Raw genomic sequence first — 71,280 nt, 5'->3', positions numbered from 1 at the left:
AACTTTAACTAATTCACACCTCCTATAGTTTACTGACACACGTTGTTCAGCCCTTTAGTTTGCACAGTATCATGAAGGCAACCTAGACACGTGACCCTTCTTGCTCCCTTTGACCTCTTGCTCTCTTGATCAAATGCAAAGCCCACAAGTGAGCTTTGCATTTGATCGTGAAAAGATTTGTTTGTATGTTTTTCTAAAAAGACAAACAGAAAAATACACCAGAGCCACGGATACGCATTCTGGTTTAGAAATGTCCACTGGTTAATATCATCTTGAACTGTGTTTATGCAAGGTGATACCTTACAGCCTGCACATGTTCTGGGAACACAGGGACGCAATCGCAGATGAGGAGATATTATTATTTGCTCAATGTGATAACTGACCAAACAAACTGTCCCTGCTGATGTCATGTTTCCATTCCAGCTGTAGCTTTCAAACAGACACATGTTCGTGTGTCTTCAATCTCCAGAAGGCCGTTAAGCTTGGGACTGAGTGTAACGCGCCAAAAGGAGGGTTAATCACGACGTCATTAACGTGCTTTTTTTATATCTATTGTCAAATATCAGTAGATAAACCTACACACATGCTTTGAACAGGAAGAGCTTGTTGAGCAGAGAGAGCAGCCAGACCCAGAAAATGCATTATTGAGTTAAAGGGATGGATGAAAAAATGAAAAAAAGAGATCCAATTGTAAGCAGCTATCAGCCAGAGAGATCAGCCAGGCGTCCTATCTGACGCCCCATCTCTGGGAAAAGAGAAGTGAAAAGCCAGGGGGAGGGGAGTGCAACGGCGGCCTTAGACAAGAAAACAAATTTAAAAAAGATCCAATTTTAATCTTTATCTGGGGCTCACATCGGATCGAGGCTCTCTATCTGTGTTCACATCGGCTTTTTCAGAGAACACTGACGGTTTCCACAAGAGAATTAAACCGGAAGCCACACAGCTACAGTTTTAGCTGCCGGGGTGGACAAAAGCATTCTCTCCACTCATAATACGTGACAACTTGTGTTATAGGTGTATATTGTCGCGCAGTTGAGATAGAGCAGCTGGCACCAGAAAGAAAGTGGCGCAGGAAAACAAGAACGGTTTGGCACAAGGTGTCTGCGTCTCTCTGTCACGCGCAGACACAGCCCGGTGCACGCGAACTCAGTTGAACTTGCACTTTAACATGTTCTGATGTTATCAAATGCGCAAAGGGTCTACTGTATGTCGCGGTGCAATACATACAAAACGGTGTCATAAAACTACTGTAGACACAGCCCCCTCACTACTTATTAACTTTGCAGGTTCAACCGAAGCGCCGCACTCAGCATGCGGCTTCTTCCCAGCGCGCGCGCGGCTCTCCAACACTCTGCTCCAACACTCCCAACAACAACAACAACAACACAAAACACACAACATTATAGCAGTGAGCGCGTGTCATCCTTACGTTTTATCTGCCGGGGTTTGCTCTGCTTTCTCCGGGACATGGTGGCTCTTCTCTCCGACGCGCTCTGGTTCTTCTGCGTCCTGCGGTCTCCTCTCGTCCTCCTCCCGGGGTTTAGTGCTGCGGCGCGGCGCTCCGAACGGCGACCGGAGAAATCCGCATGACCCGCCGCCTGTTACTTTATATATATATATAAATATATATCTTCTTCCACGACAACCTGTGGCTTGAGTCTGCTCACTTGTTTCTCCCAAATTCTCCTCTTCCCAAAAAAGAAAAGGAGAGGAGAGAAAAAAAAGCCTTCACCTCACCTTTTCTCGCCGCTTTTCCTGCTTACGTTATTCCTCTGGCGGGGCGAGCCTCCGCCGCATTTCCCCGGTGCGTCTGTTCGCAGTCAAGTGAGCCGTGTTCAGAACATTATCACCGAGAAGAACACGAACAGTTCTGCGGCGGTAAGCGGAGCGGCTGCTATTGTTTTCTATGAACTTTCGTCTCCCGGTCCGCCCACTCGTCCTCGGGTCGAGTCACTGAAGCGGGGAGCCACTTCCAACGGAGCACGAGCGCTACAGTCAGCTCCGCTTACTACGGAGGGGGAAGACACGCCGCGGGCACGCCCCTCGCCTCTGACGCGGGGCACCGCACTCATCTCCTATTGGCTCACCATTATTCCATGGACAGCATGACATTTCTTTATTACAATTAAATAAAATGCTAATGTTATAGTCATACTTTTAATGCATGGCAATTGTACAAACTCTATAAAACTGTGAATTTTTATTTATTTATATGAATTGTATATATATATATATATTTATATATATAAACCCATATCAGGGTTTTGTTGTATATGGTAAGTGAATAAATAAGGGAAATATTTAATATCAAAGATACTATACTATATATACTGTATATACATATATATATATATATATCAGGTTGTTGTTGTTTATGGTACAAAAATAAATAAGAGAAACGTTTAATATATCAGATAATATACTATATATATATAGTTATATACTATATTTACATATTTATATTAATGCATTTATATATTTATATATATCCATATTTATATTTATATAAACCCATATCAAGGTTTGGTTGTAAACGGTACAAAAATAAATAATGGAAATCTCAGAAAAGTTAAAGTCGTTGCTTGTTAGCTTTTTAAGTTGTTTTGTGTCCCAGTCATTTATCTTTTATGTTACCTTTCCATGTTCTACCCCAAGAAGAATAGTGCTCAACAATTCTTAAGTCCGTGGCCAAATTCTGATTTGAATGTCATTTGCATCTGTCACCCCAAATATCTTTGTATCATATATTATTTAAAACATCTTATTTCATCGTGGGTGAAATCGGTGGTATTGTTGTCCTTTCCTTGTACTGTACTTTAATTCCTGTTCCAACATGATACAGACATGAGATTAGCCAGGATTTCCTTTTGGGCTGCTTTAGTTTCCTGCATGGATGACTCAGATTGGAGTTATTGCTTTCGGTAAAATACTCAAAGTGGAAAAGCAGCGTGAGCCTCTGATGTATATTATGGGTTGGAGGACACACAAGATAATGGATTTATGTAGCACTATTTTATTGAACTTGTTTTTAGTCCCTAATACAAACAGTACATTATTAACAGCATACACAAATCACATTTTTGGATGTGTTCGCTGTTCTTTCATCCAAGATACATGCTTCAGCATTTTAATAACTTCATTTTTACATTGCAGGGTACATTCATAAAAAATATATATTTACCACATATTCAGAAATATATTTACATGATTGAAAGGTCATTTAATTTTTTAATATTCAGAATATTAGAAAGTTTTAACTGCAGTTTGAAGGTTTGTTTACATCACTTGAAATAACAGAAATAACAACACACTACTCATATCTCACATATTCTTTGCATATAGGAGCAAACCACCACGTCAGTGAACTGTTTATAACTCAAAGATCCTGGTTGAAGACGTGAAGGTTCCTTTCTTCCAGGGATTTGAACCAGCAACGCTCTCCTGCGTTTTGACACCAACGTGAGGAGCAGGAGCTTGGCTTCTGACCAGATACATGCACTGATACCATCTAGTGGTCATGTTAGGTACTGCCCCGACAATAAATGTATTACTCATTACTGTAAAACCACCCAGTGAGTCGCATGAAAGCATCTGCATGCATGATGCTCCTCATGTGTGTACATGCACCATCTTTACTGAAATGGCAGCCTTGTTGGATAAGTTGTCTTTATTTTATTTCATTCCCAGCATTGGGTAGTGTTTTGGACATGTTCTTTGGAGACCAGACATTGCACATTGATGTTAATCCCACTTGTTTTAATCGTATCTTATTTTCCAGTCGTCAGCTCAAGATGACAGACAGGGGTCAGATTGGGTTTTAAGCGTGTGTGTGTGTCTGTGTGTGTGTGTGTGTGTGTGTGTGTGTATTGATTTCCGAAATACATGTACATTTTTTACTAAATACATGTTTTTTAAATAAATACATGTACTTTTATTCTACTAAATACATGTAATCTCTTTTGATTCAATACATGTACTCTTTTTTTTACAAAATACATGTATTTTTTTTACTAAATACATGTTTTTTAAATAAATACATGTACTTTTATTCTACTAAATACATGTAATTTCTTTTGATTAAATACATGTACTCTTTTATTTACAAAATACATGTATTTTTTTAAATAAATACATGTACATTTTTTACTACGTAGATGTATTTTGTTTGCTAAATGCATTTACTTTTTATTTTTACTAAATGCATGTATATTTGTTACTAAATACATGTACTTTTCTGCTAAATACATGTAATTTGTTTTAAATTAAATACATGTACTCTTTCTTTTTTTACAAAATATATGTACATTTTTTACTTAGTAGATGTATTTATTTTTTTATAAAATGCATTTAAATCTTTTTGCAGATACTCTTTTTTTACTAAATTCAGTTCAATTAAAGTCAATTTATTTTGTATAGCCCATTCTCACAAATTACAAATTTGCCTCAGAGGGCTTTAAAATCTGTACACATAGACATCCTGACCTTTGACCTCACATCGGATCAGGAACAACTCCCAAACAACCCTTCACAGGGAAAAAAGGGAAGAAACCTTCAGGAGAGCAACAGAGGAGGATCCCTCTCCAGGATGGACATAACAATAGATGTCATGTGACCAGAAGGAATCATTATATAGTAACAACACATTCAATGAGTATGACAGAGTGTATGAATAGTTGGTAGTCGGCATGGACCACGATCCAGACCTCCATCATCCATCAGGCAGATGGAGGTAGAGAGGAGGAGTGGGCGGGGCATCAGAGAGGTTGCAGTTCGCAACCAGTGGAAACTTCTCACGTGTGCCAAGCGTTTTAGGAGAAGTGAATGCACAGTTGAAGTTGCGCTCTGTGGATGAATACATGACGGTTAGATATTCACAACGGCGCGGCCTCGTCGCTCTCGCCTCAAGTTCACAGAGCTCGCCATGTTTGTTTGTCCTGGTGGAACACGTTGAACACTGATGTTAGAAAGTAAACAGTGTCGTCAAACCTGACCTCTAGAGCGAGAGATTGAGAGGCTCTGGGTCTGCTCCCGGGAGCTTCATCCATCTCTGTTAGTAACCACGCCCATCTCTTGCGGTGTAGTTTTAGTTACTGTAATAGTGGATGTAGCGTAGCACTCCAGAGGATGTTCTTGACTGTTGATTTCAAATGTATTGATCAATTCCCAAATCAACTTAAAAAAACAGTAACAATAACAATATGTTTTAAGGGAATTAGCGTCCGTTTTGGCTCTATGCCTGCAAAGGCACAAAACAAAACGACAATTCCGTTAGCTTACGTCTCGTTAGCATTAGTATAGCAGACACACATAGAGCCAAAACTTGCGCTAATTTCCTTAAAACATACAGTTATTACAATTATTAGATCTGGATTCATTGATTTCCAAATAAGTACTCCGATGATTGACACTGCAGTTGTTGTTGTTGTTGTTGTTGTTGTTGTTGTCTTATAATCACTTCCATTCATGTGAAATCAGTTTACTTACAAAGTCACAAAGCCCAAATAGGGAGGAGGTGAAACGGGTGGATGGGTGGATGGGTGAATGGGTGAATTGGTGGATGGGTGGATGAGTGGACGGGTGGATGGGTGAATTGGTGGATGGGTGAACAGGTGGATGGGTGAATGGGTGGATGGGTGAATTGGTGGATGGGTGGATGAGTGGACGGGTGGATGGGTGGATGGGTGAACAGGTGGATGGGTGAATGGGTGGATGGGTGGATGGGTGAATTGGTGGATGGGTGGATGGGTGGATGAGTGGATGGGTGAATTGGTGGATGGGTGGATGAGTGGATGGGTGAATTGGTGGATGGGTGGATGAGTGGATGGGTGAATTGGTGGATGGGTGGATGAGTGGACGGGTGGATGGGTGAATGGGTGGATGGGTGGATGGGTGAATGGGTGGATGGGTGGATGGGTGAACAGGTGGATGGGTGAATGGGTGAACAGGTGGATGGGTGGATGGGTGAACAGGTGGATGGGTGGATGGGTGAATGGGTGGATGGGTGGATGAGTGGATGGGTGAATTGGTGGATGGGTGGATGAGTGGATGGGTGAATTGGTGGATGGGTGGATGAGTGGATGGGTGAATGGGTGGATGGGTGGATGAGTGGACGGGTGGATGGGTCAATTGGTGGATGGGTGAATGGGTGGATGGGTGGATGGGTGAATGGGTGGATGGGTGGATGGGTGGATGGGTGAACAGGTGGATGAGTGAATTGGTGGATGGGTGGATGAGTGGACGGGTGGATGGGTGGATGGGTGAATGGGTGCATGGGTGGATGGGTGAATGGGTGGATGAGTGGATGGGTGAATGGGTGGATGGGTGAATGGGTGCATGGGTGGATGGGTGAATGGGTGGATGGGTGAATGGGTGGATGGGTGAACAGGTGGATGGGTGAATGGGTGCATGGGTGGATGGGTGAATGGGTGGATGGGTGAATGGGTGGATGAGTGGATGGGTGAATTGGTGGATGGGTGGATGAGTGGATGGGTGAATTGGTGGATGGGTGGATGAGTGGACGGGTGGATGGGTGGATGGGTGAATGGGTGAACAGGTGGATGGGTGAACAGGTGGATGGGTGAATGGGTGAACAGATGGATGGGTGGATGCGTGAACAGGTGGATGGGTGGATGGGTGAACAGGTGGATGGGTGAACAGGTGAACAGGTGGATGGGTGAACAGGTGGATGGGTGAATGGGTGGATGGGTGGATGAGTGGATGGGTGAATTGGTGGATGGGTGGATGAGTGGATGGGTGAATTTGTGGATGGGTGGATGAGTGGATGGGTGGATGGGTAAATGGGTGGATGGGTGGATGGGTGAATGGGTGGATGGGTGAATGGGTGGATGGGTGGATGGGTGAATTGGTGGATGGGTGGATGAGTGGACGGGTGGATGGGTGAATTGGTGGATGGGTGAATGGGTGGATGGGTGGATGGGTGAATGGGTGGATGGGTGGATGGGTGGATGGGTGAATTGGTGGATGGGTGGATGAGTGGATGGGTAAATTGGTGGATGGGTGGATGGGATGATACGTAGATGGGTGGATGGATGGATGGATGGGTGGATGGGATGATAAGTAGATGGGTGGATGGGATGATAAGTAGATGGGTGGATGGATGGATGGTTGGATGGGATGATAAGTAGATGGGTGGATGGATGGGTGGATGGGATGATAAGTAGATGGGTGGATGGGTGAATGGGCAACAGAGGAGGATCCCTCTCCCAGGATGGATGGAATAATAGATGTCATGTGACCAGATGAACAGAGTTATATAAACATTCAATGAATATGACAGAAATGTATGAATAATTCATCGTAGGCATGGACCACGATGCAGACCTCCACAATCCATCAGACAGAAGGAGGTAGAGAGTGGGGGGGGGTGGCTGAGAGGGCGAGTGCCCTCTCAAATCCTTTCCTCTCACAACTGGGGCAAAACAATTCACCCGAATGCAGGAAATAAAGGGCTCAGGGCTCAAGGTTCCCGAGGCGGTCGAGGTCAGAAAAGCTTGCAGGTTCATTCCCGTCGGATGCAGCTCATTCCCAGGAGGAACCAACCAGTGCATTATACTTTTTGGGAATGGGTACAGCTGCTTTTTGTGAATCTGGTTCAGAAACATTCACATTTTCCGATCATGGTCTCATTCAAACTTTTTATTTAAAATGTTATAACAGTTTCAAACAAGTCAGAATGCATCTTCAACCAGGGAATATATACTGCCCTGTGTGTGTGTTTGTGTGTGTATGTGTGTGTGTGTGTGTGTGTGTGTGTGTGTGTGTGTGTGTGTGTGTGTGTGTGTGTGTGTGTGTGTGTGTGTGTGTGTGTGTGTGTGTGTGTGTGTGTGTGTAATGCAGAAACATGTCGCCCGGTTCAACAATGAAGCTCTGTGGGACACAGGGAGAGGATACATATCAGGTTTTTGGATACACAGAATTCATTGTTTTTGCAGCTCTGCTTTATCTTCTCTTCTCCTGTGAAGGTCGACGTGTGAGAGGAATGTCGTCCAGCTGTCACAATAGTCAGGGCCTCCTCGCAGCAGCAGGAGGCTGCAATGCAAGTCAGAGGTAGAAATAATAATAAAATAAAGAAAGCATGTGATTTAACATATTGTGAGCGGTTAATTTCCATCTTTGTCTGAATCAATCACATATAAAAAAACGTAGTTCTCTGTTCTATCCAATCAGAATAATTGTATACAATTATGATTTCCCAGATCATCACTTGAAAATGATCTCGAGAAAATGGTGGGAACCCTGATTGAATTGTTTTGCTGTTAAGATGAAATCATAGTTTCCATAAATTGGTTAAACCATTATTTTACTGAAGGACCATTTGAAGAGGATTATTTATTGAACCATTTTTCGGTTCTTCAAAGAACCAGAAATGGATTTGTTGAAGGTTCTTTAAGACACCTTTATAGGTTTTTTGACGAACTATTTAAAGAAATGGTTCTCTAAAGAACTCTGGTTTTAAAGGTTCTTTGTGGAACCAGAAATGGTGCCTTAAAGAACTATCATGACCCGGAGTTTCTGTCTTGTTTTGTGTCTTATTTTGAAGTCCTTGTGTCATCTGTCTCCCTGTGATTGGCTGCCCTGGTCCTGATTGGTTCCTTCTGTGTGATTGCTAGCCCCGCCCTCATTGTGTCCACCTGTGTCTCGTTCCCCAGGGCAGGGTCATACCGTTTCGTCGTACTAGTCCTGTGTGTAACCTGTTTCAAGGAGATCATTACCTTCACATTGAAAATGCGGAAGGTTATGTTTTGATCGCCGTGTATTTATTTATTCATTACCTTCGCATTGAAAATGCGGAAGGTTATGTTTTGATCGCCGTGTATTTATATATTTATTTATTTATTTATTTGTATGCGTGTTACTAGCATAACTAAAAAAGTATTAAACCGAATCGCATGAAATTTGGTGGGTTATTATCCGGGGACCATTTGATTAGATTTTGGGATTGATCGGGTCAAAGGTCAAGGTCATGAAAAGGTCAAAATCTTCTTTTTACCATAGCACGGTCAATTTGTATCCAATTGTCATGCAACTAATGCCAAAATGTTCATAATTCAATGCCCAATCTTGTGATATGCGAAGGTATGCGCTCTACCGAGTGCCCGTTCTAGTTTATTTATTTATTTATTCGTATGTGTGTTATTCGCATAACAAAAAACGTTTTAAACCGAATCGCATGAAATTTGGTGGGATGATTGGTTATTATCCGGGGACCATTTGTTTAGATTTTGGGATCGATCGGGTCAAGGTCAAGGTCATGAAAAGGTACAAATCTTCTTGAATCGCATGAAATTTGGTGGGATGATTGGTTATTATCCGGGGGGCATTTGATTTGATTTTGGGATCAATCGGGTCAAAGGTCAAGGTCAAGGTCATGGAAAGGTCAAAATCTTCTTTTTACCATAGCACGGTCAATTTTTATCCAATTGGCATGCAACTAATGCCAAAATGTTCATAATTCAATGCCCAATCTTGTGATATGCAAAGGTATGCGCTCTACCGAGTGCCCGTTCTAGTTTATTTATGTATTCGTATTCGTGTTATTCGCATAACAAAAAAAGTTTTAAACCGAATCGTATGAAATTTGGTGGGATGATTGGTTATTATCCGGGGACCATTTGATTAAATTTTGGGATCGATCGGGTCAAAGGTCAAGGTCAAGGTCATGAAAAGGTAAAAATCTTCTTGAATCGCATGAAATTTGGTGGGATGATTGGTTATTATCCGGGGACCATTTGATTCGATTTTGGGATCAATCGGGTCAAAGGTCATGGTCAAGGTCATGGAAAGGTCAACATCTTCTTTTTACCATAGCACGGTCAATTTTTATCCAATTGGCATGCAACTAATGCCAACATGTTCATAATTCAATGCCCAATCTTGTGATATGCGAAGGTATGCGCTCTACCGAGTGCCCATTCTAGTTTCATATTTATTTAGAAGAAGTTGTCGGCATTTGGGTCCTCTCTCCCGCTCTCGCTACGACACCCGTGACAAGAACCATCTTTTGAAGGTTTATTGAGGCACCATTATAGGTTCTTTGAAGAACTATTGAAGGAAATGGTTCTTTAAAGAACCCTGGTTTGAGAGGTTCTTTGTGGTACCAGAAATGGTGTCTTAAAAAAACATTTTTGAAGGTTCTTTGAAGAACTCTTTATGGAAATGGTTCTTTAACCCTTGTGTTGCCTTAGGGTCATTTTGACCCGAATCAATATTACACCCTCCCCCAGCCTTAGGATTAATTTGACCCCATTCAATGTTTAATGTCGGTGTTCTTTCGGTAGTCAACAAACAAACATAAAGTGCCTCACACTTAAACTTGGAAAACAATATTAATTCTAATAAGTTTCTGGAGGTTTTAATTGCTGGCGTCAAATTGAACCCAAAGGGTAAAATATGTTAGTAAATATAAAGGTAACAGGAGGGTGAAACATTGAATCGGGTCAAAATGACCCAAAGGCGGGGGGAGGGTGTAATATTGATTCGGGTCAAAATGACCCTAAGGCAACACAAGGGTTAAAGAACCCTGGTTTTAAAGGTTCTTTGTGGAACCAGAAATGGTTCTTCTATGGCATCGCTCTGAATAACCATTTTTGGTTCCAGATGGTACCTTCATGTTTCTCTGTGTAACCATTGTGTGTTTAGTTTATCAGCAGAAAGTATACCAAGTATTTTAGAGCTGCAGTGGTCAAAGAGCACAACGTGTGTGTGTGTGTGTGTGTGTGTGTGTGTGTGTGTGTGTGTGTGTGTGTGTGTGTGTGTGTGTGTGTGTGTGTGTGTGTGTGTGTGTGTGTGTGTGTGTGTGTGTGTGTGTGTGGGCGGTGCCAGAAGACCAGCACAGGGGCACACAGTGTGGGTCTCTCTGTGTTTCAGGATGAGAGCAGCGCTGGTGCTTGTGTGTCTCCTTCCTGCGCTGACAGGTGAGAGAACTCTTTGTTTGTTTGTTTGTTTGTTGCCTGTCCTTTTCCAAGTGGAACCAACAACGCAACTTAGTTACAGACAAGAAGAATGACAATATGGAAAGTTGAATGGAACTATAACTACAATGTCAAATTCTCAGGAGCTACCAAAACAGCTTTGTTGGAATTTTTCTAATCTAATTTACTATTGGGGAGGCTGTAGCTCAGTGGGGTAAGGGGGTTGTCGGTTCGATCCCGGCTCTCCCCATTAGTTGCAAGTCGAAGTGTCCTTGAGCAAGGCACTGAACCCCCAGTTGCTTCCCGGGCGCATCACTGCAGCCCACTGCTCCTTAATAACTAAGGATGGGTTAAATGCAGAGAACTAATTTCCCCTTGGGGATTAATAAAGTATATATCTTATCTTATCTTAAAACATCTGGAACTAGAACGGGCACTCGGTAGAGCGCATACCTTCACATATCACAAGATTGGTCATTGAATTATGAACATTTTGGCATTAGTTGCATGCCAATTGGATACAAATTGACCGTGCTATGGTAAAAAGAATATTGTGACCTTTTCATGACCTTGACATTGACCTTTGACCCGATCGATCCCAAAATCTGATCAAATGGTCCCCAGATAATAACCAATCATCCCACCAAATTCCATGCGATTCGGTTCAATACTTTTTGAGTTATGCGAGTAACACGCATACAAATAAATAAATAAATATATACACGGCGATCAAAACATAACCTTCCACATTTTCAACGCGAAGGTAATTAGGGGATTGACAAACAAGTAATCCCTGAATTGACGCTGCAGTTTTGTTTTTGTTGTTGTTGCTGTTATTTTTGTTCTTTATATTAATCACTTCCATTCATGTGAAATCGGTTAACTGTAATTACTTACAACAGTGAGTGAGTAAGTGTGAGATAGTACAAAGACCATATAGGAAGTGAATGGGGGAATTGGTGGGCGGGGGAATGGGTGAATATCTACAACACATATTAAACCACACAGACTTTGAAGTGCCTTCTGCTGCTTTGTGCTCTCTCCAGTGCTAACTTAAAATATTGCTGACCGTTAGCCTTCTGTTTTTGCAATAACTGCAGTATTTAATGTATAACTACAGCCCTGACACTAAGGTAAACGACAGAGAAACCAATAGATGGTGAAAAGAAAGCGGCAGTTTGGTTCGATGTATTCATTGATAACGTTTTGGTCAGAGTAAACCTCACATATTAGTAATATAGAGCAGCCATATTTTTCTAATTTATTCTACAATAAATAAACACTATAGAGTCAAGACTTGCACTAATGCACATGAATAAGATTGTTCTTGTTCTTGTTGAAAACGGAATACAGTGCAGACTTTTAAAACCAATTATAGGCCGACATTTATTTTCTACAACAATAACATAACTTTGACATGAATCATTTTGTCATTTGGTATACTATCAGCACAATATTATTATATTTATAAAGTATTATTAGTATACCTAAAGTATTCTTTTGGTATACTATTAGCAAAAATCACAAACAAATATTATATTAAAATACAATACAAATATAATTTAAGTGAACTATCGGCATGCATATTAGCACATACACAGTAATGTACTTAAATTGTACTAATTTTGTTTCCAATTTAGCACAAAGAAATATACTTAATATACTTCAAATAGTACTTGATACTATTTAAACACAAATTAAATATATATTACAAATATAAGTACAAAATAAGTTGTTCCAAAATAACACACTTTAAGTATACTTATGATTAGTAGGGCTTCAAGTATGCTCAAATTAAACGTACGTAGCATATTTATTTTTCACCTGGGATGACCTTGATGGAATTCCTCATTTAAAATCAGTAAGATTACTTAAATGTTCAACACGTAATTCATAAAATATTTTTTTAAACCAGCGTAATTTGTGAAATGTCTGTCCATAATGTCAAAATCCACATGATTATAACCTTGCATAAACATCGGCGTGTCATCAGCAGGCAGCGTCGACCCTGTGCTCTCTCTGAAAAATGGGCGAATCAGAGGCCAGTATGTGACGGCCAAAGGCACGGAGAGGCGGGTGAAGCAGTACCTGGGGATCCCCTTTGCCCGGCCCCCCGTGGGGCCCCTCCGCTTGGCCGCTCCCCAGGACGCCGAGCCGTGGGACGGGGAGAGAGACTGCACTCGCCAGCCTCCCATGTAAGACCGGGGCTGACCGGAATCATCCATTTTGAGGAACATTATTTTCTCTGTGGATGACGCACACTTCTCTGTCTCTCTCTTTCAGGTGCATTCAAGATCCAGAAATAGTTGTGAACGTTTCTCGGGCCATGTCGGTGCAATTCACCCCACCGGAGCTTTCAGAGGACTGTCTATATCTGAACATATACACTCCGGCTGAGGCAACCAAAGGGGACAAAGTACCGGTGGGTTAAACAGAACCAGTTAATTAATTTATTATTTTATTTTATTTATTTTATTTATTTATTTTATTTTATTTATTTTATTTATTTTATTTATTCTATTTATTTTATTTATTTTATTTATTTTATTTATTTTATTTATTTTATTTTATTTATTTTATTTTATTTTATTTTATTTTATTTATTTTATTTTCATAACCGTTACTATTTAGTCAGACATGAAGGGTGGGGGGTAACTTGTTTATGTGGTTGGACTGGACTGACTTCTAGATAAGGTCCCACTTTCTCGAAAGTGAGAGGTGTACGTCTGATTTTTGGACACTAAAGCTTTGACCAGCAGGCTCCTTCCTGTGCGTCTAGGTCACAGGTGTCAAACACATGGCCCGCGGGCCGAATGCGGCCCACCACGTCATTTTATGCGGCCCCTGACGGCTTAAAAGACACATGATCACTGTTATATCCTGTGCTTTTATTTTGAAGGTTACAAATTAAATTGGATATATTAAGAGAAATGTTCTTGTGTACAATAGTTCCACTCTCGAATAAACAATAATCAAATGCAAAGAGTGTTATTTAACAATATATTCAGGAGTAGTTTATACACCGCTTCAGTTACACCGGCCCTTTAAGAGGCGGCATGATGCCGATATGGCCCACGGTGAAGATGAGCCTGACGCCCCTGGTCTAGGTGATGCTGTGGATCCACGGAGGAGGCCTGTCGATAGGTGCGGCTTCTCAGTATGACGGCGCTCCATTGGCTGCGTATGAAAACATCGTGATGGTTATTATTCAGTATCGCCTCGGCATCCTGGGCTTCCTGAGGTGAGATGGTGTTGCTCGTCGCATTTCTGTCTACGTTACCACGGTGGACAGACTTTTTCTCTATGAAATGTGTTTCCTGTTTCAAAGCACTGGAGACGAACACGCTCGGGGCAACTGGGGTTTCCTGGACCAGCTGGCAGCACTGAGATGGGTGCAGGAAAACATCGAGGCCTTCGGCGGTGATCCACAAGCTGTCACAGTGGCTGGAGAATCCGCGGGAGGCATCAGTGCATCTATACTGGTATGTTGTATACATGTACACATCCTAACATGTGTAGTTGAGCCATACCAAGTAATGAGTGCACCGTGTTCATGCTTTATGTGTCATTCCTTATGAACAGACTCTATCTCCACAAGCAAAAGGACTATTTCAGAGGGCAATCTTTCAAAGTGGAGTTGCAACACTCGGGAAATACATTACAAAACATCCGTTGCGTCACGCCAAGGTACTGTAATATGTGAACAGGAGAGCTAAAGAAGCACAACGCATGAACCCACTGGCTAATGATGCCCACTGGCATCGTCATTGATGGTTTCAGATTTGTATTGGTCTAAAATAAAAAATAAAATTGTTTTTTAAAAATTTTTTTTTATTTTTTATTTTTTTATTTATTTTTATTTATTTTTTATTTATCATTTATTTTATTTATTTTATTTATTTTATTTATTTTATTTATTTATTTATTTATTTATTTATTTATTATTTTATTTATTTTATTTATTTTATTTATTTTATTTATTTTATTTATTTTATTTACCATGACCATTTATTTTCCAAATGTTGCCCCGTAAATATAACTTTGCCGTCGAGCTAATAAGGGTCTAAACAGGCTAACAAGCGCCGTGGAGCTAAAGGGGACTCCGTAGTGGCAAATTCTATGACATCTCATTTCAATTACACAATGGCATTTTATCTACTGTTATTATAAATATGTTTATCAGATCAGCTTCGAGTTATCAAGCTCAATGGAGCACAGATGCAGCAGAATTGCTAATGTGCTATATAGGCATTTGATATTTTAGTTTTCCGGCTTGGGCTCTTAGCGCTGTTCTTATTGTCAAACAGAATGGACATGTGTACAGTCCAGGGTCAGAGGCTTGAAAATGTCAGCAACGTACTCGAGCTAATCATAACTACCAAACCCGAAAAGACACCGATGGATCGTGTAGCTACCTTAGCGCATCGCTAAAAAGATAAGGAAATATTCATTTGGCAAGTTTCAGAGTAAAATGAGTAGAGTTTAACGTTGTCTTCAGAATTATTGCATCGGGATACATGTGCGTGTACTTCTGAATATATGTTCTCTAAGGCTCTGTAATTGTTGCCTAGATTGTTGCCAATCTTACTGGATGCGAGCGCAGCAGCACAGAGGAACTGGTCCAGTGTGTGAGTGGGAAAAGTGAAGAGGAGCTTGTTGAGGCTACTAAAAAGGTAAACGGTCTTCTTGTAGAACGTATATATCTAGCTCTGATTTAATTGTGTGTTTTATTGCATTTCTTAAATCCTTCTGTTCGATAAGGAGACCAACACTGACCAGAAAACGTTCAGATTATTACAAAGTGCTGTGTATTTCCAGATGGAAGAACATTTGGAGGTTGTGGATTACTAAAAGTAATATTAAATTCAATTGGCCATGACAGGAGGCATCAGACCCAGCCAGGTCCAACGGACCCTATGAGACGTGGAGTCACAAAGACTCTGGGGGAGGTCGTAGAGCTCTTAACCCTCCTGTTGCCTTAGGGTCAATTTGACCCCATTCAATGTTTAACCCTCCTGTTACCTTTATATTTACTGACATATTTTTACCCTCGGGGTCCATTTGACCCCAGCAATTAAAACCTCCAGAAAATTATTATAATTAATATTGTTTTCCAAGTTTAAGTGTGAGGTACTTTATGTTTGTTTGTTGACTACCTAAATAGCCCTTTAAATATCTAAAAAAGTTGATATTTCTTATATGTTTGACACAGTGAAAAACAGCCTGGGGTCAAATTGACCCGAAAGAACACCGACATTAAACATTGAATGGGGTCAAATTGACCCTAAGGTAACAGGAGGGTTAATGTGTGATGGAGAGATGTAAATTCATCCTTAAGGAGAGAGAGAGAAGAGGAGATGGGTGCTCAGTCTATCCTAAAACTTCCCCATACAGCCTATAAGCCGAATATATATTTGATAAAGTATCACACAGAGTGAGCAAACTAATAGAAACCTCACAGTAAAAAAAAACGTTCGGAGAAATTGCCCTAACTGAATTCCAGGTGCTGTCCCTACGTTTAGCCACCAGGTGGCAGCATGTGAACACCCTTGGCTCTTCTGTCCCTGTGTTCAGATGATAGTCTACCTGGGAGCTGTGGTGGACGGAGTGTTCCTCACTGACACAGCAGAGGAGCTGCTCAAGAGGAAGGAGGTGTTGAGGGTTCCGGTGATGATGGGAATAACCAACCATGAGTTCGGATGGATGCTGCCTCAGGTCACACAGCAGTCATAATATAGCATCTGTGGCAAATCCATGACCTGGCTTTCTTGATTTTGAAGTATTTGTAGCCTAATTCATATTGAACAGATTTTCTGAAGCATTGTCCCCATCATAGAGCTTCATCCCTCCTGGCTGGGAGAATGGCATGAACAGGGAGTCTGTGCTGGCAGCGGTGAACATGTTCAATCCTCGAGGGGTGAGATCCATGACAGCTGATGCTGCTATTTGATGACTGGTTGATTGTAATTGTATTTTATTTTATTTTATTTATTTTATTTATTTTATTTATTTTATTTATTTTATTTATTTTATTTATTTTATTTATTTTATTTATTTCATTTATTTCATTTATTTCATTTATTTCATTTATTTTATTTATTTCATTTATTTTATTTCTTTCATTTATTTTATTTATTCATCCAAGATGTTGGTTTCTGACGCTTTGCTGTCTTACCAATCACGAGGGAAGCGGACTGGTCGGTGAACAGTGATAAAAGTGGAACGCGTGAACCCGCTGGCTATCGTCTGATGATGGTTTCAGATTTGTATCGGTCTAAAATTCGATCGTAGGCCGGGTAATTGTGAAACCATCCAGACGTAAACATTGTCTTTTAACTTCTACCCTGGATGTCTGCTGGCTGGACAGGAAATATAGTCCCTTGCCCCAGAAGGCCTGTCGTCAGACCCATAACAGAGGACTCCTGGTCTAACTTTAGTCCGTCCCAGATTGATCATCTTGTTGACAGTGCCATAGGCTCTCTGAGAATGACACTGGACTCGATAGCCCCTCTGAAGAAGAAGACAGTGAGGAAGAGGAGGTTTGCTCCCTGGTATAACCCTCAGACCCGCAAACTGAAGCAAACGTCACGAAAGCTTGAACGCATATGGCGTTCAACTAATCTCGAAGAATCCCGCTTAGTTTGGCGAGATAGTCTTAAAACATATAAGAAGGCCCTCCGTAATGCCAGAGCAGCCTATTACTCATCAATAATAGAAAAAAAAAACAACCCCAGGTTTCTCTTCAGCACTGTAGCCAGGCTGACAGAGAGTCACAGCTCTGTGGAGCCGAGCATTCCTATAAACCTTAGTGGTAATGACTTTATGAACTTCTTTAATGAAAAGATTTTAACTATTAGGGACAAGATTAATAATCTCTTGCCCATAACCAGTGCCAATCTGTCCTCAAGTGGAATGGCCTTGGAAACCGCTGTATGCCCTGGTGTATATTTGGAGGGATTTTCTCCTATCAACCGTGACCAATTATTTTCAACGGTTTCTACTTCGAACACGTCTACCTGTCTCTTGGACCCCATCCCGGAGGCTGCTTAAAGACGTTTTGCCTTTAATTGGCGGCTCTCTATTAGATATTATCAATGTGTCTCTGCTAACAGGCCACGTACCACACTCCTTCAAGGTGGCTGTTATTAAACCTCTCCTGAAGAAGCCCACTCTGGATCCAGAGGTATTGGCTAACTACAGACCGATCTCTAACCTCCCCTTCCTCTCCAAGATCCTTGAGAAAGTGGTCGCAAATCAGTTATTCGACTTTCTACATCATAATAGTTTATTTGAGAAATTTCAATCAGGATTTAGAAAACACCACAGCACCGAGACGGCACTGGTGAAAATTACAAATGACCTCTTAATGGCAGCAGATAAAGGACTCCTCTCTGTCCTGGTCTTGTTAGACCTTAGTGCTGCATTCGACACCATTGACCATGACATCCTGTTACAGAGACTGGAGCAGTCGATTGGCATTTCAGGCACGGCACTAATTTGGTTTAAATCCTATTTATCAGATCGATCTCAGTTTGTATTTGTAAACGATGACGCCTCGATAACCACCAACGTTAATCACGGAGTTCCACAAGGTTCTGTGCTTGGACCAATTTTATTTACCTTATACATGCTTCCTTTGGGCAATATTATCAGGAAACACTCCATAAACTTTCATTGTTATGCAGATGACACTCAACTATATTTATCGATAAAACCAGAGGAGAGCAACCAACTCTGTAAAATTCAAGCATGTCTTAAAGACATAAAACATGGATGACCTGCAACTTCTTGATGTTAAACTCAGACAAAACCAAGTAATTTTAATCGGCCCTGAGCACCTCAGAGATCAATTATCTGGTGATGTGGATTCTGTAGACGGCATTGCCCTGGCATCCAACACCACTGTAAAGAATCTTGGCGTTATCTTTGATCGGGACTTGTCCTTTAACTCCCACGTAAAGCAAATCTCAAGGACTGCATTCTTTCATCTACGTAATATTTCAAAATCAGGCACATCTTGTCTCAAAAGATGCAGAAAAATTGGTTCACGCGTTCGTTACTTGAGACTGGATTACTGCAACTCCTTATTAGCAGGCTGCTCTAATAAATCTCTTAGGTCCCTCCAGTTGATCCAGAATGCTGCAGCTCGTGTTCTCACTAAAACTAAGAAAAGAGATCACATCACTCCTGCACTAGCTGCTCTGCACTGGCTCCCAGTAAAATCAAGAATCACTTTTAAAATTCTTCTCTTAACCTACAAAGCCTTGATTGGTGATGCTCCATCATATCTTAAGGAGCTTGTCGTACCATATTGCCCCACTAGAGAGCTCGCTCACTAAATGCGGGACTACTTGTAGTTCCTAGAGTCTTAAAAAGTAGAATGGGAGCCAGAGCCTTTAGTTATCAAGCTCCTCTTATATGGAACCAGCTTCCAATTTCAGTCCGGGAGGCAGACACAGTCACCTCGTTTAAGAGTAGACTTAAGACCTTCCTCTTTGACAGAGCTTATAGTTAGGGCTGAATCAGGTTCACCTGGTCCAGCCCCTTGATATGCTGCTATAGGCTTATAGCTGCCGGGGGACGTTTTAGGATGCACTGAGCACCTATCTCCTCTTTTTTCTCTCCTTAAGGATGAATTTTCATCTCTCAATCACACGTTACTAACTCTGCTTTCTCCCCGGAAGTCCTTTTGACTTTACGTCTCATGGGGTCATCGGACCCTATGAGACGGCATAGATCCTATCTGCCTGATGGATCGTCTGGGTCATGGAATTCCTGCACTTGACTACGCCACTGTCCTGTTGAGACTCCGCCCACTCCTCCTCCGCACCGCCATCTGCCTGATGGATCGTGGAGGTCTCCATCGTGGAATATGCCTACTATGAACTATTCATACACTCTGTCATATTCATTGAATGTATTTTAACTCTAAATCTGTCCTTCTGTACACATTACATCTATTGCATCTGTCCATCCTAGGAGAGGGATCCTCCTCTGTTGCTCTCCTCCAGGTTTCTTCCCTTTTTTTCCCCCTGAAGGGTTATTTGGGAGTTTTTCCTGGTCCGATGTGAGGTTTTGGGGCAGGGATGTCTATGTGTACAGATTGTAAAGCACTCCGAGACAAATTTGTAATTTGTGAAATTGGGCTATACAAATAAACTGAATTGAATTGAATACGCTGATGGGTTTCCAGTCAATGCAACACAAATACATACAAACAAATACATACCAACAAATAATACACACACAAATAATACACACATAAACAGTCGGAATATAGAAAAGACATTACCCGGACACCATTACATCACACTAGCGTCACAAAGCCCTGCTTTCTGTAAAACCGTGAAATAGATATAAATTGGCATGTGTTTGATTAGATACTTGTTTTTTTCCTTTAAAACTTGTAACATCAAAAGATTGATCTTGATGTAAGTAATGAACTTGGGAAGTTTCATGAGGATATCCATTAGTTAATTTAACCTATTCAATTCAGTTTATTTTATATAGACGCGAAGGCACAAAGACTCTGGGGAGGAAGCAGAGTTAGTAATGTGTGATGAAGAGATGTAAATTCATCCATAAGGAGAGAGAGAAGAGGAGAGAGGTGCTCAGTGTATCCTAAGCATCCATAAGGAGAGAGGAGAGGAGAGAGGTGCTCAGTGTATCCTAAGCATCCATAAGGAGAGAGGAGAGGAGAGAGGTGCTCAGTGTATCCTAAGCGTCCATAAGGAGAGAGAGAAGAGGAGAGAGGTGCTCAGTGTATCCTAAGCGTCCATAAGGAGAGAGGAGAGGAGAGAGGTGCTCAGTGTATCCTAAGCATCCATAAGGAGAGAGGAGAGGAGAGGTGCTCAGTGTATCCTAAGCGTCCATAAGGAGAGAGAGGAGAGAGGTGCTCAGTGTATCCTAAGCGTCCATAAGGAGAGAGGAGAGGAGAGGTGCTCAGTGTATCCTAAACGTCCATAAGGAGAGAGGAGAGGAGAGAGGAGCTCAGTGTATCCTAAGCGTCCATAAGGAGAGAGGAGAGAGAGAGGTGCTCAGTGTATCCTAAGCGTCCATAAGGAGAGAGGAGAGGAGAGAGGAGCTCAGTGTATCCTAAACGTCCATAAGGAGAGAGGAGAGGAGAGGTGCTCAGTGTATCCTAAGCGTCCATAAGGAGAGAGGAGAGGAGAGAGGAGCTCAGTGTATCCTAAGCGTCCATAAGGAGAGAGGAGAGGAGAGAGGTGCTCAGTGTATCCTAAGCGTCCATAAGGAGAGAGGAGAGGAGAGGAGCTCAGTGTATCCTAAGCGTCCATAAGGAGAGAGGAGAGGAGAGAGGAGCTCAGTGTATCCTAAGCGTCCATAAGGAGAGAGGAGAGGAGAGAGGTGCTCAGTGTATCCTAAGCGTCCATAAGGAGAGAGGAGAGAGAGAGGAGCTCAGTGTATCCTAAGCGTCCATAAGGAGAGAGGAGAGGAGAGAGTGCTCAGTGTATCCTAAGCGTCCATAAGGAGAGAGGAGAGGAGAGAGGAGCTCAGTGTATCCTAAGCGTCCATAAGGAGAGAGGAGAGAGGTGCTCAGTGTATCCTAAGCGTCCATAAGGAGAGAGGAGAGGAGAGAGGAGCTCAGTGTATCCTAAGCGTCCATAAGGAGAGAGGAGAGGAGAGAGGTGCTCAGTGTATCCTAAGCGTCCATAAGGAGAGAGGAGAGAGAGGTGCTCAGTGTATCCTAAGCGGCCATAAGGAGAGAGGAGAGGAGAGAGGGAGCTCAGTGTATCCTAAGCGTCCATAAGGAGAGAGGAGAGGAGAGGTGCTCAGTGTATCCTAAGTGTCCATAAGGAGAGAGGAGAGGAGAGAGGTGCTCAGTGTATCCTAAGCGTCCATAAGGAGAGAGGAGAGAGAGGTGCTCAGTGTATCCTAAGCGTCCATAAGGAGAGAGGAGAGGAGAGAGGTGCTCAGTGTATCCTAAGCGTCCATAAGGAGAGAGGAGAGGAGAGGTGCTCAGTGTATCCTAAGTGTCCATAAGGAGAGAGGAGAGGAGAGAGGTGCTCAGTGTATCCTAAGCGTCCATAAGGAGAGAGGAGAGGAGAGGTGCTCAGTGTATCCTAAGCGTCCATAAGGAGAGAGGTGCTCAGTGTATCCTAAGCGTCCATAAGGAGAGAGGAGAGGAGAGAGGTGCTCAGTGTATCCTAAACTTCCATAAGGAGAGAGGAGAGGAGAGGAGCTCAGTGTATCCTAAGCGTCCATAAGGAGAGAGGAGAGGAGAGGTGCTCAGTGTATCCTAAGTGTCCATAAGGAGAGAGGAGAGGAGAGAGGTGCTCAGTGTATCCTAAGCGTCCATAAGGAGAGAGGAGAGGAGAGAGGAGCTCAGTGTATCCTAAGCGTCCATAAGGAGAGAGGAGAGAGGTGCTCAGTGTATCCTAAGCGTCCATAAGGAGAGAGAGGAGAGAGGTGCTCAGTGTATCCTAAGCGTCCATAAGGAGAGAGGAGGAGAGAGGTGCTCAGTGTATCCTAAGTGTCCATAAGGAGAGAGGAGAGGAGAGAGGTGCTCAGTGTATCCTAAGTGTCCATAAGGAGAGAGGAGAGGAGAGAGGAGCTCAGTGTATCCTAAGCGTCCCCCTCAGCCTCTCAGCCTCTAGCAGCATCTCTAGGTCTCTCCAGGTGAACCTGGTTCAGGTCTCACTATCAGACCATCAAGAGGAAAGTCTTCAGTCTCCATGAGGTGACACCTGCATCATTTTGACTCCTGGCACACATTAATCACATATTCATCCCATCGGACGTGAACAATATTCACACAGTGAACGGGTCAGGCCTTAGAGGTCAGGCCTTAGAGGTCATGCAGTCATCTTTCTTGCCGATGAGCATTTGCCGCAGAAGGGGAAACCTGAAGGTCCGACCCCTCCTCCTCCTCCTCCTCCCCTGCTCCAGGTCTCCCTCGCCAACAATCTCATCGTCGACGAGTACATGAAGGACGCCAAAACGCCCGAGGAGATCAGAGACGCGTTCACCGAGATCGTGGGCGACCTGCTGATGACGCTGCCCGTCGTCATGGTGGCCGGATACCACTCAGGTCAGAAAGTGCGCGCGGGCCCTTGTGTTTCGATGACTCAATGCTCCTGTTAGAACCTTTGAAGAGTTCATGCATCACCCTGTAGGAAGCTTTGTTGACCTTTGACCTTCATCTCCAACACGTTATCCCCATCGCTGGATTCAGATGTGGGCGTTCCGGTATACATGTACGAGTTTGTGCACCGCTCTGAGATCCACAAAGACACCAGGCCCAGCTTCGTGAGGGCGGATCACGGGGATGATGTCGGCTTCATGTTCGGCGGATGTTTCTGGAGTGGACCGACAAAGATCACAGGTGGGTTAGACATATGTCTTGTGTGAGGGGGTAACGTAATATGGATATCACTGGAGTCACTTCCTGTCCGATCTTCCAGGCAACATCACCAAGGAGGATGAAGGCTTCTGTAGGACCATGATGTCATACTGGGGCAGTTTCACCCGGACTGGGTGAGCGAGCACAGAGAACGACATCACTAAAGCGGCACTAATAAATGTGTTCATATTAATAACACAAAAATGAGAATGATTAGACCTATATTTGACTCTGCGGTTCTACGTCTATGGAGCCGATCAGTGATGATCAGTCTCTTAAGCTTTTCTTTATGTTTAAATGATTTATATAATGTGCTGGGTATTTTCCATCTGTAAACATTTTTTACACTTTTACCTCTGATATGTCAACAAAGAGAAAGACTCCGTTTTTTTAAAAACCTGGCTTTATCGGATGTTCACATTTCTGTTCTGGAAAGGCACACATAAGGGAAATGCCTCATTTGCATATCGTTTGGCCAAAGTGCAAAAACCTACTATCTGCAAAATGAACCGTGTGTGTGTGTGTGTGTGTGTGTGTGTGTGTGTGTGTGTGTGTGTGGGGCGCAGCGCAGCTTTTGCATTGTTCGTACATTATCCGGCTCGAGTTGCATGATCCTCTCGGCCGCATCGCTGACGTGGTCGAGTGTGTCTGCAGCTCTCCCAACGCGCCCGGGCTCGTCGTCTGGCCTCAGTACGACAGGCAGAAGCAGGAGTACCTGGAGCTGGGCCTGACCCAGACCGTGAGACAGAAGCTGAGGAAGGACCGGGTCCATTTCGCTACCGTCGTCCTGCCTCTGAAGCTGGAAGAGTTAGCAGCAGCAGCAGCCAAAGCTAGACACTGATGTTTGCATTGGTCTAAAGTTTGAGAGTTCTTATGCCTTGTCACTGTACCTGACTCAGACTGTCGAAACCTTGTCTGATCTTATTTATTAAAGGATTTACTGGCCTTCTTTTGCAAGTCTTTTAATTCCATTGTGACATGTTGTAAGTTGGCTGTCAATCAAGAAAACCCTCTTCTTTGATGGCATGGCTTCCGGATGCAGTTTGAAATGGATCATGGAGGCGTGGGAGAGCGAGTGACAGTTCCCATCGATTGGGAAATAAGGTTGATTTCCCATACATTTTAAATAATATTAAGGCACCATGTAAAATACGAAATATAAAGGACAAACAATAAGGAAAAACAATTGTAAATGTGTAGTTTTGTAAAAAGTTACACTTCGAGAAACAAACAGATTCCATTGCATTAAATTTAGTTAGTATAGCCCGAAATCACAAATTACAATTATGCCTCAGATGTGCCATAAAAACACTAGTAAACGGTTAAAGATTAGTCATTTACTGGTCGGCCCACATATTAAGAAAAGTATTTCTGTATCTGATGCTCTCAAATTGATATACTTTTAAACTCAAATGAATAAGTTCAATTTAAATTTTTGTTTTGTTTTAGGAAGTTATTTAGGAAACTCCTAAGTTATAGTCTGATCTTACTTCTACTCTAATAATAATATAATACCATATCATTATTTTAAAAAAAAATTGATGACAACATCTAATCTCATCTCAGTTTACCCTCTGTTTTGTTGATGAAATATTCCAGACTAATTAAATTATTTATGGACAATGTCCAAGGAATGCATTAATGTCTCAGTGCAACAGGAAGGACTTGAATTACAATTAAACAAATTATTAATTAAAATGCCACTTGAGGTCACAATCTAGTACTTTTATTGTGTAGGAAATATCCGGTCATATTAATGCCCGTCTTAAGCAACACCGCCGCTCATTGGCTGCGCTGCTTGTTGACGTCATTGGGTTCCCCCCTCATCGGGATCCGCCCTCTCTCTGCGCCTGTGCTCTTCCTCCGGGTGAGACCCCCTCAGTGAGCACGGACCTACGACGCACCGACAGCAGCGCGAGCGCGGAGCGAGCTGTCTGTCCCCAGCGCGCGACGTCTCACGTACGTACAGCGGTTTCTTCTGACGCGGTCTCATCAAACAACAACGGACCGTCACTCTTCCACGGCTCGTTACGGTAGCTCGTATGTGTGTTTGAATGAGAGGGGCGGTGTTCAATCGCCTCATGTTTTTGTCAGTTAGCGTTTAATTAAAATGGGTTTTATTATGCATTATACGTGGCCTCACGTGCGGGGGGGGGGACGAGGTATCCCGGGCGGTCCGCCTGTGAATGACACCGCGTACCCGGGTTCCAGGAAACAAACGTCAGCCGTCTGGCGGTGTTTACTCCGAGCTGCTTCTTCCTCGCGAGCAGCGTAGTTTCTACCATGTGTTTAGCAAGCCTCCACCTCTCCCCCAGAGCTCATTCTGGGAAGGTGGCGATACAAGTCGAGCTCGCGACATATGCACACATGAAACGGGACAGGCGGCGGGTTGTTTATGTATCGAGACCCCATTTCTATTCGGTGGACGTATCATCCATCACGCGGGTTGTGTTTGGTGGACATTTCGACTTGTGTTCAACAAAATGTGTCTAATAACAACGATCATATTTTAGAACATGTGCTGCTGATTTATAGTGACTTGGAGATGCTTCGATCAGCAGCGCATTATACAATGAGCTCGTCTTTTGAAAGGAATCTGGCGTGACCTCCTGTCCTTATAGAATAAGAGGCAAACGAACAGGTTGCGATCTTATCATTTTGCAATGTGAGGGGAGACGCACTCAATCCCTCCAATCAGAAACCAGCTGCAGTGATGACGCTCCTCTCTCAGCCTATGGGAAAGGAGCAGTGTCGTTTCACCTCCACACACTTTCATTCTTCGAAACAAAAAGTTGAGGTATGAAAGTGAACTTCTTTTGATTTTACAGTAGTTTCTTCTTCTGCTGTCTGAAGTTTAAATGGCTGTGGATTTAAACTTGGTTCCAATGTGGTCTCTATTGAATCGGTTATAATGGAACAAGCGGTGGTAATACATGTTTGCCTCAGCTGCTGGATGTCAGCGCTTTTTACCTTCGCATTGAAAATGTGGAAGGTTATGTTTTGATCGCCGTGTATTTATTTATTTATTTGTATGCGTGTTACTCGCATAACAAAAAGTATTCAACCGAATCGCATGAAATTTGGTGGGATGATTGGTTATTATCCGGGGACCATTTGATTAGATTTTGGGATCAATTGGATCAAAGGCTAAGGTCAAGGTCATGAAAAGGTCCAAATCTTCTTTTTACCATAGCACGGTCAATTGTTATCCAATTGGCATGCAACTAATGCCAAAATGTTCTTAATTCAATGCCCAATCTTGTGATATGCGAAGGTATGCGCTCTACCGAGTGCCCATTCTAGTTTTTGTCTGTGTTGACATCATTTTGTTAGAAAATGAACATTTCACGAAATGTAAATTAAAATACTGTCTTTGTAGAAAATATGTTTTCACGGAAAGTGACAATAAAAGACAACAGTGTTGTCATCTTAACTGAAAATATGTCAATGGTATTAACATATAAATGTGTCTTATATTAAAAGATGGCTAGTGCAGTTCAAGTGAGTTATGAAGGACAATAAAGAAAACGTTAGAAGTGTCTCCCTTTTCTAATGAGTACGTCTTAACCGTAACCATAGACTGTGGACACAGGAGACAGATCTGTATGGAATATGTTGAAGACATTTATCCAGAAATCATTTTACACTCAATGATGATGTCGAAAAGCATTGATTGATGATCACAAACACCCATTTATTACTACAAACATAAATGTGTATTCCCACAATTTATCCGGTTCCAGTTTGTTGCCATTGAGATGTTCAATAGCCGTTTGCCAGTTGAAGAAAGGTTAACCCGACTAAACATTCCTGGAGTTCTTTGGGTTGCTGGATTGTGTTTGGTGCTGTCTGGACGTGCGCACAGAGGAGAACTTCCTCCCAGCTTTTATGGCAGCCATCACTCAGTTCACCCTGCAGTGTCGGTTTAGTTGCTGTGTTGCTTTGTTGTTAACTCAAGTCTGTAAAGATGGGGACATGTGTCTTTTGTCTAGACTCCTCTGTTACATATTCGGTCGTGATGAAGCAACATAAAGGCGGGGAACAACATTATATCTGCTGAATTAGGTCAAGAGGTTGTAATGGTATTAGTATTGAGCCGTTAAGTGTCCTCTTTGACCTTTCTGTGCGGTTGTGAGTACTGCGGGGAGAAGAAGAACAACAACCACAGACCTTATTTCAGGCATCAGGCGAGGCAACCGGAATTACATAAACGCTGACTCACTTCTGGGGTTGAACTCTCATATCTGCAACCTTCACTTAGTTGGTTTGACTGTCCGTCAACAGGATTACAAAAAAACCTGTTGTCCCAATTGTTTTCCGAAACTCGGTAGAAGGGTGTCGCGTGGACCGAGGAAGAACACGTTTTGGAGCCGATCCGAATCACGTGGGGAAAAGTAATGTTTTCACTTTGGTTAGCGGGTCTCTGGGCTTCAAACCCCAGCCCCCGTTGGCTCGGCCGAAGGACCGCGCTCTCCGAGTGCCCTTCTTATACGCTTCAGTGGTAGTTTCAGTTTTGCATCCTGAATATAAAATGATATTTGTGTTATTTGATGGTCGATGGGAGTGGATACGGTTCACCATGCTCCGTGTTTGCTGACATGCATTGTGGGTAAAGTGCTTCTGTCTCCAGATATCTTGTCCCCCTGGAAACAGATTTAGCTAGCAGTGTGAGGTTGTGCTGTGAAGATATTTTTTTCCACCATTAAAAAAACATTCACCATTTAATAAGTGGTATTTATTTTGTGGATTTGTACATTTTAAAACCAGTAGTGTAGTTGTTGGTGATAAAAACTGGTAAAAGTTCTGACTGCCCCCGGTTAACCCCTGTAATCAGGTGACACAAAGTATAGTCCAGTGCTGCTTGGGTCCACTAGAAGAGCTCCTCTAGATAACATTCCTGCTCCGAGAACACTTGGCTCCCTCCCTGCCGGTCTGATCCAGCTCAGCTGGAGGATTGCTATCAGTTCTGAGACTGATAATCATTGTTGGTTCAGGGCCGTGGTTGAAAACAACATTGAGTCATGCAGTACTGGATCTAATGGATGATTCTGGTGGATTACACTAATGTTGTCTTAGTTTTCATAACTTTTCGCTAAAGTTCCTGTCGGTAATAATTCAATTGAGTTTATTTCACAATTACAAATTCTCCTCAGAGGGCTTTACAATCTGTACACATACGACATCCCTGACCTTTGACCTCACATCAGATCAGGAATGACTTCAGGAGAGCAACAGAGGAGGATCACTCTTCAGGATGGACGGAATAATAGATGTCATGTGACCAGATGAACAGCGTTAGAGAGATACATAAACATTCAATGAATATGACAGAATGTATGAATAATTAGTAGTAGGCATGGACCACGATCCTTTGAACAAAAGGAGGAAGAGGGGGGGGGCAACAGCAGGGCCATGGCAGGAGGCAGGGCCACGGAGGTAGGAAGTCAGGCCCATCAGGCAGGAGGCACAAATAAGGAGAAGAGGCAGGAGGCCAGGCCCAAGGATGCAGGAAGCAAGGGCAAGGAGGCAGGAGGCAGTACCCAGGACACAGTCAGGACCGATGGACCCTATGAGACGTGAAGTCACAAAGACTCCGGGGAGGAAGGAGAGTTAGTAATGTGCAATAGACAGACGTAACATCATGCACAAGGAGAGAGAGGAGAAGAGAGAGGTGCTCAGTGTATCCTAAACGTCCATAAGGAGAGGAGAGGAGAGAAGTGCTCAGTGTATCCTAAACGTCCATGAGAGGAGAGGAGAGAGGTGCTCAGTGTATCCTAAACGTCCATAAGGAGAGAGGAGAGGAGAGAGGTGCTCAGTGTATCCTAAGCGTCCAAAAGGAGAGAGGAGAGGAGAGGTGCTAAGTGTATCCTAAACGTCCATAAGGAGAGAGGAGAGGAGAGAGGTGCTCAGTGTATCCTAAACGTCCATGAGGAGAGAGGAGAGGAGAGAGGTGCTCAGTGTATCCTAAACGTCCATAAGGAGAGAGGAGAGGAGAGAGGTGCTCAGTGTATCCTAAACGTCCATAAGGAGAGGAGAGGAGAGAAGTGCTCAGTGTATCCTAGCGTCCATAAGGAGAGAGGTGCTCAGTGTATCCTAGCGTCCATAAGGAGAGGAGAGAGAGGTGCTCAGTGTATCCTAAGCGTCCATAAGGAGAGGAGAGAAGTGCTCAGTGTATCCTAAACGTCCATGAGAGGAGAGGAGAGAGGTGCTCAGTGTATCCTAAGCGTCCATAAGGAGAGAGGAGAGGAGAGAGGAGCTCAGTGTATCCTAAACGTCCATAAGAGGAGAGGAGAGAGGTGCTCAGTGTATCCAAAGCGTCCATAAGGAGAGAGGAGAGGAGAGAGGTGCTCAGTGTATCCGAAACGTCCATAAGGAGAGAGGAAAGGAGAGAGGTGCTCAGTGTATCCTAAGCGTCCATAAGGAGAGAGGAGAGGAGAGAGGTGCTCAGTGTATCCTAAGCGTCCATAAGGAGAGAGGAGAGGAGAGAGGTGCTCAGTGTATCCTAAACGTCCATGAGGAGAGAGGAGAGAGGTGCTCAGTGTATCCTAAACGTCCATAAGGAGAGAGGAGAGGAGAGAGGTGCTCAGTGTATCCTAAACGTCCATAAGGAGAGAGGAGAGGAGAGGAGCTCAGTGTATCCTAAGCGTCCATAAGGAGAGAGGAGAGAGGTGCTCAGTGTATCCTAAGCATCCATAAGGAGAGAGGAGAGGAGAGAGGAGCTCAGTGTATCCTAAGCGTCCATAAGGAGAGAGGAGGAGAGAGGTGCTCAGTGTATCCTAACCGTCCATAAGGAGAGAGAGGGGAGGAGAGAGGTGCTCAGTGTATCCTAAACGTCCATAAGGAGAGAGGAGAGGAGAGAGGTGCTCAGTGTATCCTAAACGTCCATAAGGAGAGAGGAGCTCAGTGTATCCTAAACATCCATGAGAGAGGAGAGGAGACAGGTGCTCAGTGAATCCTAAACGACCATAAGGAGAGAGAGAGGAGGAGAGAGGTGCTCAGTGTATCCTAAACGTCCATAAGGAGAGAGGAGAGAGGTGCTCAGTGTATCCTAAACATCCATAAGGAGAGAGGAGAGGAGAGAGGTGCTCAGTGTATCCTAAACGTCCATAAGGAGAGAGGAGAGGAGAGAGGTGCTCAGTGTATCCTAAACATCCATAAGGAGAGAGGAGAGGAGTGAGGTGCTCAGTGAATCCTAAATGTCCATAAGGAGAGAGAGGAGGAGAGAGGTGCTCAGTGTATCCTAAACGTCCATAAGGAGAGAGGAGAGGAGAGGTGTGCTCAGTGTATCCTAAGCGTCCATAAGGAGAGAGGAGAGAGGTGCTCAGTGTATCCTAAACGTCCATAAGGAGAGAGGAGCTCAATGTATCCTAAACGTCCATAAGGAGAGAGGAGAGGAGAGAGGTGCTCAGTGTATCCTAAGCGTCCATAAGGAGAGAGGAGAGGAGAGAGGTGCTCAGTGTATCCTAAATGTCCATAAGGAGAGAGGAGAGGAGAGAGAGGAGAGAGGTGCTCAGTGTATCCTAAGCGTCCATAAGGAGAGAGGAGAGGAGAGAGGTGCTCAGTGTATCCTAAATGTCCATAAGGAGAGAGGAGAGAGGAGCTCAGTGTATCCTAAGCGTCCAAAAGGAGAGAGGAGAGGAGAGGTGCTCAGTGTATCCTAAGCATCCAAAAGGAGAGAGGAGAGGAGAGAGGAGCTCAGTGTATCCTAAGCGTCCAAAAGGAGAGAGGAGAGGAGAGGGCTCAGTGTATCCTAAGCGTCCATAAGGAGAGAGGAGGAGAGAGGAGCTCAGTGTATCCTAAGCGTCCATAAGGAGAGGAGAGAGGAGAGGAGCTCAGTGTATCCTAAGCGTCCATAAGGAGAGAGAAGAGGAGAGAGGTGCTCAGTGTATCCTAAGCGTCCATAAGGAGAGAGGAGAGGTGCACAGTGTATCCTAAGCGTCCATAAGGAGAGGAGAGGTGTGCTCAGTGTATCCTAAGCGTCCATAAGGAGAGAGGAGAGGAGAGGTGCTCAGTGTATCCTAAGCGTCCATAAGGAGAGAGGAGAGAGAGGTGCTCAGTGTATCCTAGGCGTCCATAAGGAGAGAGGAGAGGAGAGGTGCTCAGTGTATCCTAAGCGTCCATAAGGAGAGAGGAGAGGAGAGGTGCTCAGTGTATCCTAAGCGTCCATAAAGAGAGAGGAGAGAGGTGCTCAGTGTATCCTAAGCGTCCATAAAGAGAGAGGAGAGAGAGAGGTGCTCAGTGTATCCTAAGCGTCCATAAGGAGAGAGGAGGAGAGAGGGCTCAGTGTATCCTAAGCGTCCATAAGGAGAGAGGAGGAGAGAGGTGCTCAGTGTATCCTAAGCGTCCATAAGGAGAGAGGAGAGCCATAAGGAGAGAGGAGAGAGAGGTGCTCAGTGTATCCTAAGCATCCATAAGGAGAGAGGGAGAGGGTGCTCAGTGTATCCTAAGCATCCATAAGGAGAGAGAGAGAGGGCGTCCATAAGGAGAGAGGAGAGGAGAGAGAGCTCAGTGTATCCTAAACGTCCATAAGGAGAGAGGAGAGGAGAGAGGTGCTCAGTGTATCCTAAGCGTCCATAAGGAGAGAGGAGAGGAGAGGTGTGCTCAGTGTATCCTAAGCGTCCATAAGGAGAGAGGAGAGAGGTGCTCAGTGTATCCTAAACGTCCATAAGGAGAGAGGAGCTCAGTGTATCCTAAACGTCCATAAGGAGAGAGGAGAGGAGAGAGTGCTCAGTGTATCCTAAGCGTCCATAAGGAGAGAGAGGAGAGAGGAGCTCAGTGTATCCTAGCGTCCATAAGGAGAGAGGAGAGGAGAGAGGTGCTCAGTGTATCCTAAGCATCCGTAAGGAGAGAGGAGAGGAGAGAGGTGCTCAGTGTATCCTAAGCATCCATAAGGAGAGAGGAGAGAGGAGCTCAGTGTATCCTAAGCGTCCATAAGGAGAGAGGAGAGGAGAGAGGAGCTCAGTGTATCCTAAGCGTCCATAAGGAGAGAGGAGAGGAGAGAGGTGCTCAGTGTATCCTAAGCGTCCCCCTCAGCCTCTCAGCCTCTAGCAGCATCTCTAGGTCTCTCCAGGTGAACCTGGTTCAGGTCTCACTATCAGACCATCAAGAGGAAAGTCTTCAGTCTACATGAGGTGATGGTGTCTGCCTCCAGGACTGACCAGAACTAATTAGAACATTATTCACAACAACTTGATTCCAGAGCTTTTTTCCAACACTGTGACATTGTTGGAAAAAAGGAGAAGTTCATTTAGGGAAGGAACCCGTGCCGTCATATGACCAGACGCATTGTAAACAAAGCCCCAGGTGAGACCGACCGGGAGATAGCGGAGCAGCGAGAGTTTCACCACCAGTGTTTTCTTAACCTCGTCCCGGTTGAGCTCATTCTGACGTCCGGACGACGAGGGACGGCTCACGTTGACCTCCGAGTCATCGACCGCCGTCACTGGCCTTTGAGGAACGTCCTCACTCATTTCATGATGTATGAACACCTGCCGTGACGAAGCCTGTACACGCATACTACAGCAATAGAAACTGGGTGAAATAACCCTTTAAACAAAAAAAGCACTTTCTTGGCAGATTGATATGTTGATCTTTATGAAATATGATAATAACTTTATTTTTATAGCACCTTTAAAAACAATGTTTACAAAGTGCTCCACAGAGAGTCAAAGCGAAACAAGTGGAATAGCAAGAAACCAATATTACATTTAAAAGTATATACCTGGAGCTAAATGCTCTGAAGACAGTGGAGATGGTGGTAGACTTCAGAAGGAACCCAGCCCCACCCACCCCCATCACCCTGAGGGACTCCCCAGTCGACACTGCAGAGTCCTTCCGCTTCCTGGGCACCATCATCTCCCAGGACCTCAGTGGGAGCTGAACATCAGCTCCCTCACCATAAGAGCTCAACAGAGGATGTACTTTCTGCGGCAGCTGAAGAAGTTCAACCTGCCAAAGACAATGATGGTGCACTTCTACACCTGCATCATTGAGTCCATCCTCTCCTCCTGCATCACCATCTGGTACGCTGCTGCCACTGCCAGTGACAAAGGCAGACTGCAGCGTGTCAGCCGTTCTGCCCAGAAGGTGATTGGCTGCAGTCTGCCATCTCTACAGGACCTGTTGGCCTCTAGGACCCTGAGGCGGGCAGGTAAGATTGTGGCCGATCCCTCCCACCCGGGTCACAAACTCTTTGAGGTCCTTCCCTCCGGCAGGAGGCTGCGGTCCATCAGGACCAAAACCTCACGCCACAAAACCAGCTTCTTCCCGGCTGCCGTTGGCCTCATGAACAAGGCCCGGACCCCCACCTGACGTGGTCACTTACCCCTCCCCCACACCTCAAGCCTGTGTTATGCACACACTACTTTGCTCACTGAACATTGCACATGCACTTTTGCACTCCTGCCCTGCTTTTTGTATTGTAGTACTTATTGTGTTTGTATAGTACTATTGTGTTTTTATGTTTTATGTTCACTGTATGCACCTATACACCAGAACAAATTCCAGGTCGGTGTAAACCCACTTGGCAATAAATACAATTCTGATTCTGACATCTTTTGATGGTTATGTTTCAAGTGATCAAGCAGGCACCTAAATGGGATGCGGCCATCACGACTGTAACAAGTAACACTGGTCAGGCTCATGGGAAAGCACCAATAGCATCACTGATGGCTGTGTTCTGATGTTAGCACTGTAGCGGACCCCAGCCGGACAATAGTGACGCCTACTGATGTTTCCAGAATTTCCTTTATTTATGTTCAACCATGATCCTTGTTGAGCTAATGGAACAAATAAAACAGAAATGACCTCTTACGAGTGTACATATTAATTAGATGACATTCATATATACATGTGGACATTAATCAAATATTTTATTTTTCTTAAAGAGAACATACAGCTACAATATAGCACTAGCATCTTATTACAATTCATTTTAGAAGTTCATAAAAAAGTCACTAAACATGTAGTCAAAGCCCAAATAAAACAGAAAGTACCGTGTTCCCGTTCCAGCTCGGTGCTTAGCAGTCCATAGAGTAACTTATGTACTTCAGAAAAATACTCATGAATACCTTTTCCTTCACTACGCCGTCAGCTAACGTACTTTTTTGCGAAGTCATGTTACGAGATTCACGTCTGCTTCCAGGTCTCGCTGGAAGAGCTTCAAAATAAAAGGACCTTACAAAATAAAAGGAACTTACAAAATAATGGCTTTTGTGGGAAATAGTCCCGATATTAACAGAACCTTTTCATGGTCACTTACAAGCACTTAGCTTGCTAGCGTGGCTGTCGTCTGTAGCACATCTTTAACTGACTGTAGACGCTAATCACAACGCTAACCTTCTCCTTCCTTTGGTCCACAGATGAATCGGGCGTGTGAGTCCACTTGATGTCGGCGCCCTCAGGTGTGGGGGGGGGTTTGCGCCATCAAAACCCAATAGCGACAGTTGAGACCTCCAACCAGAACCCAACGTCTCTGATTCCCCCCCTCAATTACAGGAAGGGACCCACTGCCAGTATGGAGGGTGTAGCAGTGGACAACCTAATAGACTTTGACCTGCCCTCCGAGGCCTCAGCTCTTGGCGTAGATGGAGGCAAACACCACGGACGCACCGACCTTTTCTCCCCAGAGGAGGCGCCGCCCTCCACGGGAATCCATCGGCAGCCTTTGCTGCCAGAGCCCATGGTGCCAACCGAGCCCGGCTCCTCCCACCGCCAATGCCACCAAGACGGAGACAACGACAGTGACGCCACAGAGTCGGCAGACAGCGAGAACGACATGGACCCGCCATCTCACGCGTGGGAGCTGAGGAGGTCGTCGTCGTCGTCCGCTCACAGCGGGGAGGGCGGCGAGTCGGCGGAGAGGAAGCAGTTCATGAAGGCTTACGTGGAGAAGGTGTTTCATGGAAGGTCAGGAACAACACTTTGTCTATATCTACGAGTACTCAAAATAATCATTACATCAGTCAAAAGCAACATGATTGACAGATTCAAAAGCCTCATAAAAACTCCTAGAGAATAGACAATTTTATTTATATTATATTTTTTTGCTATCAACAAAATTATATTATTTTGTTATATATATAATATTTTTAGATTTTAGTTTCTACAAAATTATACTATTTTCTTATATTATATTATTTTGCTATCAACAAAATTATATTATTTTTCTCTTTTCAAAATTATATTTTGTTATATATATATTATTTTGCTATCAACAAGATTATATTATTTTGTTATATATATATATAATATTATTTTGCCATCAATAATTGTATTTTGCTATAAAATTATTATGTTGCTATTAACATCAGAGTGATTTTAAAGATGCTATAATCACTTTTCTATAGAACTGTGCACAAAAGGGCTTTAAAACTTTCTTTTTTACAGAAGAAATGGCAAATTCTTTCTCCCACAAAATATAAATTCAAACAATCTTCACAACAGTAAAGATAATCTGTGACTCATTATTGTCAATTCTCTTTAAGCATTTTGCATCCGTCACAATATAAACTATTGTCTGCAATTCACATACAAAGATTTAAAGCTTCAGCGTCGTCCGGGAAGGGAGACCACATGTTCTCATCTAGTTTTTAGTGCTTTATGACTTATCTCTTTACCATAAACTGTCACTGAGCAATTTTTTTAATGAACCTATGACGTTGGCATCAACAACCTCCTCGACAACTAACAGCACGCCTTCTGTCCCCCCCCCACCCTTTCCATCTCTCACCAGCTGTTCTTTTTTTCTATCCTATCGGTTGTGTGTTTTTTTTAATTGGTTTATGTATTTTTTCATTCTCCCTGACTGTGTGGTCAGGATCTATTTACATGCAGTTGCTCCATTTCTGTCATCCAGAATGAGATTCCCATGACTCACCATTTAAAGGCCCAGTGGGGCAAAGCAGTCAAACGGATTCATGAATAATTTATAAGAAATCAAACAGGAGCAGGGGGAAATGTTAAAAGGGCACTTTTAAATATTCGGGGAACCCTTTTTTTGTTTTTCACAGACATTACCTGATTGTTTTTTCTCTGGCATTTTTGCTGCAGGCCTATTAATTTCATCTCTGTTTGGTAATATTCAATAATTTTTTGGCAAACCGACTCCAGTAATACGGGCCGGGATCAATCTCGCGTCACGAGGACTGCTTCTGTGAGACCGGACATCATTTATGACTGGAGTCTGTTTACCTTCCCCAGAATCTCACCTTTGCTATTCCTCTGCGTTGCATGTCGGTAGGAGATAGTTGGGGCAGGGTGAGGGGAATGATACGCCCATAACCATTTTTACTATAGACCATAACGCAGGGTATACTTTAGGGCGGGGCTTACCTCGTGGTTGTAGTCTGGTCTGGGAGTTTAGTTTTTTCATCTCGAACTTTTGACCCTTTCGCAGTTTTCTCTCGTGTCACTTTCTGGATGCCAAAAACGCAAGATGGCCGACACTTAATTAACCCTTTCATATCAGAAGCGGGTTAGCTTAAAAGTTTGACCGGCAGCATGTGATACCCTGGTTGCCACTGATTTACATAAAGTAGCCTAAACATCAATATTATGCAAATGAGTCTGTTTACACAGAAAATGAATGAGAAACAAGGAAATGACGGATCCTCTAGAAATGTACCGTAACTTTCAAAAAGTATTTAATTCTAAATATATAGATGTTTTGGTGGAATAAAATAAGGTGGGCCCCTTCTTCATCTTGCTAACACAGGGTTTGTACGGTCATGGAAAACCTGGAAAGGTCATGGAATTTTAAAATGGTTATATTCCTGGAAAAGTCCTTGAAAAAAAATTACATTTCCAAAAGTGTATGAAAAGTCATGGAAACGTGTTATATTCATGTTTATTTACGCAGTCTCTCAAATAACATTTATTCTTTTAATCAAACTATTGTCTCTCCATTTGTGTCATTTAAGGTGGTTATACTCGCGTATACACCGAGATTTCAAATAATGTTTGGTCATGGAAATTTGGTTTAAAGCCCTGGAAATCCATTGGTCAACATGTGTATTAATAACCCTGTAACAATACAGAATTCATTTGGTATTTCAAATTGTGCTTTTTTATTATCTTGCTTCTTTTTTAATAATTTCAAACTTGATTTTGAAAAGGATTTTTTAAATATTTGTCATTTTCCGAAGACTACAATCAATCTGATAAATCACTAAGTTAATAAAAACGTCTGTGAAGGGTCTGATTAGTGCTGTAATGAGTGGTTTTTGGACCATGTGTCTTTACAGGGAGGACTTTGGCCAGGAAGAGAAGGCTCGTTTTGGAGAGCTGTGCAGCGGAGAGAACGGAAAAGGCCGAGAGGGGTTCGCCAAACACGTCAGCGCTCAGGTAGAAATATTAAAGAAAGACGTCATACTCGAAGCTTGAAGGACAAATAACGTCAATATTGCGAATGAAAATGACAAAGAATTACAGGGTTTTGATGGACCCCCTACATACAAAAAATACTCAGTCCCAGGGGCGTCATTAGCCCGTTGTAAAGGGGGGCTTCAGCCCCACCAAACTAATTTAGCATTATTGGCTTTAAAAGTTGTTGATGTTGTTTTTGTGATATCATTAAATTAGACTATTGTCACATGGACACGTTATTTATAACTCTAAAATGCTACATATGTGCATGTGTTTTGGTTTGTATGTGTTCTCCCCCTTCAAATTACAATCCAATAGTCGATCATCATAATTAAAGATAAAATCTTCGGGCACTAGGACTTTGGGTGGGGACACTGCTGCTTTCCCCCCCCCCTTCTTTGAATCCTACAAATGCCCCTGCTCAGTCCCACATTCAAGTGAAACTATGTGGTATAATAAGTAGTGCTGTGAAAAATAACGCGTAATGATTAAATTACAGGATTAATTTAACGCATGCGCAGAATGAGTTTCCAATACACCTCTTCAATCTGAACAATGTCCCGCTCTTCATGCAGACGGTCGTGCTGTTCATCGTAATGATCCTTCCGCAGGTTCACCTACGGAAACCTTGTTACGACTTTTACTTCCTCTAGATCAGGGGTGCTCAATACGTCGATCGCGGCGTAGTGTTGGTAGATCGCATGACATTTTAAAAAATTGGCCCGCCCCCTGTAATTTTCTCTAGAGCACGTCTTCATTCTTTTATTAAACTAAACGTCTGTTGTTGAGCATCTCTACACAGCAGCATGTCATTCTGTCTCTACGTGTCGCGTTAACACTTCTCGGCTCTCCGTCTCGCGCGCCGCAGAGCTGTGTGTGCGCGCATCGGGACGGAGGCAAAAAAAAGTCACTTGTCAATCCTTTCCGTGTCCGGGCCGGTGAGGTTTCCCGTGTTGAGTCAAATGGAGGCTCCACTCCTGGTGGTGCCCTTACGTCAATTCCTTTAAGTTTCAGCTTTGCAACGGTTTCCCCGGCCGTCCCTTTAATCATGGCCCCAGTTCATGAAGAAAACCCACAACGTTAGTTTGCCTCAGCAGCTGCTAAAGGAAGACTAGAGGGCCTTTAGATTGTATCATGGTGGAGTTAATGGTTGAGAACTGCTAAATAACTGCTGAGTTGCAGCACCATTGTTTTTTTTTAATGAATAAAAAAAGAATGTATAAATGTATATATCCGTCTTTTGTCATAAATCTTTATGTTCTCACAAAAATATATCGGTAATATGTGATTAATCATGATTAATCCACAGAAACCTGTGATTAATTTGATTAAAAATTGTAATCGTTTCACAGCCCTAATAATAAGCTGTAATCCAATCTTTAGTGTAATGTTTTAATGTGTGTCTTTTTAACCCTCGGTGCTCCTGTGTTCACAGCGCTGCCACTCCAAGTGTGTGAGTGAAGCCACCTTCTACAGACTGGTGCAGTCCTTTGCAGTGGTTCTGTTCGAGTGAGTCCACCATATCTGTAACTGTGATGTGTATATATATATATAGTATATTATAAAACAATAAATGAAAACAATTAGAACATAGAGCACACAATCACACTTTAAAAGCAGTTTGGAACAGGTGGGTTATCAGGGTCAACTCATTGTGGCTCGTGTCTTTTCATGGGATTTGTTGAAAATAAGAACAATAAATCACCTTTTTATTTAAAAAAATTAATGGAAAAAAAGCTCCTATCCGACAAGAAGTTTGAGATATCCTACAAAAAGTTTGAAAGATCTTTATCTTTTTATCCTTTTTTAATGGGAAAAAAAGCTCCAGTAAATTACGTCAATTCTAGCAGCGAGGTCATGACCTCTAAAAGAGATGCTGTGTTCCCAGATGTTACCAGATGGACGACTACAGCCCGGCCAAGAACCTCATGACCATGTGCTTCACGTACTACTACAGCGGTAAGGTCTCACTCAAGGTGTGTGTTGGAGCGACTGTTCTCTACAAACTAGCTCAACGTAACCACAGCAAGGTGTTGCGCACATTCAAAAGGAAACCGGAGCTCTTTGATTGCAAAAGAAAACGCATGTCATATCCTCCCCCGCTGCTGGCTCAGCGCGTATGACGGCCACAGGTCGGCCCTGTGGTTTCTCTTGCATCAGCACCACAGACACATGCAATGACGACCCAGACATCCATCTGCAGTATTCGTGATTATTAGTATAAACTGCAAAATAAACATGTTTACAGTTCTTTGTCTAGCAGGGCTAGAATTCTATGAACACAAAAATCATTCGTCTGAATATGGAATCAGTCTATTGTCAATGAATGCATACAGGAGGATTCACACGTGAATTTGTGATTTCTATACAGGTAAGGTAAGGATGTTTATTGTCAACGAAATTAAGTTGTCGACTCAGTACAGCAGTAAAAACGTGTATAAAATAGGGCTGTGAAACGATTAAAAATTTTAATCGGGTTAATCACAGGTTTTTGTGGATTAATCATGATTAATCACATATTACCGATATTCTCGGTATATTTTGTAAGAACATAGAGATTTATGACAAAAGACGGATATATACATTTATACATTATTCTATACAATGGTGCTGCAACTCAGCAGTTATTTAGCAGTTTTCTTCCATATGGAACATTAATACATCTTCATCCTAAACAGAATGTTTAACCCTCCTGTTACCTTTCGGGTCAATTTGACCCCATTCAATGTTTAATGTCGGTGTTCTTTGGGGTCAATTTGACCCCAGGCTGTTTTTCACTGTGTCAAACATATAAGAAATATCAACTTTTTTATTTATTTAAAGGGCTATTTAGGTAGTCAACAAACAAACATAAAGTACCTCACACTTAAACTTGGGAAGCAATATTAATTCTAATAATTTTCTGGAGGTTTTAATTGCTGGGGTCAAATTGACCCCGAGGGTAAAATATGTTAGTAAATGTAAAGGTAACAGGAGGGTTAAACAGAACATTTTTCTCTTGTTTGTCAACCATTAACTCCACCATGATACAATCTAAAGGCCTCTAGTCTTCCTCTAGCAGCTGCTGAGGCAAACTGACTGTGTGGGTTTTCTTCATGAACTGGGCCGTGATGAAAGGGATGGCGGGGACACCGCTGCAAAGCTGAAACCTCACCGTCACGGGGACAGATTGACAAGTGACTTTTTTTTTGCTCGGTCCCGATGCGCGCGCACGGAGCTCTGTGGCGCGCGAGACGGAGATCGATAAGTGTTAACGCAACGTGAAGAGACAGAAATGACATGCTGCTGTGGAGATACGATCAACAACAGACGTTTAGTTTAATAAAAGAACAAAGACATGCTATAGAGAACATGTCAGGGGGCGGGCCAATCTTTTAATGTCATGCGATCTACCAACACTACGCCGCGATCGACTGGCAGGTCGCGATCGACGTGTTGAGACCCTGATCTACAGGAAGTAAAAGTCGTAACAAGGTTTCCGGAGGTGAACCTGCGGCAGGATCATTACCGATGAACAGACCGTCTGCATGAGAGCGGACAGAGTTCAGATTGAAGTGGTGTATTGGAAGCTCATTTTGCAAGTGACTTTTTTTTCGTCCCGACGACCAACAACGGAAGGATTGGAAGCTCATTCTGCGCATGCGTTAAATGCGTTAATAAAAAAAAACTAGTTAAACCTGAAATTGAATTAACTGAGTTAACGCGTTATTTTTCACAGCACTAGTATAAAAACATTAAGACAGCACATTCTAATTTAAAACGAGACATTTACAAATAAATATACATAAAACACAGGCATCAATGGCTTGCAAAGGACTAGATGACGAAATTACCTTCTCCACAAAATTCTCTTTTTTTTAAACTCACACTCCACCAGCCCCATACACAAGTATGTCTTCTTTGTTAAATGAATGTTATAGAAATCCATTAAAAAAAAGATTTGTTCTAAGCGCCATGGCCCAAAAGGATGCTGGCGATCAGATTACAAGGAATACAAGGAACATCTCATTTAATCTGATTTTTATACGTGAGAGTCCAATTATTGCTTCATGCGGCAAATCTTTTTTACATTTTTTAAATTAATTCTTTAAATAAATTGTTATTATTATTATTTTCACAATAAATATATAATTATGTGCATCAGGAGTATATTTGTGAATCTTATTTTTTTATAAGTGGATATATTGTGGAATAAGTAGTTCATATTTAAATCCCAATAGACATTTGTAAATTAATCTGATGGACGAATAATTGATTTCACGTGCAGCTCACTGAGCAACGTTTCCGTGACGCCGCACCCAGATAGATGACATAATTCTGACCTCTCTGCTCAGGGAGGTCCCAGCCGTCTCCCTCCGAGCTGCTGGATCGCGGCGGTCCTCCAGCTGGTCTGGACTCCTACATCAACAAGGCCAACTCCTGGCTGTCCGTCAGGAAGGACGCCGCAGAGCGCCTCCTCAAGACCACGTCCAAGACTGACGTCAAGGGCTTCTTCGGAGGCCTGGAGAGCAAGCTGAGGGGCTCTGTGGCTCCCAGCGGGTGAGCCAATGCATCCCTGAATTTGTTGGTATTAACTCGGGCGTGCACAGTCTTCATTTCTTTCTCTTATTCTTGACCATGTTCTCTTCTTTAGCGACGGAGAAAGCCCCTTGGACACAAAGCCCAAGTCAGCGGGTAAGGTGCACCGACGCTCTCCAAGTGCACCTTCTCTTGCTCCACCGAGGTGTTGGAGAGAGTGATTTAGTAACCGTGTGCCATTGTGTTCTCCTCCAGAGGCTCCAAAGGAAAAGAAAGGAGAGAAGGTGTACCTGTACACCCACCTGAAGCAGCAGCCCATCTGGTAAGTTGAGGAAAGGGAGCTCAGAATGAACTTCTGCCGAAAAGTTTTAGATACCTGACAAAAAGTTTGAGATATCTGCCAAAAAGTTTAAGATACCCGACAAAGATTTGAGATATTCGACAAAGTTTGAGATATCCGACAACAAATTTGAGATATCCTACAAAAATTTGAGATATCCTAAAAAAAAATTGAGACGTCATACAAAAAGTTTGAGAAACCTGCCAAAAAGTTTTAGATATCCGACAAAGATATCCGACAAAGTTTGAGATATCCTACAAAATGTTTGAGATATCCGCAAAAAAGTTTGAAATCCTCCTTAGCCAAAGATCGCCGGTCGTGCCCGTCTTCTTTCTGAGGTTTTAGAGGCTTCGCGGGGTTTAATATTGAGTATTTCTCAAGGGAAACAATGTAATTTTTCGTCCATCAGAAATATAAGTATTTCTCTCTCTCTCCGCCAGGCACACGCTCAGATTTTGGAACGCTGCATTTTTCGATGCCGTTCACTGCGAGAGGAAGAAGAGGTCGCCGACCACGAGGTGAGTCTGGAAGGGAATCGTGACGGATACATATCATATAGAATGTTTCATAGATGTAAAACATGAATCTTGTGACACTGTATCTGTCACATGACTCTGAATAAAGGTCCTGTGGTGATGTAGCAGTTTCTGAAGACAAGGGTCTCTCGGTTCAGCATGATACGCTCTGAGGCCCACTCCTTCTGCTCTTCTCCTCCTCCTCCTCTTCCTCATCTCTTCTTGTCTACCAGCTGTTGTTGTTCTTCCTCTTTTTCTGCACGTTGACTATTCCCTTTTGTCTCCTTGTGCCTTTCTGCCGGCCAGGGGGAAGCAGGACGACGAGAAAGAGGAGAGGTGTGTCCTTCTATGTGTCCGCCGCCCTGAAACAGAACTAGCCAGAGACACACAGCCAGCTAGAGACAAACAAACAGACAGACAGACAGCTAGAGACAAACAGACAGACAGACGGCTAGAGACAGACGGCTAGAGAGACAGACGGCTAGAGACAGACAGCCAGAGACAGACAGCCAGAGACAGACAGCCAGAGACAGACAGCCAGAGACAGACAGCCAGAGACAGCCAGACAGATGGCTAGAGACGGACGGCTAGAGACTCGTTGTGTTTCATAAAGACCATGGAGAGCTTAGAGGACAGTGATGCTTTGTGGGTAAACAGTGAAGAACATTTGTTTACTTTTGCATTATTAAAATGAGTTCACCGCCAACTCTAAGCGGCCTTGAGAGGAAGAAGAGGCACAGCAACGCTTTCACTCATCATAAGGCACAAATACAATAAGTCGTAGCGTGGTTATGACCACAATAATTACAGCATGTTTATAGATATCTGACCACGATGTACGCATCATGATGCAGGGTTACCTTAGCAATGCACATGACTAAGTTAGTCTTTGCAGGTAAACTATTATTCAAAAAATCAATATAATATATTCAACATATCACGATTTTTTTTGTATTAACTTCCACCGTTTATATCGTTTATTGATCGTAGCAGTTAGCAAATGTTTTGTGTTGAGGGAGATGGTATTTAAACTATAATTGGGCAGTAAAGTTCACATTTTTAATCAGAGAAAGCCTCCTTCAAAATAAAGCCGTCGCAAAATATAAACTGTAAATGTAATATGGTTAAATAAATCAATGTAAATAGTGACTCGTTACCATTTATACATCAAAATAATAGTCACATTTTAGAAAGAAGAATAACTAAGACGTATTAATGAGCTCATTTAATATTATCATCGTGAACATTTTTGTACTCTAGTGAGAAAACTTTGATTATCCAATTTGTAGCATTTACAAATGTATCAATGGATTATAATACAGTTTTAAGATTATTGCACTTCCAATCTCCCCAGTTGCCAAGACAACCCCCAACAGTCCCACTAGACACAATCTAGTTATTATTGGACTCCTGTGTGTGTGGGGGGGAGGGGGGGGATGCCTGTGTTTGATTAGTAGTTGTTTTTGAGATTTATGCTGATTTTAGATTCATACGACTTCCTCACCGGTTTCTCCGATGATATTTGTGTCTTACTTTATCTCGCTTCCTGTTGTCAATGCCCCCCCCCTGGTTAATATCCTGATGTTGCACAATGTCCGTGATGGTATTTCTTAATATCTGGAGGTGTTCTCTGCATGTCCACCAGTATTCCTCTTGCATGAGATATTTCATATTTGTTTCTCTCCCTCCATCTGCATGCTTTGCTCCTTTTCTTTGTACGCTGCTATGTTTACACTGCAGATTGACATGATATCCATCTGTAACTGTGTATTTATTCCTGCCAGTACCTTTTATAAACTATAAGTAATTTAATGATATGTTAAGATATGACTTATAGTGAAGTTGGACTGTATTGTAGAGTAGAATATACATTTCAGCATTTATAACAAACTTAGACACGGGACCTTATTTTGGAGAAACAAATAGCTATTGTAGTCATTGGCAGGGAGAGAAATACTGATTTTATCCTGTTTAAATTGTGCCACTAAGTTGCAAATTGTCAATTTCAAAGAAAATTTTTGCGCGACAAGAAAATTAAATTTTGTCATAGCAATGTTGAGACTGTGAAACTATGCAATTAGAAACATCCCACAGTGTTGTAAGTGTTTCATAGTGACCTGTCACTCACAGTAGCCCCGCCCTAAAGCATCCTCTGCTTTATGGTCTGTTTGACTCTAAATGGATCATCATTGGCTAATTGAAGAATACTTTAAACTAGAGAAACTGTCATGTTTACAATGAGGGAATGAATCAAGAGAGAAGTAGTCATTTATATAGACTTCTATACAACCAGAGGAGTCACCCCCTGGTGGTCAGTAGAGAGAATGCAGCTTTAACATATGAAGCACAGATTTCTATACAACCAGAGGAGTCGCCCCCTGGTGGTCAGCAGAGAGAATGCTGCTTCAACATATGAAGCACAGACTTCTATACAACCAGAGGAGTCGCCCCCTGGTGGTCAGTAGAGAGAATGCAGCTTTAACATATGAAGCACAGACTTCTATACAACCAGAGGAGTCGCCCCCTGGTAGTCAGTAGAGAGAATGCAGCTTTACCATATGAAGCACATACTTCTATACAACCAGAGGAACTGCCCCCTAGTGGTCAGTAGAGAGAATGCATCTTTAACATATGAAGCACAGACTTCTATACAACCAGAGGAGTCACCTCCTGGTGGCCAGGAGAGAGAATGCAACTTTAACAAATGAAGCACAGGTTTAATTCGAAAATTAATTGAGAGACACAGATCACTGTTGACTGTTGTGTATTTGCTTTTATAAAAAAAGGTCCCTTGGGGGACACCAGAGGGGCCGGCACATGGGTTACAGCTTATCTAATGTTTACACAACCAGTAGACGGCATTCTTCATTACCTTCGCATTGAAAATGCGGAAGGTTATGTTTTGATCGCCGTGTATTTATTTATTTGATTAGATTTTGGGATTGATCGGGTCAAAGGTCAAGGTCATGAAAAGGTCAAAATCTTCTTTTTACCATAGCACGGTTAATTTTTATCCAATTGGCAACTAATGCCAACATGTTCATAATTCAATGCCCAATCTTGTGATATGCGAAGGTATGCGCTCTACCGAGTGCCCGTTCTAGTTTATTAATGTCATCGTTGTGTCCATCAAATGATGTAAGTGTAATATCCGCTGCTCAGGTCTTCAGTGTATTTACCTGCAGATGTTTACGCTGAATAAAGTCGCTGCTGCTTGAAAAGAGGTTTGGTGCGAGAGGAGCAATGAGCTGAAAAAGATGATTTAAATACTCTGTAGAGTCACGTGGTGTAATGTGGAAAAGAGCCCACATAGTCTTACCCGATATGAAATATTGATTGGTGCAGCTTCAAGGCCCCAAGTCTTTAAGGCATTTAGAAGCCCTCTACAGGGGGCCCAAGAGCATGCTGGGAAGCGTTCTACACAAGAGATGAAAGAATAGTGTGCAGATTGGATCCTAAAGATTTCATCACAGGATGGTCTGTTGATCGGGAGAGTGGGTTTTAAAGTAGATTCACTCTCCTGAAACATGAAGTAATAACCAGTATTACTTTCTGACTTTACAATGTGTGTGTTATTTGTGGCATAAATGCAGCCGAACCACCGCCGCCCTAAACCCAGTTTATGTTGACCTTAGTGTTGGAATCAGTTTACAACATTACTAAATATCTGTTTATCAATGACGCTTTTCATCAATTTGTTAATAAGGATGATTCTTTGCGAATTAACCTTTTACATTTTTTTCTATTTTTGCTGGTGGCTGGTTTATGTGTGTTTTTATTATTTTTTATTATGTCATGTGTTCTATGTGTAATCTCTGTTTTTGCATCCCATTTCTACACGAGCAGTTCCAGGGGTGGATATCATGTTTTATTTTATTTGTTGTTGTTGATAATAAAACATTTTTACTTGACTGAAAGTTGTCCAACCGTTTAGAGATTCATGTGAACCCACTGCAGCGTGAAGTTTGATTCATGATTTATGTTGAAGCTCAAGGTCAAACAGAGCCTGACTCTCTCTCTCTGTCTCTGTCTCTCTCTCTCTCTGTGTCTCTCTCTCTGTCTCTCTGTGTCTCTCTCTCTCTCTCTCTCTCTCTCTCTCTCTCTCTCTGTGTCTCTCTGTCTCTCTCTCTCTCTCTCTGTCTTTCTCTCTCTGTGTGTGTGTGTCTCTCTCTCTCTCTGTCTCTCTGTATCTGTGTGTGCTGCAGGGAGAAGTGGTGTCACATGACCAAGGAGGAGAGGGACGACAGCTCCAAGATGGATGAGAACATCGCCTTCGGCCAGCTGGGGTGAGGAACCTATTTCATGAATGTGCAATGAATAAATGTAACTCTTAGTAGATGTGTCGTGTTGAACCAGATCCACTGCAAGAGAGTCGAGACATATAAAAACATTAAAAAACATATTTCTGTATCTGCTGCTTTTAAAATTACAGGGTTCACTTAAAAGATTAATATTTAGATGTAATACATGTACATATTACACTATATGATTTCACTATATTGAGTCGACATCTAGTGTTTTAAACTAGGATGTGCAGTTCATATGACAGAGAGGTGGAGGCTGAGAGGTTACTTTGGAGGCCTCCTAGTGGCGAAACAAGGTACTGGTCCCAATGATGGCACATGTGGATGGGGCTAAATCCAGATCACAATTATTATTATTTTGTATGATTACTTGGGAATGATTTTTTTGATGGATGAGGACAGACTCATTGTAATTCACAGTGCGTTGCTATTATGACATTTGTTTTTGGTTTTCTGTTGTATTTTTCTATTGTAAAATGCAGTCACACTGGATGGGGTCGAGCAATGATAAATAAATGTACACACTTTTAATTGTTTCATTAAATATTGCAGAGTTTTGTGAAGACTTGTAATGAGATCTGTACATCTAATATATCGATAATATGAGCTTTAATACAACTATTCCGTCTTTAGATGAATAAAGTGTGTCGTATAATAAATGTAGTTCCACAAAGATCCATTATTGTTGGAGCGTGTTTCTCCAGTTACGTGTTGAGTTATTGTTTTTGTTGGTTGTGAATGGTAAACACAGAACATACCTACACTCGTGTCTTTCAGGACGTTCACTCATAACATGCTGGCCTTTGGGCTCAGCAAGAAGCTCTGCAATGACTTCCTGAAGAAGCAGGCAGTCATTGGGAACCTGCATGAAGGTAAAGCGTGTGATAAATATGATGTGCATATGTTTCTACAGTGTCGGCACATTTATGATAATAATACGTTATTGATGGCAGTATATCAAATGATAGAATAATGACATAAATGTAAGTGTAGAAGTTGGTTGGGACCCAAAGCAGAGTGAATATTTAACTTATATCCATCAGATGGACCCATATAAACAATAATGTGTATCCGCTGCATATTCATCGCTAATCTACTTTTTGCAATAGTAAAGTGGGTACAGTAGATCAGATACGGAAACATCTCTTTGGGAGATTCAAGGGAAATCTACCTCTCCACTGGCTGTGGTTGCATCCTTACAGTAGTAACTCATCATCATTATTATTATTGTTACCGTTTATTTTGCAGGGACACTGTAATTGAGCCAGAGTCCCCATTATGTCATTCAGTCGTCGGGTATAAAAAGTTGAACCCAACGTCATCCAATAAGGCTGCGTTGACTAATCAAACACACACACACACACCTACACACACACACTACTTTGTTCACTGTTTACCTTCAATGGAAGCTCAAACCAGTTGGCGCCATGATAACTGTCGGTATCGCAACAGGCCCCAAACAACATGCCGCTGTACCGCGGTGTCGTTGTGTATCCCTGGACTCGTGTATAGCAACGCTGCTTAGCAACCACTGGTGTAGTCGGTGTCCCGTGGATGCTCCAACTGTGAAATGGGAACAAATAATCTGTGTGTGTGTGTCCCCTTTGCAGAACAGTACAAGCTGCTGAGTGACCACATAGAGAAGATGGCGGCGGAGTGAGTTTGAAGGACTGTCAGCGCACACACACACACACACACACACACACACATCAGCCATTCCTTTGACTCAACGCCTCCGCGACCCATTCTCCATTTGACTGTTGTTGCACTGCTGAGAAGAAGAAAGAGACCCCCAACCGACTGAACTGTGCCATAGTTGTAGCAAACCCCTGGGACAAAGACTCGAGGCAGAAAGTGAAACCTTCCAGTATGAAACCGCCTCAGTTGGGTGTCACACGATACACAAATGTGTACGTCAAATATCCTGGCTGCTGTTTTGTTCGGCGTTCCCTTGGCAACCCCGTTTGTTACTTGTTGGTGAAGCCCGTCTAACAGCGTCTGGTGGCACACTGTGCTAAGTACATGTGAGATAGATGTCTGCCTACAGTTCTCGGACATGATGATGACATTAGTGTGATGTTCAATACTCGTCTGCTTTCTGGAACACTGTGGTATCTTATGTGGTAATACAAAAATAACATAAGTAACGTATAACGATATCGCTGGCATTTAAACAAGCAGAAACAAAATCCAGACTTCTCTTATATTACTTAGCTTAGTACCTCCTCAACTCGTGAGCTTCAGAGGTTGCGTGGAGGCACGGATGGATGAGGGAACGGGCATACCGTACACGGGGCCAGGAACAATGTCAATCAAAGACCAGATAGAGACTCAAAATGTTCACAAACGGACAATAAAAGGTCTACAAAGAAACCAAATGTCTACAAAGAGACAGAAAAAGACTGATGGTAGCTATGAAAGTGGTCAAACAACCACATAGCCGTTGATGAGTCAGGGGTCCTTTGGCTCCGAATCCACCCTTTGGTGTGTCAGAGGTCAGGGGTCCTTTGGCTCCGAATCCACCCTTGCTGGCAGGTGGGTGGTCTACCTCTGGACGGGCTTTCTTCTGTTTCCAGTCTTCTTTGCTAATACTGGTACCTTTCTCCTTGTACCTTTCTCCTTGTACCTTTCTCCTTGTACCTTTCTCCTTGTACCTTTCTCTTTGTACCTTTCTCCTTGTACCTTTCTCCTTGTACCTTTCTCTTTGTACCTTTCTCCTTGTACCTTTCTCCTTGTACCTTTCTCCTTGTACCTTTCTCCTTGTACCTTTCTCCTTGTACCTTTCTCCTTGTACCTTTCTCCTTGTACCTTTCTCCTTGTACCTTTCTCTTTGTACCTTTCTCCTTGTACCTTTCTCTTTGTACCTTTCTCCTTGTACCTTTCTCTTTGTACCTTTCTCCTTGTACCTTTCTCTTTGTACCTTTCTCCTTGTACCTTTCTCTTTGTACCTTTTTCCTGGTACCTTTCTTCTTGTACCTGTCTCCTGGTACCTTTCTTCTCGTTCTCTCAACAGGAATAGAAAGCATAAAAAGTCTTCCTTCTGATTTCTCCCTCGTACCTATTTCAATCACGTTTACTCTGGCACACATTTACAATCCGGTGTTCATTTCCTGTTTTTTAATCAGACATGTAATAATACCCTCTGGAACATTAGAGACTACTTATCTTATCCAAAGTGCCTTTCGTGAAAGTTAATGTTTGGATCCTCTGATGCTGTAACTCTCTATTGGCCGACCAAACACTCCCGCAGAGCCTGCAACGATCACTCTCTTCCTCATTTCCCTGCTAGATACACACACACAAAACATAACTTGTATTGCTTCCTGTGGTTTCAGTGGTAGTTTATTTCCCATAATGCCAGACGCTTAGCTAAGCATGTTGCCGGTGCGACAGGCACACTAGCTCCTATACTGGCTGCATTTGTTTCTATCATCTAATATCCAATAAGTGACTGAACTGTGAAGTGACATTTGCCAATTGTATTACTTCATCCGACCACAGGGGGGTAGTGTTGCGTCTTCATTCGCTGCACTTCTCATTGAACATGATGATGACGCTGCTTCTGGCAGGTTTAATCCCATTTCAGATTGATAATCTATTTGAACCTCTTGTGCTGATGACGTCGTTCTGTAAATACTGTACATATCCCTCCGTATGTTGTAAGAATTGACCGCGTGCTGCCGCTTGTGAATTTTACATCTGTAATTGTGAATGTATGAGCGATAGATGTAGCATTGACCGTCATGAGGAACATAAATGTCTGACTGTCGCTATTAACCCCAAGTGACTTGTGGTTCTCTCGGGTGGTCCTTTGAAACCACACGCCCTTCATTCCCTTCCGTTATGTTTTTCCCGATGTGACCTTTGACCTCGTTTCCACTGTAACACGTTTTGTGAACCCTCCTGGCTCGGTGAAGTCATTGACCTTTTTTTATATTGTACCTGTTCGCTCAGCATGAGCCATTTGCACTACATTTAGTCTCAGCGTCTCTACACTCTAATCTTCTGAAGGATGTTACAGTGATGCCTTTTTATATTTGCTCTCTCTCTCTCTCTCTCTCTCAGAGCATATGACCATTGTCTCGTAGCCCGAATGAAAAGACAATTTTAACCTTATTGTCCCAATTCAAGCGAGTGGAATTTGTTATTAAAATCAGTAGTTATGGGATTGCCCATTGATGACAATGTGGTCTCTGTGTGTCCTCCCATTGGCTGTTTAGCGTTGGGCTTCCACACTCACATTTCAGCGGTTCGTGTGGCTTTTTATTGGTCTTTGTTACATTACGACTGATGTGACTGAAACAAACGTCCGACACAGAACCGCCATTGACTGAAAACGAAGTGAGATAAGGTCCCCGTGGTGTTGGAGATATCGGCAGTAGAGATGGGGACTATGAGTATTTCCCCTAGCGCCAACAATGTCATTGACTGCTGAGGCCTGCTCAACGCACCTGTGAACATGTTAGCCATTGTATTGTACTATGCTCATTGCCTGGACATGTCGTCATAATGTTAATTCAAGTTGCTGAAACTGTAATAAATGTATTTTTTTCGATGTCACTTTTTTGTGAACTCTTCTTGATTATGTGTAACTTAGATATTGAACCCTTTATTTTTTTTCTTCATTTTTATGTTTTAAGTGATTTAACAGATTGTAAATCCCTCTGAGGCAAAAATTCGTAATTGGTGTTATTGGGCTATATGAAATTAATTTCATTTAATTGAAAGTGACCAATGGGGACTATTTCTGAAACGGTCCATAATTGAGGGAGAACAGTGTATATGGAAGCTAATAATAAGGCAACGATGTAATCACTTGGGGGAAACTCCTCAAAACATTACAGAAATAACTTCACAGAGAAATATAAACTTTTCGCTTGATCAAGTTTGTTAACCCTCTCTATGAACCAAATATGTATTCATATCTAGAGAATCTGTGGGTCAAGATTTGGCATCTGAAGTGTTCTGGTTTTCTTTTGCAGTCCGTATCGTATTGACCAATCAAACGGGTTAACAGAAAGACTGCTAACAACCCATGTTGTGGTTCATTCCATATTTTACTCTTTAAAAAAAAGTACTACTATATTAATAATAATTAAAAATCAATTATGAGTAAAGACAACGCTAAACTGATTGGAATACTATTGTGTATATTGCACAAAAGACTATACTTAAATTCTGGATTTCTAAAGATTCCCCTTCTACGGATGATTGGTAGCCACATCCTCCATGACAATGTCAAGATATGGAAATATGGAAGACATGGTGGACCCCTCTGGGTTGGACTCTGCCTTGCCAGATTAAAAACACTGGTACTGATGCTGACTTGATATGATGATGTAACCTTAAAGATGTACTTATGTCAGACTGCTGATAAGCGAATATGTTATTTTCTGTGGTTTTTCTAGTTATTTATTTATTTTTGGTCTGTATATTGTTTGTTTTTTCCCCTTTTCTTTCTTCTTTCCCTCTGTATTGTATCCTTAAATATAGTACTACTATATTGTTAATATAGTAGTACTATCAAGGCAGATATATAATTTATAAAATAATATTTTTTATATATCTTTCTTAATAGTACTACTATACTAATAATATAGGAGTACTATTGAGACAGATTTATAATAAATTTTAAAAAATGTTAATGAATAAATAAATAAATTGTAATTGAACCTTGGGAAAATATTTTTGTCGCAGCAGTAAAGATGATTCAGGTTGGAAAAAAAGAAAATACTGCACACCTGTGGTTTTTCTATATATACTTTTTTTGTCCGTTAATTTGTAAAATCAAAATAAATAATATGAAAAAATTATAAGAAATAAAAATATAAATAGCAAGGACATGTTATTGAACTTTCGGGAAGATATTGTTGTCGCAGCAGGACAGATGATTCAGATCGGAGGGGAAAGAAAAGAGAGCAGCCTTTAAAATACTGCACACATATGCATATTTCTTTGAGTGCTTGTATATATGTCTGAGTCAATAAGGGTCTGTGGCTCGGGACCCTCTGCAGCGTCCAGCTGGCTGCCCACTCCGTGTATAAATAAACAGCCGCCGCGCTCTGATTGGACGCCATGTAATGAGCTGTGTCAGCGGTGTCACACCAGGAACACCCTCCTCCACCTAATCAGGACCAGACCTCCGCACGTACGACGCAGCCGTGACCTTTAGTGACCTTTAGTGACCTTCTCCACCCGCACATGTTGACATCTGCTCGCGCATAAGTTGAATTATGTATTTCAGTCTGGAGGTCCGGAAACTTTGCAAATGTACGACCAAGAAGGTGCACGTTCTTTTTTCTTTTCGTATAAAATGAATGAAATATATTAATTTTTATATGTATAATATATATGTATATATTTCCACATATATATACATATGTATGTATATCTATATATACGTATATAGATATACATATAAATATATATATATATATATAAACATATACATTTTTATATCTATATACATATTTCATGACTAACATATATATGCTATATATATGTGTATATATATGTATATATACATATATGTATATATACGTATATACGCATACATATATATGTATATATATACATATATATAACATACTTATGTGTATATATTCATATATACAGCATATACACATATATATATATACATATATATACTATATATACGTATATACACATAGATATATAGAATATATATATATATATACGCATACATATATATTTATATATATACATATATATAACATACGTATTTCTATATATACAGCATATACACATATATATATACATATGTATGTATATATACATATGTAGATATATACATATGTATATATATATATGTATACGTATATGTATAGATATACATATGTATATATACAGGCACGTGCACAGATAGCCCTAGTGGTGCTCAAGCACCAGCCCCTTTGCCCTGGATGAGTAAAGTGCCCTTTTTGCTGGAGACACATTTTTTTTATTCATCCGTATTTAAAACGTTACTCTTTCTGTCATCAAGTCCCCCCAAATGTGTTTTAATATCCGACGGGGCATTTATTTGAGTTCTTGTGAGAATTTCTCCTAGACCCGCTCTCCCCCCCCCCCCCCCACCCCGCCGCGCCCCTCCTTCCTCCACTTCCTCCTCCGCGCAGCGCTCCTCGCGCCACCGAACGGCTGCACCTCCTTCTCCTCTGACCCGCAGCACCAGGCACACAGGTCATGACGGTGTTTGTCCCCTAACGTTGTTTTGTGATAAATCAACCACAACATTAGCGCTGCTGAAAACATGACGTCACAACTGGTCCGACGGTTCCTAAAAAAATAAACAAACAAAAACTCCGTGATTTCAAAGCCTCGTCCAGCTGTTTACTGACGTTAGTGATGTTTAGAGAATAGAGAGAGGGAGAGAGAGAGAAGAGAGAAGAGAGGGAGAGAAGAGAAAGAGAAGAGAGGAGAGAGAGAAAAGAGAGAGCGAGGGAGAGAGAGAATTCAAGAGAAAAGAGAGAGAGGAGAGAGAGAAAGAGAGAGAGAGAGAATTCTTATTCCGTTCTATTCAACAGGGGCTAGTCTAGGATTTGCGTGGCCAGACTGAAAAAAAATCATAAGGCCTCTCTTGTTCAGAGGGCCGGGCCAAATGTGGAGGCGGGCCGTATCCGGCCGCGGGCCTTAGTTTGAGGACCACTGCTCTTGGCTGTTGATGTCTATCAATATCGCTCATTTTGAAAATGACGTAAGAGGGCAATACGGATCCGTATCAGACCAGCGAGGAGGGCAATACGCGGCTGGCATGACGACCCATTAGCCAATCAGAACGCTTGTACTGTTGTTGCTATATAATAATTCATCTTTATTCATAAAGAAAATGTAAGCTAGCGGTCTGATGCTGCCAGAGGAGACGCAGGTTGAGGACAGCATCATCAGTGTATTGCTGCTTATGCTTCGACTCTGTCAGAATTTTTTTGGGCATTGGGTGCCCTTTTTTTGGGTTTGAGCACCTGCCCCCCAAAATGTCTGTGCACGTGCCTGTATATATACATCTAAATATATGTATATATAATGCATATGTATATATATAAACGTATATATGTATATATACATATATATACATGTTTATATCTATATATATATACATATTTCATGACTAACATATATATGCTATATATATGTGTGTATAAATGTGTATATATATGTATATATACATATATGTATATATACGTATATACGCATACATATATATGTATATATATACATATATATAACATACTTATGTGTATATATTCATATATACAGCATATACACATACATATATATATATATACATATATGTTAGTCATGAAATATGTAAACTTTGCCCCGAGAGGACAGAGGAGGTCTCTTCCATCTGCCGGTTCACTTTTTGTAAAAGAGCAGATGTGTGTGTAGCGTTGTGGAGATGCTGGTAAACGTAAGTGCGAAAACACAAGTGTTTCTACTATCTCCAATAACTCCTCAGCCTGCAGCACACAAAGGCTCCGGCCTTTCATCATTTATTCATAATGCTATAATAATAATAATAATAATAATAATAATAATAATAATAATAGCAGTATCACTCTCTTGCAATATCAGTGGTGGAACGTCAGCTCTTTATTCTTAGTGATTCGGAACATTTGTTCACACACACACACAGACAGTCAGTGATACTGGTGCTGACGCCGCTGAAAGCACAGACACACACACACAGTCCACTTATTTTACAGTAGAGACACATTGGCATTCTTACGACCCTCTGTGCATACAAACATAACTGTGATGCATTCACAGACACTCCGGCAATAACACGCTCGTCTGCACGAGACCAGCTGCGCCGTATTAATATGAAGTGGTTTGTTTTATGCTCAAATGAAGTGTGTGTATGTTTGCATATGTGTGTGTCCCGTTGCAACATAAATCCTACGTCGCATAGATGTGTGTGTGTGTGTGTGTGTGTGTGTGTGTGTGTGTGTGTGTGTGTGTGTGTGTGTGTGTGTGTGTGTGTGTGTGTGTGTGTGTGTGTGTGTGTGTGTGTGTGTGTGTGTGCTGAGGGGGTGGTGGTCCTAAGTGAGCCTGTGATGCAGCTCCACTTCCTCATGGATTAAGTGTTAAAGTCAGGGTGGTCCCAGTCTGGGGGTGGTAATCCTGCTGCTGTGTACAAGTCCTCCTGCCAGTGTCCGTACACACACACACACATATACACACATATACACACCCGCCTCGTGGGACCGTGGGTATTTATTTACAGTTGGTGAAAGCAAAACTGCAGAAATGTTGAAAAGTTTTGATGAGAACAGGATTCGGGCGGCCGGAGTGACGCCATCGTCTGCTGAATATGAAACGCACTTATGTAACTGAGCTAGTGTATTAAATATGATGAAATAATATCATCGTTTTGGTTTGAATGTCCAATGTGGAGGAAAGTAAACTGACTAGAATATGAGAAAAAATAAATATACTGACATAATGTGAATATGTGGATTTTTGTTGTTGTCATAATCACAAATGTATTTCATAAATGTATTTCACCATTGACAGATATAGATTTAATTGAATGGTCGAAATGCATCTATATATAGATATATATATAGATATATATATATGTGTATATATCTATATATATATAAATGCATATACATGCATATATGCATCTATGTATATGCATATATATAAAGGCATATATAAATGCATATATATATATACATTTATATATATGCATATATATATATATATATATAAATGAAAAAGTGAAAATGGGTTTATTATATATATAAATATATATATAGAGTATATGCATAGGGTCAAATCCTATGCGCTCAAATCATACAGGATTTGACCCTTGGCTAAGCCACGCCCCCTGGTGCTAGTTAATGCTGCTAGTTAAAGCTCCACAGGTCCCCTACGAGCCCTTTTTTTTTTACAAGAGGGGAACAAATAAAACATTAGACATAACTCCGAGACAAGAAACCCAACGTTGGGTTTTCTTTTCTGTCCATTTCCTCCCGTTGACGTTGCGACTGTGACGACCCGGTCTGGAGGAGGAGCCTAGTGGGCAGAGTCAGGTTGTCAAGGAGATCAAGCTCACCTGTCTAGACTATAGCCTCCACCCCCCCTGGCTTTTCCACCCTGTTTGTTTTCAGTTCCTCTCTTCTAGTAAAATAAACATGTTTAGTTGCAGCCGTGTGTGTGGTCTCCGCTGCTTTGGTCCAGCCTCGAGCCACATTTGGATTTATCTTGTAGAAATAATAACAAAATGCAAATTCAATTCAGTTTATTTTGTACAGCGCCATATCACAAATTATGAATTCTCCTCAGAGGGCTTTACAATCTGTACACATACGACATCCCTGACCTTTGACCTCACATCCGATCAGGAAAAACTCTTTATGGGGGAAAAAGTGAAGAACCCTTCAGGAGAGCAACAGAGGAGGATCCCTCTCCAGGATGGACATAAGAACAGATGTCATGTGACCAGATGAACAGAGTTACAGAGTTACATAAACATTCAATGAATATGACAAAATTATGAATAATAAGTAGTAGGCATGGACCATGATCCAGACCTCCACAATCCATGAAACATAAGGAGGTAGAGAGGAGGAGGGGAGGGTGGCATCAGCAGGGCCATGGCAGGAGGCCGGCCCACCAATGAGGCAGGAGGCACACAGAAGGAGGCGGGGCCAATGGGAAGGAGGCCAAATTGTAATTGGTTCAATAATTGATTGAAAAGATACAAATGTTTGCCTCTTTTCCATTGGTGGTTTAACACATTCAATGAATATGACAAATTATGAATAATTACTGGTAGACATGGACCACGATGCAGACCTCCAATCTATTGGTCAAGACAAAAAACAATGGACAGTCCATTAGGACATGCACTCTACGCATGTGATGGTTTATGGTTCTGGTTTTATTGCCTATGCCTAATATTTTAAGAGTATTTTTTTACTTTTAAAAAATTCTTCGAAATGACCCGAGAAATGTTTTGGGTCTCTGTGCACATAAGCAAAAGATTGCATTGTGTGCCTATTTTAACGACCAGGCAAAGAGGTAAATGTCGATGTGTAAAATGCAAGTTTGAACTTCAAAGGATTTATAGATTGTCAAAAATGAAACATGTACTAGAGGACATGATCCATATACTTTTAATAGAGATAAATAAATAAACTATACATACCATACATGCATGAAGTTGGAGTCATCTTTTACTAAAGGTGCTGAGGGGTAGAGCATGATCCTTCAGAGGACCGGCGGTTCGATCCCCGGCTCCGCTAGTCCATTACCATGTGCCCTTGGGCAAGGCACTTAACCCTCCCACTGCTGTTCTACGGTGTGTGGGTGTGTGTGTGTGTGTGTGTGAATGTTAGTTACTGCTGATGAGCAGGTGGAGCCGTGGCTCCTCCCATCAGTGTGTGAGTGGGTGAGTGATGTCATGGTGTTAAAGAGCTTTGAGTGGTCGGATGACAAGAAAAGAGATAAACAAGTACGGGTCCATTCACATTCTGCATGGTTCTTCACTCTTATGTGTATTAATCAGTCACATCCTTAACATGTATTTATTATGATCCCTTCATGGAGTTTCTAGATAAACCGTTGGGCTATACTTTGGCTATTTTTGATTTGATGGTAATTGGAGCCGTACTTGAAGAACATGCGACATGATACCTTTCATCGGACCTGAAATCCAATTACAACGTGCATATGGATGAGAAATGTAAAAAGCTTCAGGGTTAATATAGTGCAATGCAATCCCAGATCAATGCGTAGACTACATAATGCATATTAGAGTGAAGATGTATTGCAGGTCTGCATCTCGCTCCCTCGGTCCGTGTGCAGCTGCAGCATCAGGAGGACGTCTGAAGCACATCATGATGTATAGAGTAACTTGATTAGCAGCTAATGTGGCCTGAACCGAGCCCATCAATCTCCATCATGGCCCCGCCCCCTCCCACCGGTGCTGCCCAGTGTGTATTTGGACACGTGTAGCCGGTTTATGTAGCGAGTGAAATAATATAATAAACACTTTGGATTAGGAGGCCTTTTGAACCGGCCGTGTGATTCAGCACCGTGAAACACGCGGGCGATGCCACTCTCCTCTCTCTCTCTCTCTCTGTGTGTGTGACTACAGAGGGGTGTCAGCTCCATCTAAAACATGAGTCACGATGAAGAAATTTAAAGTGGGTTCAAAATGCTCTGGACTAATCTTCCCCTGCACGGCCTCTAGAGGACGCCACTCAGCTTTGTCACCGGTTAAACCGTCAATAAAAAATGAGGCAAACGTTCAACTATCACCGATGACATTGAATAAATGTCATTTGATCTGCGTGTATCTTTTCAATCAATGATTGAACCCATTACAATTTGAACTAATTACAATGTGGCCTCCTTCCCATTGGCCCCGCCTCCTTCTGTGTGCCTCCTGCCTCATTGGTGGGCCGGCCTCCTGCCATGGCCCTGCTGATGTCACCCTCCCCTCCTCCTCTCCACCTCCTTCTGTTTCATGGATTGTGGAGGTCTGGATCGTGGTCCATGCCTTCTACTTATTATCCAAAATTGTCATATTCATTGAATGTGGTGTAGCTCTGAACTCTGTTCATCTGGTCACATGACATATATTGTTCATCTGGTCACATGACCTCTATTTGTCTGTCCATCCTGGAGAGGGATCCTCCTCTGTTGCTCTCTCTTCACTTTTTCCCCCGTGAAAGGTTTTTTTCTATTTCTTGGGAGTTGTTCCTGATCCGATGTGAGGTCAAAGGTCAAGGATGTCATATGTGTACAGATTGTAAAGCCCTCTGAGGCACATTTGTAAATTGTGATTTTGTGCTATATACAATAAACTGAAATTGAAATTGAAAAACAATTTAAGGCAACCAAACACGTACCCATCTGATTGCTGAATGATTTCTTTTATCAAATTGTCGAACAAAAAAATATTTACTGATTGTTTACACTGTTGTGAACACGATGTGCTGAATATTCCTGCATCAGAAGAAGTGGACTTCTTCCTCAGCCAGTCTGAGTCACAATCCACAGCATTTCCATCTAAATACACGTCCATGTTGCTGCTCTCTTTGACTGATTACTGCAACAGAACAGTGACCTGATGAAAAGCTTTTACATCTGATGTTCTAAACACACACACACACACATACACATACTGTCTGGTGGGTCTTTTCCTGTAAAAAGTCCTCTGTCAAACAGGAAGTGTTGTGTTTTCTGTTTCTGGCTTGTTTGGATTGAACAGAAGAAGAGCTGTTTGAGCCGTGAAGGCCACGAGGGTTAAAGAGTGAAAGGGGGAAGAAAATGCACTCTAATAAGACACCCTTTCTAGAAGGTTTATAAGTTGTAACTAATGGCTTTAATAATGGTCGATGTAGTTTTTCCCCATTCCCTATGAAAACAGCAGAAATAGCACAACTGTTCATCCATTTGAAAAGAACAGACCGCTTCAAGCTTAAGACTGCGTCGAAGTTGAGATAACTGAATGTGCAGTCTGAGCGTAAATCATTCGCTGAAGCTTTAAAGCCATTCAAATACTGTAGTCTGAACTCAACTGATCGTGATATTGTTCCCTAAACCTAACTGATCGTTATATTGTTCCCTAAACCTAACTGATTGTGATATTGTTCCCTAAACCTAACTGATCGTTATATTGTTCCCTAAACTTAACTGATTTTGATATTGTTCCCTAAACCTAACTGATCGTGATATTGTTCCCTAAACCTAACTGATCATGATAGTGTTCCCTAAACCTAACTGATTGTGATATTGTTCCCTAAACTTAACTGATCGTGGTATTGTTCCCTAAACCTAACTGATCGTGATATTGTTCCCTAAACCTAACTGGTTTTGATATTGTTCCCTAAACCTAACTGACTGTGATATAGTACCCTAACCCTAACTTATCGTAGTATTGTTACCTAAACCTAACTGATCATGATATTGTTCCCTAAACCTAACTGATCATAGTATTGTTCCCTAAACCTAACTGATCGTAGTATTGTTCTGTTTGTACTATTGCAACCTAACTGATCATGATATTATTCCCTAAACCTAACTGATCATAGTATTGTTCCCTAAACCTAACTGATCGTAGTATTGTTCCCTAAACCTAACTGATCATGATATTGTTCCCTAAACCTAACTGATCATGATATTGTTATATAAACCTAACTGATCGTGATATTGTTCCCTAAACCTAACTAGTTGTGATATTGTTCTCTAAACCTAACTGATCGTAGTATTGTTCTGTTCGTACTATTGTAACCTAACTGATCATGATATTGTTCCCTAAACCTAACTGATCGTAGTATTGTTCCCTAAACCTAACTGATCGTAGTATTGTTCCCTAAACCTAACTGATTATGATATTGTTCTCTAATCCTAACTGATTGTGGTTTTGTAGTCTAAATCTAACTGTTTGTATTTTTGTAGTTTTGTTGTCATAATGTAATAATTGTAGCTTTCAAGCTACAATTGTGAAATTAAGTTCAAAGCTTTCATTTTGAGGAGTAAGTCAATAAATCCTGAAGTCGAGGAAGAAACCTGATTTTAGAGAATAAAGCCACATATTCTAATCTGACGGAGCTTTTCCGAATTGAAAGCACATCTTTCTTATTGAAGTGGAAGAAAAACAAAGAAGTGTATATAAATGAGTTTGATGGTCTAAACAGGCCTCGTTTTAAACAGGAAAGTAAATATGTTTGGGCCAAATAGCAGCTGGATATTGGGAGGAGGATTTCTCAAAACAAACATTCTGAGAAACTGTATTTAGAAGAAACATCGTGTTGCCCCCGACGATCGGACTCAGCTCGGCTGCTTTTCTAACATAAAGTCAAACCGAGAGGACTTCCCTTTTGTCTGAGCTGCTTTCTCACGAGGATCTTTTACCGATCAAACACATCAGATAACGGACACAAATGAATCCACGTTGCTTCTCCAAGACTGCACATTGCTGGAGGATTAATATGAAAATCCCAAAGAGACAAAGCGTTGAATTAAACTGATAAAAACCTCTTTTCTCTCCTCCGCTCTCTCCCCTCGGAGCTTTCCTTCGTGTTTTATTTACGAAAAGAAGCCTATACACAGGAAATGCTTGTGATTACAAGTTCCTCCCCTCAAATGTGGGGAAAGTTTATTTATTTTTAACAAACATTCCTGATGTGCACAGCTCTTGCCTCTTTTGAGACGACGTGTGTGTATGGCACCGGCCTATATTTAGACATGGCCGCCCTCTGGTTCGTAACGATGCCGTCGGCGGAGCTCTCTGACTCTACGCAGGTGATGGAGCTCAGAGACGCTTGTTCACATGTTTTTGTGTGGATGTTTCTTCAGATTTATACCCTCAAGCAGGTGGAGTTTTAGGTGACTCCATCTGCCGAGGAAGAGCAAAAGGTGTTTAACAAAGGAAACGTGAACAACATAAAAGTGGCCCTTGAGTGATGTTTGTTTTTTTGGAACAAATTAAGAATGAAAAATCCAAAAGAATGACGTCATTCTGTCGACCTGTGCTCTTATTTCAAAGATGAACAGTGTTGTATTAAGTCAGTTGTGATACAACGATCACATGGTTACTGACGAATTGATTGACACAAAACTGGAAATTCATGAATGTATTATATAAAACATATATCAGACTATACTACATTAATGTGTTATATATGTGTCTCACCACATCATGTGGTAATATTTATATTTTGCTAGATGAAAACAGACAACACTTAACATTTAAATGTGTCTTTAATTGTTCTTGTATAGTTTATTCTCATATACTAGTTGTATATACTTCTTATTTTCTATGTTATATATTTATTTATTTTCATTTTACCTCTATGTGTCGGTACCTATTTCTGTCTCTGTGCTGCTGCAGCACATAAAAGAATCTCTCGAGATTAATAAAGCTGTGTCTTATCTTTATGTTTTAGCGTATGCATTTTAATGCATGAGTATACAGTATCACCATCATTAACTCTTAGTATGAGGATGTAAACACACATATTCAGAGGCTTTTCTACAGAAACAGAAACATCTTAATAGCATCTTAAAAAATGAACATCACGAATCATCACTGATTTCTATAAAAAAACCTGTTTTCAGATTTCAGACAAAGTTGTCTGAGTAAATGTATTTATTTATTCATAAAGCATAGTCAGCAGTGGGAGAAACTCTCCTTTACAGTGTGAGTCAACACTTTCGGCTCACGTGTCCTTCATGGATCTCAGTTGTTTAACTTTGGCTAATTGAATGTCGAGAGAAAAGCGTCAACCTTGTATATGTTTTTTAATTTTTTTAATGTATTCTTTATTTCAGACACCAAGTTCCATATAAAAATAACAGACATACAACTATAAAAAATGTAATGTTATTTCTGTTTTTAGGTTTGTTTTGTGATGTCTGCCTCTCGGGACTATAAGGAAAAATAGCCTCTTGGCTAATAACAGAAATGTCTGTATTAATGTGCACTGTGCATTATCAAATGAACCAACAGACGTTTTTTTCAATGGAAAAAAGAAGATAGAGGATATTAAAAAAAACTTTAATCATAAAAAGTGACATTGCATCCAAATATATCGTCCAACATAATTTATCTTTTTGGACTCACGGTTTTAAATCAATTCTTAGCAAAAACTGTCCTGGACACAGAGTGGAATGTGCATGGAGCATCATTTGTTATACATTATTGAGCACTAAATGCTATTCTCATAATGGATGTCCAGAGGTTTCCCCCATCATGAATAAAGAGAGAAACACTGTGTTTGCTTTCCCTGAATATCCACATCGTCCACTTTACGCATTGAGACATACACTTTGGAGAGCAACCGTTTCTGAGTATTATCCACAAACAATATCAACTGGAAATTACGCATGCGTAAAACTGCATCAAGCGTCCTGCTGTCTCATCATGCAAAGCTATAATTACAGTCTATACACTTTATTTATGTATTTTGAGTACACGCACATGCAAGTCTGAGCTGTACTCATTTAAAGTGCAGCACTTTGTCGGGGCATGTGAGGGACAGGTAAGAGCACATGGGGAACCCCATGTGGTACAGCTGGTGCGGCCGAGCGCCGAGGGCCGCGTACGGACTGCGCTCTGCGCATGTCTCCGCGGACAACCCGAGGATGCTGCTGCGCATTTGGCCCTCGCTCCTCGACAAGATGCTTTCGATGCTGAAACCTTTCGATTTGTCCCTGCTCGCCGCGTGCACCTTCATCCTGTCCGGCGCGAGCGCAGCCAAGTTCGTATTCCCCGCCGCGCAACTGAAGCTGACGGCGCAGAGCGGACCTTTGTCCTTGAACGCGGACCGCCTCTCCTCTGGCTCCCGGCGGAGGGACGCGCTCGGGACGCGCGCGGCGGCGTCCATCCAGAGCGGAGCGTGTCTCGTAACGGGACACGTCTCGGCCTGGGGGGATTCAAGCCACCTCCTCCCGGTGGACGCGATGGTGTCTTGAGTGTGGGACACTTTGGGTCCTGGAGGATTTGGCGTCTGTTCCGCGTGGTTAAACTCGACAATAACCGGTTTTGTGTCCGCGTGCGCCTCCATACCCGAGCCGGTCTGATGTCTCAAGGAGGATGGAAGATCCCTGGAGTGTCCCGGGCCCTTCGTGCGCTTGTGTCCTCCGGCTTTGGACTCCAGAGCCTCCTGCTGGCTCTTCGCCTTCCTCTTCCTCCGACGGTAGTTGCCGTTCTCGAACATGTCCAGGCACTTGGTGTCCAGGGTCCAGTAGCTTCCTTTGCCGGGCCGCCCCTTCTCTCTGGCCACCTTGATGAAGCAGTCATTCAGGGACAGGTTGTGGCGGATGGAGTTCTGCCAGCCCTGCTTGTTGTCGTGATAGAACGGGAACCGGTCCATGATGAACTGGTAGATGCCGCTGAGCGTCGCGCGCTGCTCCGGCGCGCTCTTGATGGCCATGGCGATGAGCGCGATGTAGCTGTAAGGCGGCTTCTGCGGAGGCTCCTGGCGGGCCGGCACGAAGCTCAACCCGGTGGGCACGACCCCTCGGCTGTCCCCTCCGTACAGGTAGATGAGCGGCGGTGGACCGGAGAGGCTCAGAGCCGGGGGCGGCAGGCGGCCGTGGTATAGAGTCATGACGCCGGGGAAAGTGCCGGTGTGTCCCGGGGAAAGTTGAGCCTGCTCCCGGAGCTCCTCTCCACCACTGACTGACTCCCCAGCCTCATGAGGACCCCCAGAAAATGTTAATAATTGTTGTACGTTTGCTGTGTTATGTTGACTTTGCACTGGGAAATAAATTGGCCATCATAAACAGTCGGCGGTGTTCTCAGCCCACCCACATTAATTAAAATTTCATTGCGCCTGAAACTCCCTCCTGTCCTCCCCCCTCCATCCTTCCACCCCCTCCTCTTCCTAAACAGCCAATGAGGTGGCGGGTTAGTCCCTCATCTGTTTATAGAATTAGTCGCTTGATAAGTCTGCCCACCCAGGTCGAATCAAGCTGTGTTTATTTGGAGAGAAAAAATCCGGGCACCCAATACATAAACGCACTGATGTGCTGTTTGAAATATCACGTCCACCCCTTGACGCGGAGAGTTGCTCACACACAGAGAGAACAAGCAAACATTGCCCCGGTGCTCTCTGGGAGTTGCTCATGTGAAAACAAATTGTATAAGAGGGGGAAATAACTTAAACAATGTCTCTCAGCTGGAGTCAGGGCCCGCTATCCAAAGATCTGAGGACAGTAAGTGATGGATGACTGACACGATATTATCACCATCACATTGTACTACTATATACTACTAGGCATACAGCTGCTTTAAATGCATGCATCATCATTATTCTTATTATGAGACATGTTTTATGTTTGATTGTGCAACATTATGTTTGTACAAATTCTCTTTTATAATTGTCTTCAAAGAATCAGCCACTGTAGCTCCATCTTTATTTTAATTATTTGTATTTATTTATTTCCCAATTTTTTTTGGAAATGAGCCTCTAAACAGAGTGATGTTCATCAGCCAGTCGGCACATGATGAAGAGCAAGAGACACATACGTAAACAACAACAAAGTGAGTATATAGTCCTTTTAATACGTCTGGTAGAATTGACCTCTTGTCTTTCACCTGGCTCAAATACAGAATAAAGAAGAACAAAATAAAGGTAATAAAAACCTGCAATTTCTTCATTATTTAATGCATCTCCACATCTTCTTGATGTATTTGAGAGCATTGTCTAGTGCCGTGAGCGGGGATCGAAACATCGATCCTCTGAATGAAAGAGGGACCTGCTGACCCATTCTATTTCTGGTGCCTGATTAGATATACGTCGTATTTGGCACTTGACTCACATATCTGCTTCTTTCTTGTGTACCACTAATTCATGTTATTTATGTTTCCATCAAAATGTTTTGAGTTTATCTTTCTGAAAGGGGGTCGGTGGTGCCTTCAGGCTCCTGCAGCATCGCTGGCACAAGACCATTTACAATACACCTCATTATTTGATATATAAATACCATTATCATAATTTTAGCTCTCAGTATAATACAATATACGACAACAGCGGTCAGAATGACCAACAACTCCACAGTGACAGCATGTATATAGCTTATAAAGGTTATTCACAGCCAGCTGGTCTTATTATCAGTTATTTGGGTCGGGATGGTCATCTTGACATATTCCAAATAAATCCCTGACAAGTTGGGCTTGATTTTTGCTCTCCATTATAACACACACACACACACACACACACACACACACACACACACACACACACACACACACACACACACACACACACACACACACACACACACATTGATACATCAATATCTAAATGATGTCTGAATGTTATTTGAACTAAATGTGTTTTAATTTCCCGTTGAGAAGCTGCAGGCAGACTCAGGAACGTATTGCCTTAAAAGGACAACACGGACAGTATTATTTGTAGATGTGAGCATGATGCTTTATATTATGTATTTTCCTGTTTATAGGTCAAAGGAGGATTATAACAACTTTACAAGTGCACACAGCTGGTTCCTGCTTACATTAAGGGTTCTGAGCTTTCAGTGGATGAACTCAGAAGTTTGGTCTTTTTCTCTCTCGGCAGACAGTGAATCATTAGCAAATAAAACTAAACTAACATGCGAGTATCAGACGCGTACAAGTCACATTTTCTAAGGGCGGCTGCTGGAAATACTGCAAGAGACACATTTGATAATTTTGACGAATAATAGGCTATATACTGACGCAAGAAAGCCGTTCACCACGGAGGAATTCTATCGCCGTTAAAGGAGACATATCGTGCTCATTGTCAGGTTCAGAATTGTATTTTGGGTTGCTCATATAATATGTGTGCATGCTTTAATGTTTACAGGTGCTACATGTGAAATTAAAAAGCATACCTGTGACTCCATATGGCTCTCAACTTGGCGACAGCTGAGCCAGCGGCTAGAAGCTAACTGTGCCAACACTTCTAACAGTTCAAGCGGACAGAGCTAACATTGCTAACAGTGCGAACAGAGCTAACAGAGCTAACCGAGTGAACAAAGCTTGGACGAAGCTAACAGAGTAGACAAAGCTAACAGAGCTGACAGAGGTAACAGAGCTAACAGAGCTGACAGAGCTAACAGAGCTAACATAGCTGACAGAGCTGACAGAGCTAACAGAGCTAACAGAGCTGACAGTGGCCAGAGCACCATGTTTCCAAACCATTGTGTTGACATTTCAGGTGAGCAGAGAAACGTTCTCCCCTCATCAGATGAAAGTGAAATCCCATTTGAGAGCACATGGGGACTCACAGCATCAACAAGGCACCTGTCACTCACCTCTGTGCACTCAAACCATTACAAAACTTCACCATCCTGGTATTTTCTGATGGTCACAATAAGTAATTTGCAATTATGAGAATACATTGTGGGCAGAAATGCAGACTTCATGCACTGTAGTATTACTTATAACATAATACAGTATATTTGTGTATGCAAATTATCTAAAGGCTGAATGTAATCGTATTATAATATTGTTGTTAACATTTTAAACCTCCTCCCAGTGGTCATCAAAGTTCAATTATGAGGCGTTTAGTGACATCTATTGGACAAGTAGAAAAGTGCTTTGCTCTCACAGGTGATTCTGCACACATACAGTGTAGTATGTGTTTGAGGAAAGATAAAAGCATCATGCTCCTGTATGATTTGGTGAAATAAACTAATCTTGAATGAATATTTTCATTAAATAAAATAAGCAACGTAAATTAAAAATCTTAAAAACGTAAGAATTGTCTTGAACTATTAATCCTGCCATATTCTGAAACCGTCTTGCAACTTTACATTACTGTAAAGCTGCATTAACCAATAGTTGTTTGTCAACACTTGATCACATGACTAGGATTAAAGGATTGCGGTTGTGTAAACTGTGTCCTATTACTCTCACCATATGAACCTAATAAGACCACATACTGTGTCAATGTTAAACTCAACATGCTGCCAACAAATGATCAAATATAATAGTTTCTCTTCCGAGTCCAGTGCTCATCAAACATTTAAATTATATTTATAGTCAAGTGGACCATAAAGTGAGGAATATGTCACTACTCTACTTTAAATAAGACAGCAAAAGGAACTTTCGGCATCTTTTATTTACACTGGACAAGCTTTAAAAACTCTCACGGTAAACATGTGTCGATATTTGTTTTGCGGACGAGACTTTCTACTCGGTGAGTCAGTGATACCAAACATAAATGGACTCATGGAACATTATCGTGAGTGTCAGAGGAGACTGGAGCGGCAACGAGAAGATGCTTCACGGCCCATTGCAGCAGGGACGCCGTCACTCGGAACCGACTGAAGTCCTGCAGGTTCTGCCCCGACAGCTGGTACGAGTAAGAGAACAGGCGGCCGTCGCTGTGAGTCGTGGGGGGTCTTTTTCTGGCCACACCTGTTTCACCGGAACTGATGACCTCGTCGGCCCCGGATGCTCCCTGAGAGTCAAAGAGCCATGACGGAGGGCTCCCGCTGACCGCAGCTTCCTCCCCATCCTCATCCGCCTCCGGTGTCGGCTCGCTCCTCTTTCTCTGCACCTTTCTGGATTTCCCCTCAACTTCCTCCTCCGCGTCTTTTTCCAAAATCGGGCTTTGTCGGTCCGACGACGGAAGAGTTCGTCCGGCCGTGTCTACGCGGCATTCGTCCGAGGCGAGGAGCATATCCGGCGGTCTGGCGGAGAAGGCCTCCGGTGGACTCACGGAAGTCAAAGAAGCAGCCGGTAGCTTCTGGTACGGCGGCAGGTTGCTGGGCTCCGTGTCCTTGGAGCTGTGGCCAGGAAGCGGCGAGCCGCCGGCTAAGATCACGGAGTGTTCGGACCCGAGTTCGGGTGCGGCGGGGTGGCGCGCGCGCGACGGGCTCAGTGGCGCGGACGCGTCGGAGCACGACGAGGTTTCGCACGGCGGAAGGTGGAGGTCCCAGAGGCTGGATACAGACCGGATGTCCCAATCGATCATGACCGCGCTCTCGCTCTCTTTTAGCGTGCTGTCCTCCGACGGAACCGGCGAAGCCTCGTCGGCGTCCCAGTCGCTCTCTAAAACCGGTGGCGTTGGCATTCGCCACTCTCCGTCGTCAACGGAAGGCGCCGCGGTCTCCGAAAGCAGACGCGGGTCTCTCGCTCTGTCATCATCGGAAAGTCCATTCGCCGTCCCGCCGCTTCCGACATCCGGAGGCGTCTGCTGAGCGTCTTCCTCCGGGATGAGAAGACACTTCACGGAGACACTGAAACTTTTCTCTCCCTTATATCTGACCCGATCAACATCCCAACTTGTGGCGACGAATGTGTCCCGGTGGGTCACCGGTGGGTCGCGAGCGGAGGAGGTGGAGAGCCGCGGGCTCGCCGACGCCGCCAGCCTCTCCCGCACGTCGTCCAGTACGGCCTGCAGGCAGTCGTGGTGCCACTCGCCCAGCAGCTCCGACAGGTCGAAGCCATACTGGGAGGAGTCCTGCGTCTCCTGACCCAGCAGGGCCTTCCACGTTTGGCAGATCTTCATCCTGACGGCGGGCAACGTCGTGCTGCAAGGCGTGCTCTCTTTAACCGGCCCGGCCGAGGTCGTGGCAAGCTGCCCGACCGATAAGAAGAATCTGGATCTGGTTTGTTCCAGGGCCATGTGGAACTGCATCCGGTAGTTCTGGATGCACACCGTGGTGTTGACCAGGCTAGTGAAACGCTCGCGGTCCTCCTGCTCCTGAAGGTGCTCCCAGGCCGACGCCGTGAGAATGGCCTGGATCTGGAGCAGCCCGTCCGACAGGAAGAGGATCCCCGTGGGGCCCTCGGAGCCGAGGGCCTGGGATTGAGACATCTGACCCACCCCGATGACGTGGGCCTTCAGCTGCCCGATGCTGACGCTCTCCTCCCGGCTGCTGTAGCTCAGGATCAGACTCTCTATCCACGGAGGTCTGCTCCGATCAGGGCGATGCATGCTGGTAGTTTCAGACTGCGAGTCCCCCGGGTGTGTCACACGTTCACGGTGCTCATCGGTTCCTCCATCACAACATCACCAGCTGTAGCTGGAGACAAGAGACATAACATATAAATGCAGTTATTAAATATTTAACATTCGGAGGAAATCGTGGGAAGAAGTCCGTGCTAATCCCTGACATGTTTTCCTCAAACTGTGACTCCACTAAGTAGTCCTATAATATAGTTCGTGCTGTTTGGTTTTTCTTCTAGCATGTTGGACGATACCGCTGCATTTCGTTGTGTTGTACAATACACGAGCCTCGTATGTTGCATGATTCTCTCTTAGCTATCATAGCATCATAACAGGGCTCTCAAGTTTTGAAGACAGGCAAGCGTGAGATTTCCATCAGCACCCGATACAGCTGACCGTTGCGCGCGCCGGCATCGAACCGAAAAGAGTTGTTGATGGGGGGGGGTGCTAGTGACTATTTTTGCTCCATCCCAATGCGCGCAGACCGGCGTCGGAGCTCTGCAGCGGAACAATCGATCGGC

At 42.6% G+C, this 71,280-nt stretch overlaps 5 protein-coding genes across 16 annotated transcripts in view; 2 read left to right on the top strand and 3 right to left on the bottom strand.

The window, feature by feature from the left end:
- Positions 1 to 1,957, bottom strand: part of zfpm1 (zinc finger protein, FOG family member 1) — a 112,151-nt gene extending 110,194 nt beyond the window's left edge. For 2 of the 4 annotated variants that reach the window (XM_056416603.1, XM_056416607.1), the window contains exon 1: positions 1,430 to 1,957. In XM_056416603.1, coding sequence (XP_056272578.1) covers positions 1,430 to 1,469 — 40 coding nt within the window. In that variant the 5' untranslated portion in view covers positions 1,470 to 1,957. The remainder of the gene's footprint in view (positions 1 to 1,429) is intronic. The other 2 variants (XM_056416604.1, XM_056416605.1) reach the window with 2 other exon arrangements.
- An 8,919-nt stretch (positions 1,958 to 10,876) lies between these two features.
- On the top strand, positions 10,877 to 24,237 carry ces3 (carboxylesterase 3). 5 transcript variants are annotated; one of them, XM_056416636.1, is made up of 13 exons: positions 10,877 to 10,934; positions 12,925 to 13,126; positions 13,215 to 13,353; positions 14,039 to 14,172; positions 14,260 to 14,413; positions 14,514 to 14,618; positions 15,503 to 15,604; positions 16,506 to 16,646; positions 16,768 to 16,848; positions 22,839 to 22,980; positions 23,125 to 23,274; positions 23,354 to 23,426; positions 23,947 to 24,237. In XM_056416636.1, exons 1-13 carry the CDS (start codon positions 10,889 to 10,891, stop codon positions 24,131 to 24,133), a joined length of 1,656 nt encoding a protein of 551 aa, XP_056272611.1. In that variant the 5' UTR covers positions 10,877 to 10,888; the 3' UTR covers positions 24,134 to 24,237. The 5 variants fall into 5 exon arrangements, with proteins under 5 accessions (XP_056272611.1, XP_056272615.1, XP_056272613.1 ...); XM_056416640.1 differs by having other exon boundaries at positions 23,859 to 23,948; XM_056416637.1 differs by having other exon boundaries at positions 10,887 to 10,934; positions 12,928 to 13,126.
- A 932-nt stretch (positions 24,238 to 25,169) lies between these two features.
- Positions 25,170 to 51,893, top strand: kiaa0513 (KIAA0513 ortholog). 2 transcript variants are annotated; one of them, XM_056416643.1, is made up of 13 exons: positions 25,170 to 25,251; positions 34,653 to 34,694; positions 34,789 to 35,199; positions 37,536 to 37,635; positions 39,092 to 39,165; positions 39,545 to 39,615; positions 41,991 to 42,195; positions 42,290 to 42,330; positions 42,430 to 42,496; positions 42,955 to 43,032; positions 47,235 to 47,315; positions 48,111 to 48,205; positions 48,944 to 51,893. In XM_056416643.1, the coding sequence occupies exons 3-13, from the start codon at positions 34,808 to 34,810 to the stop codon at positions 48,991 to 48,993; spliced, it is 1,254 nt and encodes a 417-aa protein (XP_056272618.1). In that variant the 5' UTR covers positions 25,170 to 25,251; positions 34,653 to 34,694; positions 34,789 to 34,807; the 3' UTR covers positions 48,994 to 51,893. The 2 variants fall into 2 exon arrangements, with proteins under 2 accessions (XP_056272618.1, XP_056272617.1); XM_056416642.1 differs by having other exon boundaries at positions 34,653 to 35,199.
- Positions 51,894 to 63,608: 11,715 nt separating this feature from the next.
- Positions 63,609 to 65,557, bottom strand: foxl1 (forkhead box L1). The gene has a single exon (XM_056416645.1). It carries the CDS (start codon positions 65,423 to 65,425, stop codon positions 64,313 to 64,315), a length of 1,113 nt encoding a protein of 370 aa, XP_056272620.1. The 5' UTR covers positions 65,426 to 65,557; the 3' UTR covers positions 63,609 to 64,312.
- A 3,347-nt stretch (positions 65,558 to 68,904) lies between these two features.
- acd (ACD shelterin complex subunit and telomerase recruitment factor) overlaps positions 68,905 to 71,280 on the bottom strand; it is a 3,865-nt gene continuing 1,489 nt past the window's right edge. For all 4 annotated transcript variants that reach the window (XM_056416633.1, XM_056416634.1, XM_056416631.1 and 1 more), the window contains exon 2: positions 68,905 to 70,835. In XM_056416633.1, coding sequence (XP_056272608.1) covers positions 69,032 to 70,747 — 1,716 coding nt within the window. In that variant the 5' untranslated portion in view covers positions 70,748 to 70,835 and the 3' untranslated portion in view covers positions 68,905 to 69,031. The remainder of the gene's footprint in view (positions 70,836 to 71,280) is intronic.

This window comes from Pseudoliparis swirei, chromosome 6 (genome assembly GCF_029220125.1).
Source record: "Pseudoliparis swirei isolate HS2019 ecotype Mariana Trench chromosome 6, NWPU_hadal_v1, whole genome shotgun sequence".
NCBI lineage: Eukaryota > Metazoa > Chordata > Actinopteri > Perciformes > Liparidae > Pseudoliparis > Pseudoliparis swirei.
Note: the sequence above shows the minus strand (reverse complement) of the source record. Positions and strands in the feature narration are given on the sequence as shown.

Bases quoted from the DNA above. Each gene is read 5' to 3' on its own strand.
- ces3 (XM_056416636.1), top strand. From the start codon at position 10,889: ATGAGAGCAGCGCTGGTGCTTGTGTGTCTCCTTCCTGCGCTGACAG. The intron at 14,414-14,513 runs GTATGTTGTATA...CCTTATGAACAG, and splicing joins GCATCAGTGCATCTATACTG to ACTCTATCTCCACAAGCAAA. The intron at 16,849-22,838 runs GTGAGATCCATG...CCCCTGCTCCAG, and splicing joins ACATGTTCAATCCTCGAGGG to GTCTCCCTCGCCAACAATCT.
- foxl1 (XM_056416645.1), bottom strand. From the start codon at position 65,425: ATGACTCTATACCACGGCCGCCTGCCGCCCCCGGCTCTGAGCCTCTCC.
- kiaa0513 (XM_056416642.1), top strand. From the start codon at position 34,679: ATGTCGGCGCCCTCAGGTGTGGGGGGGGGTTTGCGCCATCAAAACCCA. The intron at 39,616-41,990 runs GTAAGGTCTCAC...CTCTCTGCTCAG, and splicing joins CTTCACGTACTACTACAGCG to GGAGGTCCCAGCCGTCTCCC. The intron at 42,331-42,429 runs GTAAGGTGCACC...GTTCTCCTCCAG, and splicing joins CACAAAGCCCAAGTCAGCGG to AGGCTCCAAAGGAAAAGAAA.